This window comes from Mustela nivalis (assembly GCF_964662115.1).
Source record: "Mustela nivalis genome assembly, chromosome: 1".
NCBI classification, from domain to species: Eukaryota; Metazoa; Chordata; class Mammalia; order Carnivora; family Mustelidae; genus Mustela; species Mustela nivalis.
The window spans coordinates 160,954,855-161,025,033 of record NC_139020.1 but is presented as its reverse complement, the minus strand read 5'-3'; the positions used below and the strand labels follow the sequence as shown (position 1 = coordinate 161,025,033).

At 52.0% G+C, this 70,179-nt stretch overlaps 2 protein-coding genes and 2 long non-coding RNA genes across 10 annotated transcripts in view; 1 reads left to right on the top strand and 3 right to left on the bottom strand.

Moving 5' to 3' along the window:
• Window positions 1–1,131, bottom strand: part of FBLN2 (fibulin 2) — an 83,905-nt gene extending 82,774 nt beyond the window's left edge. Inside the window, exon 1 of one of the 5 annotated variants that reach the window (XM_082729252.1) lies at window positions 969–1,131. The gene's annotated coding sequence lies outside the window, so the exon portion shown is untranslated. The remainder of the gene's footprint in view (window positions 1–968) is intronic. The other 4 variants (XM_082729248.1, XM_082729255.1, XM_082729249.1 and 1 more) reach the window with 4 other exon arrangements.
• A 5,593-nt stretch (window positions 1,132–6,724) lies between these two features.
• On the bottom strand, window positions 6,725–15,791 carry LOC309872904. The gene is made up of 4 exons (XR_014316136.1): window positions 14,506–15,791; window positions 14,136–14,293; window positions 7,555–7,611; window positions 6,725–7,314 (listed from the first exon to the last, which is right to left on the bottom strand). It is a non-coding gene; the product is annotated as an uncharacterized lncRNA (long non-coding RNA).
• An 18,413-nt stretch (window positions 15,792–34,204) lies between these two features.
• On the bottom strand, window positions 34,205–56,996 carry HDAC11 (histone deacetylase 11). 3 transcript variants are annotated; one of them, XM_082747847.1, is made up of 10 exons: window positions 56,886–56,996; window positions 55,742–55,890; window positions 53,394–53,494; window positions 42,264–42,380; window positions 41,266–41,308; window positions 39,426–39,502; window positions 38,319–38,381; window positions 37,201–37,297; window positions 36,120–36,298; window positions 34,205–35,974 (listed from the first exon to the last, which is right to left on the bottom strand). In XM_082747847.1, coding segments are annotated over exons 1-10 (1,044 nt in total). In that variant the 5' UTR covers window positions 56,888–56,996; the 3' UTR covers window positions 34,205–35,758. The 3 variants fall into 3 exon arrangements, with proteins under 3 accessions (XP_082603973.1, XP_082603974.1, XP_082603972.1); XM_082747848.1 differs by lacking the exon at window positions 56,886–56,996 and adding an exon at window positions 56,771–56,873; XM_082747846.1 differs by lacking the exon at window positions 56,886–56,996 and adding an exon at window positions 56,522–56,753.
• A 59-nt stretch (window positions 56,997–57,055) lies between these two features.
• Window positions 57,056–65,827, top strand: LOC309872908. Its single transcript, XR_014316137.1, has 3 exons — window positions 57,056–57,220; window positions 65,390–65,512; window positions 65,705–65,827. It is a non-coding gene; the product is annotated as an uncharacterized lncRNA (long non-coding RNA).
• Window positions 65,828–70,179: the final 4,352 nt, after the last annotated feature.

Sequence of the window (70,179 nt, the reverse complement as noted above, 5' to 3'; positions counted from 1 at the left end):
AGCCAGGAGGCTTCCCCTGCCACAGCCCTCCTCTGGCTCCCAGCTAACTCAGGATAGCAGGCAGGGCTATGCCCATAGAGATGGAGGGTCAGGGGTGCATGGGACTATGAAGTTGGTGGATGTGACTCTGGGTGAAAGATTCAATGTGTGAGGCACTGTTACTCCAGTTATGCGAGAGACACGTGTGTGACACATGTGAGATAGAAATGCATGTGTGATAAACACACGTGTGACAGACATGCATGCTTGCCAGAGGCACACGCGTGTAACACAGACACAACTGTTTGAGAGAGAGGCGTGCCTGTCTGGGACACGCCCATGTGTGAGGCACGTGTGTGCAAAAGGGATCCAGGCATGTGTGTGAGAGATTGAGGGGGGGAGCGCTGAGCATGGGACTTTGCAACTGGGGGGCATGGGGGATGGGGTAACGGGTTGGTGGGTGCGCCCAAGCAGAGAGGGTGCAGGAACTTCTTTTGGCTACTGGTGCGCCTGTGTGGTAGTGTGGCAGGAGGGGGAAACTGAGAATGTGAGCTTGATGGTGGGGAGGAAGCTGAGGGGCAGCGGGAGGGGGGTAAGGGGGCGTAGGGAAGGAGGGCAGCAAGGCTGGGGGGTGGGCGGTGACCGGTTGGATGCAGCGGAGGGAGAGGGCGGCAGCACCGGCGATGGGGGGCGCTCGAGCCGGCGGGTGGGGGGACCCGCCTGCAGACCCCGAGGCCCCCCCCCCCCCGCTCCCTCGCGCCGGCTTCAGTGCCCGTATCCGTCCAATGGGACCGAGGCCGGGAGGGCGAGCCCGCAGCTGCGCGGCGGTGTGGGCACCCGGCGGCTTGGGGCGTACATCCGCGGGGCCGCCGAACCGTCGGGGCGTCCGAGGGCCCCCAAGCCGAGCTTAGCAACGGCGGCCCGGGAGGAGCGCGGCGCGGGAGGAGAGATGGGGACCCCGCGCGGGAAGGGGATCAGTGCGCACTCACCGCGGGGCGCTCCTCACGTCCAGCCGCCCGTCGCTCAGTCCGCCGGTCCGTCGCGCGTCGACAGTCGCGAGCCCCGAGCCCCTGCTCTGCGCGGCGCGGCGCGGCGCGGGGCGGGGCGAAGGCACGGAGGGGCGGCCATTAGCCCGCCCCCGGCCCCCTCTCCTAACTCCGCCTCCGGGGCGGGGTCTCCCCGCAGGCGGGGGAGGGGGCCGAGCCCGCGCCTCTAGCAGCCAGCGGAGCTGCGCGAACCGACGCCCAGAGACGGCCGCCAGGCGCGTCCTCAGCTGAGTCCCCAGCACCTCACCCGTCCAGCACCCCTCGTGCCCCGCCCAGCCTAAACTCAGTTCCAGATCCCGCGCTGCTGCCTTCAGCATCAGGGCCTCTGGGCCTGCCACCTCGACCAGCCCGGGCCTCAGTGTCCCCACCTGAAAGTTGGGCTCGACAACCCTGGGCACGGCCCGAGGGGTCTGCATACCGCAGTGCCAAGGGACAGGCGGTGTGACAGGATCAGAGGGCAGACTTCTCCATCCCCCTTGCTTTCTACCCTGGGGGCTCCCACACCCCACCTGACCTTCTGGCGCCCCACAGGGCTACTACTGGTCTTTGGACAGACTGATCCCAGCCCCCAGTTTTGGGGCAATCTAAGCTTGTCCTTTTCCTCAGCGCATACAGCTAGTTGCCTGTGACCCCTGTATGACCTCACCCAAAACCCTTGAACTCTGTGAGTCCAGCCTCCTCGTGTCTTGAATGGATTAACCCCTATGGGTAATGGGAAGCCAAGGAGAATCTGGCGTCCTACCCACAGCACAGGCCCCAAGACATAGTGAACACTCTGCCAAATGTAAACTAAACTCTTAATTACTGAGACTGTCATCCCCACAGCTGAGGCAGAATGGGGGTATCCAACTTAGAGTCTATGACTGACTGCTAGGAGACCCTTCTCAGAGCAGGCAGCTGGCAAGCGGCTACCTCCCAGGTCCTGGCCAGGGCTCAAAAGCCCATCCTCAAAACACACAAGCAAATTCTGGTGCTGCCCGCCCACTGCAAATGTCTAGCTCCGGAGGAGCCTAGGGAAAGGAGGAATGGCCCTAAATCCCCAGGCCCTGCAGGCCTGGACCTTAACACAGGGACCCCGAGCCCCCAGTCCCCTCCCCACCACTATCTTAGCATCCCAAAGGCCAGTCAGCCTGTGAGAAAGTCACAGTCCGGGAATTCTGTCCTCCCATCTCTCTCTTTCTCTCTCTCTCTCAGCCATCTTCTGTCTCTCTGTTTCTCTTTTTATTGTGGTAAAAGTTACAACAGCATAAAATTCACCATTTCAACCACTTTGAAGTGTCCAATTCAGCCGCATTTAGAATACACACAACTTTCTCTCTTGTCCTCTCTTGGCCATACCACCTTTGTCTGTCTCTCTGTCTCTCTGTCTCTCTCAGTTTCTCTCTGTTGGAATCCACCTCTATCTGCATTTCTTGCTGTCTCATTCAGGTGGGCTGGTGGCTCTCAGGGTGTCTCTCACTCTTTCCCCACTTTGTCTCTCCCTTTCTGTGTCTCTGTCTCTGTTTTGAGGCCCATCTGTCTCTCTGTCTTATTCTATCTTCCTTGGGCTCTGCATTTCCCTATGATTCTATCCCTTGGTCTCTGTGTGTTTCTCAGTCCTGGGGCCGCATCTCTAGGACCAAAGCCTAGACCAGGACCTCCAGGACCATCTTCCACCGCGGCCCAGAGACAAGGAGCTTAACACTTGCCACCTCACATCTGGGCAGCAGCCATGGGCCAAGGCCTTCTCCCACTCCCACCCAGAGGCCTCGCCATAGCCTAAGACAAGGATAAGGCCTCCAAGAGCAAGGGCAGAGAGAAGGGAAGCTACTTGCTCAAGGTCACACAGCTGGAAGGAGGCAAAGCCAGGCAGTGTCCAAGGGCTAAGACAGGACTGACCACAGAAGAACCAGGAGTGGATGGAGGGCCAAAGCCTGAACTGAGAACCTAGGTCCAGCCCTACCCCAGCTGTCTGTCTAACCCTGGGCTACCTGGCCCCTATTCCCCCACTGGAGCTTGTTTTTCTTCAAGGACCTTTGCACACCCCCTAATCTTCATGACTGGCTCATCCTTGCATTGAGATATGGCTGAAATGTCACTACTCCAGAGAAGTCCTCCCTCAGACCCCAGTGCAGGTCGCCACTGCCCCTCCTTCCCTGTCTACCCTCTCTATTCTTGAAAGTCCTTGTCGCTAGCTGACCTCTTTTCTTCATTTATAAATGACTACAGATAGTAGAGCCTGTACTTAGGACTCCCACCACTCCCCAGCTGTGTGACTTTGAGCAAGTTACTTCACCTCTCTAGGCCTTGAATTCTTAAACTGTAAAATGAGCATAATGATATCAGGGAAGATTAAGTAAATCAAAATATAAATATAAAACATCAAAAGTACTTTGAACAGGGCTTAGCGGGAGGGAGTACTCAGTAAATGTCTGATGAATGAATGAGTGCCGGATGGAATCTTTCCTTCTGTTAGCAAGGGAAGAGCCCTGGGGCTTAGAAGGCGCTGAGCCTTGCCTCCCTTGTGCCTAGGTAAGCCACTGTCCCCTGATGAGGCTCTCCCCATCCCCATCCCCACCCCCTGCAAGTCCCAAGCCAGGAGGAGAGGCAGTGAGCCAAGGTTTTGCCTCACCTTTGCAGCCTGGGGGAACCCAAGACTGGGCCAACTTTCACAAGATAAAGTGGAGACACTTCAGTCGTTCCCTGTTATCTGAGCTGCAGATGTGGCCAAGGCAGCTGACTCCTCGGAGTGCTGCCAGGGCTGTTATCACAGACAGAGCGGACATCACCCACCAGGAATTTGGGGCCTGGGGCCTGGCCGAGACACGGTTGGAGGAAGTTCTGGGCTGATAAGGCACAAACAGTGCTCCGAGTGGGCAGCGGAGTTATTAACATCAGTGACAATCTCAGCAGCCCCCCCAGGCACCAAGGCGCCAGGGCTGGCCGGCTCAGAACACACCTGCACTGCCTGGCCAGCCAGGCTAGGGAGGAGATTTACTGGGCTTCCCAAGTCTGCATCCTCCCTTGGTAGCCTCCAGAAGGACCCCACATTTCTCCCGGCATCTGAGAATAACAATAATAACAACACTCCCATACAACAATGGAGTAGGGTCTAGGAGCAGTGCCCTGGAGCCAAATGGCCTTGTTTTTTGTTTTCTTGTTTGTTTTTTTTTTAAGATTTTATTTATTTGAGAGAGAGCACATGCAAGAGCAGAGGATAAGCAGGTTCTCTGCTGAGCAGGGAGCCCGAGGTGGGGCTCCATCCCAGGACCCCGAGATCATGACCTGAGCCGAAGGCAGGCACTTAACCAACTGAGTCACCCAGGTGCCCCTGAATGGCCTTGATTTAAAGACATATTCCTCAGGGTGATATTCAGCAAGTGGCTTCAGCTCCCTAGTCTCAGAGGTTTCATCTATAAAACAATTCCTGCCTCATAGGATTGTTTGGAAGTTAAGATGCTTCAAGCGAAGCTTGGCATGTGATAAGCTTTCAATTAAATATTTGTTTTTGTCAATTGCACACAGCCTAAACTAACATGAGCCTGCAACAGTGCCCCAAATCTTGCCACCAGAACTTTTCCTGCTGCTTCTGAGTCCATGTGTTTTTTTCAGATGGAGCTGATCCCCCCTTTCTGGCTGGTAGCGGGGGTGGGCAGTGGTCATCTGGCCCAGGTGTGCCCCACTAAAGTAATCTATTCAGAGAAGGAACTGAAGGGAGGAACCTCTTTCTTTTCTTTCTTTGTAATGATTTTCTTTACTTATTTGAGAGAGAGAGAGAGAACCCAAGCAGGGGAAGTGGGAGAGGGAGAAGGGAGCCCAATGTGGGCCTTGATCTCAGAACCCCAGAATCATGACCTGAGCCGAAGGCAGACGCTTAACCATCTGAGCCACCCAGGTGCCCCCAGGAGCCCCTTTCGTTAAGGCAGCATATCTGTCTCAGAGCCTGGGACAGAGGCTCTCTTCTGGGGCATGGCTCGGCTATGGGTATGAGCCTGTGGTATGGAAGCCACCTCTTAGCAAAACCCACTAAGAAGGAAACCAGCTCAGAGGAAAGCAGAGAGGAGAGAGAGAGAGAGAGAGAGAGAGAGAGAGACAGCTTTCTGACAACATTTAAGCACCTGATTATAGCTTGACCTGGCAACCCCCCTCTGGAGTTTTCAGTTACAAAGGCCAATACATTCCCTTGGGGGCTTCAGCCAATTTAAACTGGGGTTCTATTACTTGCACCCAAGACTCTTGGCCAGCGGAATTCATCTCATCAAGGCAATGTTACCTACCCAGTCTGGTGTCTGCACTTCCGAGGTTTGCTTCAGATACTGGGGTTAGTTAGCCATTGGGGATCAGATTTTATGATGTCCAGACTCTCTCCAAAGGCGCTTTGTCTTAAATAAAGGGGACAATGATTGGAATGAAAAATAAAGTCAGATCTGTTCACCATCCACTGTGCGCCAAGCATTTGAATAGACACCTTCTATTGGTTCATTCATTCATTTAATCCTTGAAACAATCCTAGAGATGCTGGATATTATTACCCCCATTTTACAAAGAAGCGGGCTCAGCGGCATAGCCAGGGCCTCTGCCCAGGGCAGTCTGACTCCAGAGGCTGCTTGTTTCTCCCTGCTCTTGCAAAGGAAGGCGTGGGGCACGTCCACGGGTGATCATTCGCTGATCATTCGATCAGCCCTTGCTGATCATTCCTCCACGGGTATGGGAGCCGGGACTAGGTGGGCTCTTGGCAGAGCCTTTGGAGGGGCTGAATGAAGCACATGGAATGGGACGTGTGGAGAGAAGAGGTGGGAAAACCATTACAAGTTTTCTTCCACTCTGGGGCTTCTCTGCATTTTCCCAAGCTGTCTGCTGAGTGCAGGAAAGCTGCCCAGCCTGGCGCTTCCCATCTGGGAATGGTCAACCCTTACCTCCCAAGGCCCAGCTCACTCTGCTCATTAGTGACTCACCCCCGCCCATCTCCCTGCCTGGTGTGATGAAATTTCTGGCACTTCTGAAAAGTTCTGGTCACCCTAGACAAGACTTGGCTCAGCCTTGCCATTCAAGCCAGCTCTCCCTGCAAGGGCAAAGGCAAGGGGGCGAGGGGCGCTGAACTCAGAGGCTGGGATCTCCCCAGTGGGCTGGAAAACCAGGCTGAGGGGTCTCAGAGCCCCTTTCCTGGTGGAGCAGCCCAGAGAGGGAGGGATTTGCCTGAGGCCACACAATGAAGACCTACAGGGCTGAAAGGGGCCCCCAGGACATCAAAAGTAGCTCAGAGACAGGAGGCCTGGTCTCAGCATGGCTCCCACCCTCTCTGAGCCTCAGTTTTCCTATTTGTGAAATGGGAGAGGCTGACTCTGATCTTAATACATAAGCTGGCGGGGTGCCTGGGTGGCTCAGTGGGTTAAAGCCTCTGCCTTCGGCTCAGGTCACGATCCCAGGGTCCTGGGATCGAGCCCCGCATCAGGCTCTCTGCTCAGCAGGGAGCGATCTCTCTCTCTCTCTCTCTCTCTCTCTCTGTCAAATAAATAAATAAATAAATCTTTAAAAAAAAATACATAAGCTGGGGAAAACAGACAATAGAACATTTAATACTAGCAAATCTACCTTCACAAGAGAACCTCTTCCAACCAGTTTTGTTCTAGACCTATGTATATATGTGTGTGTGAATGGATGTACGTGTGGATGTATGCAAATAAAATTACACGATCAAATTATAATGAACACTGTTCTCTGTCCATTTATTTTTTTATTTTTTTTTAGATTTTTTAAATTTATTTGACAGACAGAGATCACAAGTAGGCAGAGAAGCAGGCGGAGAGAGAGAAGGAAGCAGGCTATCTGCCGAGCAGAGAGCCCGATGCGGAGCTCAATCCCAGGACCCTGGGATCATAACCTGAGCCGAAGGCAGAGGCTTTAACCCACTGAGCCACCCAGGCGCCCCTTCTGCTCCATTTTAATGTGATATATTGTCACCATTTTTCTACATCAATAATGGACCCACAGGATCACTGTCAACAGAATATTCCACAGTCTACCATCACCATGATTTACTGAGCCCTCGCTGATCATTCCTAGTTTCCTTTATTATAAAAACCGGTTTGAAAGACATCCTTGAATCTATGTATGCAGACGTTTGTCCACCTCCAAGAAGTTTCCAGGGCAAAGGGCATGTATGTTTTCAGGTGATTTGGATATACAACTATCCAAGGACACTCCCAGAGACATGTCCAAGTCTTCTCCCACCAGTCCTGTGTCCGAAGGCTCGTTCTTCATGTGCTCACTACCTACCCGCTGGCCTCAGTCCTGGGGATGTTCAGTCAGCCTATTAGGGGAAGAGGGCATTCTGTTATTTGACGGTGACTGCCTTTTTAAATGGTTACTAGCCCCTTGGGTTTCTTCTGAGAACTCCCACACATACTCTTCATTTTCCCTCTTGAAGTGTTTCTCTTAAGCTCAACAATTTTTTTTTTTAAGATTTTACTTACTTATTTATTTGTTTGGGAAGCAGGGGAGGGGCGGGAGGGTAAAAGGGAGGAGGGGAAAGAATCTCAAACAAACTCACACTGAACACCAGCCATGGCCGGGCTCGATCTCAGGACCCCGGAGACCATGACATGAGCTGAAACCAAGAGTGGGATGCACTTAACAGATGGAGCCCCCCGGGCGCCCCTTTAGCTCAACAGCTTTTAATAATTCTTCAGCCAGAGGGCATGTTGGCCCTTTGTCTTCCAAGTACGTGAGGCAGACAACTCCGTTCTAACTTTAGTGATGTGTTTTCTGACATAGGGAACTTGTGAGATGGGGTGTGGAAAAACCGACCACTGTTTTCTTTGTGCTCAGAAAGCCTTTCGCCCATTCTACAGTAGACCCTCATGGCTCCTTATTCATTCACTCATCCTTCCATCTTGTGTTTGTTGCTGCCCTCGCATCTAACCCTGAGGCCCCTGGCCACCCAATCCCACAGAGCTGGTGGCTTGCTGCTCCAGTGCACGGCCGGGCTGTGGGGCAGAAATCTCCAGTAATTCCTGGAAGCCTCCCTTTCTAGGAACGGGCGGAGGGAAAACATTTCTGCTTCAATAACAAATCTTGGCCTCTGAGACTGCAAATAATCTCTGGTTACCTGACAGGGCTTGCCCGAGCAGTCCTTGGGTATCGAAATTTTAGAATAACCATGATTATGGCTGCCAAGAAGATTCACCACTCAGATCTCCTGCTTCAGCAGCACAGGTGCCTGCCTATCCCTCTACATTTACTTCTGCATTTTTGCTGAGGCCACAGTGAGCTGCCCCCCATAGTGGCTATGAAAGCAGGATCATTCCAGCAAGACTCTGACTTCCTCCCGCCAGCAGGAGGCTGGCTGAGGGTTCCCCCTCGTCCTGCCTGGAGCTCTCAGGAGTTGTTCATGCTCTGAGATTCTTAGTCCCTAGCATCCTTACTTCCCCATTTCTGGTAGCAAGTGTCTGTGCTGCATTGGCCTGAGTTTCTCCTGCCTTCTCCTGCTCTCTCCCCCAGAAATGTCCTTGCACATCTATCCTGTCTTGGCAAAATTAGTATGGACTCCTTGGCAGACCAAAATTCATGCAATGAAAAAGATAGTAACTAAAGTCGTCACCACTGTGTTACACATTTATGAAGCTTAGCTACGCCCATCTCTCTCGCATCCCTCTCCGTCACAGCATGCATGCTGTGCCCACGTTACAGGTGAGAAGACTGAGGCTCAGAGACAGCTGAGCTTTGGTCCAAATCCAGGCTCCGTCCTTCCCACCGGAAAGCTGGGGAGAGCCCCGTGGCCCCCAGGAGTACCAAGCCCTTCAGACTGGGCATCCCAGTCCATAGCATTTCCCCTGGAACCCCAGCTCAGCAGGCTCTGTGTTCCCTCCTCCAACTCTGAAACCCATGGGCCCCTCTAGGCCATAGGAATGTCAGATGGACAGGGCCAGAACCCCCTTCCCTGGATGGGAGGAGCCCAGGACCGCCCACCCCAGCTGAATCCAGAGGAAGGAGCCAGGAACTCAGCTATGGGATGGGAGGCAGTGCGTCTGTCCTCAGGCAACTTTAGGTGTTGACAGAAAGTCTTCGGCACAATTAGAGGGGACTCCCTTCTTCGGTTCTGGTCGTGCTCCCTGGCACTCCAGACTGGCCTGCTCCTCCTCAGTCAGCGCCTGTCCACTCCCTGCAAAAGCTGCTATTTTCCATGCAGAGTCATCCCAGCTCCTCTGCTACCCTGTGCCCAACACAGCCTGTCCCTCTCCCAGGGCTAAGCCCGGGGCTGAGCACTAGACCTAGCGCTGGTCTGCACTGCCCAAAGAGATGCTTCACCTTCCACATTCCAACCTTTAGACTTCAGGTAATGTGACCCGATGTAGAAGTATTTATTTGGGGTGACTTTTAAATTGCCAACACACACTGACTCCCGGTCTCTCCACTTCCCAGCAGTACATGCAGATCTCCTTGGCTTTGTGCTAACCCACTGGGGCTCAGGAACCTTCAAGCAGACCAGCCCATTTGTCCTGGGCATCTATACTGAGCTGCCCTCTGGTCTCTTTCCAGCCCGTGCAGATCTCCCTAGAACCTGCCAGGCCTCTTCTTTCTTCCATTCTCCTCACTGAGGCCCAGAGAAGGCAGCAGGAGGGTGGGGGACCCACACTCTGTAACACACCAGCCAACTGGCTCCAGCCCCAGGAAGCCGAAAAGGTCCCTGGTGAGGTGTGTCTTAATTCTGTATCTCCATCTGTCCAGCCCTGACCTCCTGACATGCTCGGGATAAGCGCCCAGTCTTGGCTCCACATCCCTGATCTCTGCTCATCCTGTCCTCCCCCCCCATTAGAATCTGTTCTCAGTGTTTGTCCATCCATCTGTCCCCCCAGGCAGGTGTAGTGTGGTTACAAACACAGATTCTGGAGCCATGCAACCTGGGTTCGAATCCCAGCTCTGTCACTTACTAGCTGTGTGACCTGGGGATGTTCCCTCTCAATGACTTGGTGCTCCTAGCTATAAAATAACCTTCAACTGGCACACGCTGTCAGAAAGACTAAGTGAGCCAATATATGGCAAGTGCTTAGGAAGTGGCTTACACATGGCAAGTGCTCAATGAGTATTGGCTAATATTACTCACTCGACAAATCTTCCCTGAGCACCTACTCCATGCCAGGTACCAAGGTCCAGCAGGAGGACAGACTCCCTCTTGCCCTCGGGGAGCCCACACTCTTGCAGGAGACAGATATAAATTCAACAACCTCACCAACACCCAGCAAGAAGCACCCTGAGGAGGCAGTGCAGGGGAGGCCATGTGGGCTGGTGGTTAGCCCACAGAGCCTGGGGGTCCTAGGGGTTCCTAGCTGCACAATGCCTGGGGAGGCTCGTACCGCTCTGGGCCTCATTTCCTTCTCTATAAGTGGGGACAACAAGGATGCCTAAATCATCAGGTTTCAAGAGGGTTACGTGAGTTCGTAGGTGAGCAGAACTTTGTCAAGGCCAGACCCAGAGTAAGTGCTCCAGAAACGTGCTTCTGGGGGAGTGATGTGCAAGGTGAGGGGCCCTCGGTGGGCTGCTGGAAGAGTTCAGTGTGGCTTCTGAGAGCAAGGGAGTCCCTGGAGGATTTTAAAGGGAGCCCCTGAGGTGGCAGGTGGTAGAGTCCAGGTGGGAGACGAGGGGGTTCAGATGGGTGTGGAGGCCTCAGGAAGTGGTAGGATAGGATAGATACTGAGAGGAAAGAACTCATGCTCACACGGGTGTCTCACCAATGCTCATGGGAATATTTACAGTATGTCTGTTCACATCAGGTTTAAAAACAACCCAGACTCAGTAACAATTTGAGGATGGATAAACTTGGTGAGGCCCTGCAACTGGGGTGGGGCTCAGGAAAGGATGGATGTTGGGAGCCAGGAAAGGGAGGGACAGGGATGACTCCCCCAGCTTCTGGCTCAGGATATGCCACTGATTAGCTGGAAGGGGTGCTGGTCTGGACTTTCTGGGGCAAATCACAGTATGCTTGAGTCAAACAGGCTTAAGCCAAAAGAGGGAGATAGGGAATTCCATAAAAGAGTAGAAGGATGGACTTCAAGCATAGCTGGATCCAGGTGCTCAAATGTCTCCAGGAACAAGTTTCTCTTCCCTTGTCCCTCAATTCTCCTCTCCTCCTTTTTCTGCCAAAATGCTCTTCTGGTAACCAAACATTCCAGGAGGTCCAGCATACAACCCTTAAAGTCCAGACAAATGAAGTACTAATCCTCTCAACTTAAAGACCTTTCAGATTGGAGGGGCTGAAGTCAGGTGCTCAGGTCTGAACCAATCACTGCAGCCAGAGGAATGGGCTGTGCTGATTGGCTCAGCCCAGGTCCTAAGCTCTACCCTAAAAGCCTGAAGGGGTAGGGTGAACTTCTAAATGGAAACTTAGGCTGTTGCCAGATGCTGGAAAGAAATCTGTGAATGGCCCCGATGGGGTGGGTGAATTTGCAGCCTTGGACTTTAAGTTGATTTTGTCTACATTGGATTCAGACACTGTCAGATAATGGCACATATTTTTAAAACATGTTCTCTGTAAAAGCTTCAACAGTCACAAGGGGACTTCATCAAGCTTGTCAGTGCTTGGCTCTCGGCCAAGGGAGCCCCCCCCCCCCCCCCCGCCCCCAGCTCGGGCAGTCCAACCAGTGAGAGCCCAGAGAGGCCTGGACTTCACACGTCATCGACTCATGCTAGGCTAGGTACCAGAGGCCAGGCGCAGCCACCGTGGAAGCAACATGGGTCTGATAGGAGAGTCGTCGCCTGCGGTTGGTGACTAATAATAAAACAAGCAGGGTCCGCCCATTGCAAAAATGCGAAGCCAGCAGGCAGGAATGCCACACGAGTCCATAGTTGGATTCCGGTTTTGTGAGAAAATACCAGAGCTGGGGACTCTGAGAGACAGAGACTAGAAATCCTCTCCCGCACCCCGCCCTGGCTGCAAGGTCTCCCCAGTTGATGCATCCTCAAATCGTTATGGAGGTCAGACTGTTTTTGAACTCGCTGTCGGCAGACATCCTGGTCGTATGGATGGGAGCTGGCTGACAGCGCTTGCAGCTGACTTTCGTTTCTTTTCAGTGCTGTATAGTATTCCACTGGCTGGCTAACACGAGGGACTGTCTTGTTTGTGACTCTTTTAGTTGTTTTCTGGGTTTTCTTTCAAATGACAAAGAAGACTGCCATAGCTCTCCTCGTCCCAGTCTTCCTGTGACATCTGTTTCAGTCCTCCAGGGCCAGCAGCCAGGAGAGGGAGTGCTGACTCATAGGGTGTGCACATGTTCAAGTTCACCAGCTCATGCCAAACCCTTGTTTCAGAGTGTTTGTACCAGGGCTGCCAGCTGCTGCTGCCTGCCGCACCTCCTCAGAAACATTTGTTGGCGTTTGCCCCTGCAGTAGGTGTGAAATGGTATCTCGGGCAGTTTTAATTTCCGCGTCCCTCGTCACTAACAGGGATGGGCGTCTTGTCCTACGTTTGTTGGCCGTCTTCCTCTCCTCTTTTACAAAAGTTCTGCTTACGGCTTTTGCCCCTGAAAACATTGTTTCTTCTTGGAAATCCCTGATTTCTTCAGCACGGTCTAGCCATGTGACTCTCTGCCTTGAAGCCCTTCTGTGACTCCCGGGGGGCCTCCAAGTAAAGCTCACGCCCAGCAGCCTGGCTAGCCAGGCCCTACCGTGGTTTGGCTCCCATCTGCGTCTCCATTCTTGATAGGAGCTGTTTCTTGACACTCTTCTCACATTCTTCCCTCCCCTCTTCCATTTGCCTGCCTGAACCCTGTCTCTGCAAACTTCCAGCTCCTGCTCCTGCTGGGGCACTGTCAGAAAACCCCTCCTTCTCCCCATTGACCCCACATCCTTGCCTGGCTGCTTCTTTCTCAGCCTTCAAGTCTCAGCTAAAACATCACCTCCTCTTGGGAGCCCTCCTGATTTCTCCCCACCCCCACCCCAACTGTAGGGGCACAATGCCTGCTCACTCTGTCTCAGAGTCAGCACTCCTGTGCTGTAAACTGGACAACAAACTCCTGAAGAATGAAGAACAAACTCCCAGGAAGTGACAGTGACAGTGATTGTTGCAGGCTCCTATTCCTGGTAACTGGGAATGTGGCTGCAGTCAGCCAGCTTTCTAAAACTCTAGAAGAGGAAGAAGGAGGGAGGGATGGCAGGGGCAGCATGGGACTTAAAGAGAAGTGGTTGCACCAGCACAGACCCTGGAGGGACCCAGGGACCACTAGGATCTGAGGTTAGGGAGGGCAGAGGAGGGGAGCTGGCTTCTAGCTGGCAGACTCAGCTTCCTAGAAAAGTCTCTTGTCTTCTCTGTCTCCGTTTTCCCATCTCAAAGAGGGGAGCCCTGGCCTACTTCCTATCAGAGACAGTGCCCCTGGATGGTCAGCCTGTAGGTCAGCCTTGTCTGACCTACAATTTCAGGCCCAGGGAGCTGGCAGACCCCAGGCCAGACAAAGAGGGCCTTGTTCCCAGGCTCTTTCACGGAAATTCCCCCCCAACAGCTTGGCTCCAGCTGAACAAAACCACATGCCAGCACGTGGGAGGAGGGGGTAGGCGTGCAGGCAGCATCCCAGCGCCCCTCTCAACTCCAGGCCCTGCCCAGAGTGCCAAATGCCACAGACTCTGAGGAGAGCTCCCTTTCTTCCCACCCCCCCCACCCCCTGCTGGCTGCACTCCTCCAAGTCTCCCGTGGGGGGCCAAGGGAGCCAGTGGAAGTGTGTTCCCTTCTTGTCTCCTGCAAGGCTCACGCCAACCCTCCAGGCAGGCATTGCCACTGGGCCTGTTGAACATATGAAGAACTTGGGAAGCTTGGAGGTCACAATCACGAGCCCTCGGCTCTGCCAGGAGAGGTAGAGGCTAGACCACACGTGGGCAGCCTGACTCCAGTTATCCACTGCCCTGAGGCACACCACAGTGTCCTCCCTGTATGCTTGTCAGTCATCTGCCTTTCCTGGTGGGCAGTCATCAGTGGGGTGGAGTGGGGGTTGTCTTCCAGCAAACCTCACCCTAACCTTCCTACAAGAACACATGGCGCAACATGGCTTCCCCTCAGCAAGTCAGAGAACAGACAGGAGGGACAGGATGTCATCTCAGGGCTGCTGGACAACTTCAAGGGGAGGAGGAGGCCCCAACCCTACTCACCACTTCCCATCTGGAAATCTGCTAGAACTCTGACTCAAGTTCCCAGCCTGCCGCAAGCTGTGCGATGTGGGGTGAGGGACTCCCCTCTCTGAGACTCCAGTCTTCTCATCATTGAAATGTGGGCAACGGCTGGGGGTGGGAGTGGCCCCCCATGGAGACTGTAAAAAAAGCCATGAAGTCACAGAAGGAAAACAATGGAAAGACCAAGTGTGGGCAAGGAAGTGTAGCAACCGGAATTTTTGTCCGCCCGCAGGGGTGGGGGTGGGGGGGTTCACATGGTCCCATCATTTTAGGAAACTATTTGGTGGGATTCACTAAAGCTGATCACATGCGCATACTATGATCCAGAAATTCCACTCTTGAGTTTTGCCTCAAGAGGGGGAGAGCATGTGTCCTCCAGAAGTCCGGACAAGACAGTCCCTAGAGCAGCACCGTCCATAACTGCCCCAGCTGGAAACCACTCGGACGTCTGGCAGCAGCGGTATGAATATGCGGGTCGTCGTGTGTTCACACAGCTGGATCCCGCCACAGCAGGGCAAACACACGATTTCTGGCCACGAGCAACAACAGGGATAGAGCTCACCACACAGCTCTGAGCGCAAGTCAGGCCCAAAAGTTTACACACGGAGGAGTCTGTTTTTTAGGAAGTCCTAAAGTAGGGCAAAACGAATCTCTTGCTGTTAGAAGTTAGGAGCAGGTCCAGTTCCCCTCAAGGAGGTGGCAACAAGAAGGGACCACCACGGCAATTTTCAGGGGGCTGGTTGGGTTCTGCTTCTTGATCTGAGTGCCACCTTCATGACTCTGTTTGATCTGTGGAAAATCCAGCGAGCACACACTTAGGATCGAGGCATAAGGAGTTAATCAAAGACAGGCCTGTGTGGTAAGCCGTGATGTCCCCACTCCACTCCCGGTCTGGTTTTGTTTTTATTGAGACTCTAAAGGGATGGCTGGAGAGTGGTCTTGTGGCAGACACCTCTGTGCCCCGCCTGTCACCTCTCAGCCCATGGAGGGAGGGAACTGAAGCCTCCGTGGTCACTTTGTACGCAGGTGGCTTCTTTTGGCGGGAGGGCACCTGGCCTACGGGGCAGCCCTGAGTCGCCATGCTATGAAGGCCTCTAGGAGCAGCCTCAGCCAATAAGGTGTAGGGCTGGTGGGCAAACACCCTAGCTTCCTCAGCCCGTGCCTGGCGATTCTGAGGTGTGTCCTGTGCAGTCCCTACAGAATCCCCTGTTGGCTTGAGTCCCTGTTGTCTCTGACGGTAACTCTTTCACAAACATACCCTTTGTGGGCTTTCTTCCTTTTCCTTCCCCTGCCTCACATGGTCATGTTGCTTTCTGAAAGCATCGCCCAGAAAAACCACTTGCACTCAAATCCTTGCCCCAAGTCATCTTTCGTATCCCTAAATGTCAGGACAAGAGGGAATGATGGAGGGATTGTCCCTGTCTGGGAATCCAGAGAAGGGAAGCTGGTCCCCAATCTGATGAGAGTACCCCATGTGACCGTGGGCAAGTCACCCACTTATATAAGCCCATCTGCTGCCCTGGGTGCTGAGACTTTTGCTTTAGCAGAAGCTAGTGACCAGGACCCAGAGCTGAGAACCAAGAAGAGCCCAAAACCCACATTTTAAAGAAAACCAGAAGCCAGTAGAAGAGAGACCCAGCCATCACCCAGGAACCCCTGTGCCCCACCCCATCAGCCTGCATATGTGGACTCCCAGGAGGAGGGGGGAGGTGAACTCTTGCTACTGGGGCAAGAACCAAGCTTCCTCTCCCCCACCCCAAAACAAAGTAAAGCCCTGTCAAAAGCCAAATTGCCAAGGGACTGGGTACATCTGCAAGGAGGGGAGATGGGGTGCCTCACTCCCAGTTTGGACATTGTCTCTTACAGTGGGCCAGGAGCCCTGGGTCCTGGGCCTGTGTGTACAGGAGAGAAGAGAATGGGAGAGATGGAGTGGGGCAGGGAGCAGCCATGAGGACTGCCTGCCAGAGCCCACTGATGGGCACTACAATAGCGGGCCAGGGGTGGATGTCCTTGCCAGTTCCTTGCCCTACAGGGATACCTGGCTATGGGGCTATGGGGGAACCACAACATCAGGGCACACTGCTGGGGGCAGGAAATGAGCAGATTGGAAGGAATCCAACTGGGGCCAGGGGCTCTTTGCAAAAAGGGGTCCCCCTAAGAAGGCTCTCCCGGTGCTTCAGGAAGGATCCCATGTGCCCAGAAATGTGCTGGTGGAGATGGAGGTCGCATGATGGATGCCCGCAGTGCAGCCCAAGAGGCAACAGGGATGAACTGAGAGAGGCTGGCCGTCCTCCCTGCAACCTCCTGCCTCCCCAGGCTAGATTGCAAAAGAGGGCAGGGAGAGCAGGGAAGACAGGCCACACCCTCCCCACCCTGTCCAGGGCCACAGGCCACATCCAAGTCTAGAGGGAAGAGATGGGGAGGGGAGGAGATTTTAAGTCCACCGTGGCCTGAACTTCATTCTTCCTGTCTGAGCACTCTAGGTTCTGCCCCCAAACCCTGTCCCCATCCAGCACGCCCAGACCCCGGCCCACTGTGCTGACTTGGGGGGACAAAGTCACTATCCCCTCAGTGACTTTGCCGGTGACCACCAACCACACACATCATGAACCTCCCACCTCCAGAGCCCTCCAGGCTACATAGATGGGCTCATGCTCACACCGGGCCCCCACCCTACCCAGGGCCCTCAGTTTCCAGGGCAGGGCTGTGCTGAGAAATCAATTTCCCCCAAGGATGAGCAAGGTAAAAGCACAGGCCAGTCTCATCCAGAGGCACAGAGGCAAAAATTCCTAAACAAACATCAATAAACAAATCTAACCATCTCTAAAAAGGTAATACATTACATACAAGTATCGTTTATCCCACAGCACGAGAAAAATCTTATGATCGTCTCAATAGGTACGTGCAAAAAATCTATTTCATGAAGTCGACCTCTCAAAGTAGCTTTCTTTTTTTTTTTTTTTTTTAAAGATTTTATTTATTTATTTGACAGAGAGAGATCACAAGTAGGCAGAGAGGCAGGCAGAGAGAGAGAGGAGGAAGCAGGCTCCCTGCTGAGCAGAAAGCCCGACGCGGGACTCGATCCCAGGACCCTGAGATCATGACCTGAGCCGAAGGCAGTGGCTTAACCCACTGAGCCACCCAGGCGCCCTCAAAGTAGCTTTCTTAATCTGATAAAGCATACATACACACTTCAGTTTCCATATACGATCTAGAAATTCAACTTCCACAGAAAATGATGACCTGGGCTGAACCTGCCCGCCTCATTTCCATACCAATTCACTCCTCCAGTCAACAAGCGTCCCTTAGCACCTCCCATGCCAGGCCCAGGACCGTGTGCAGTGGTGGCAGGATGGCACCGTGTCCCTGCCCCAGTGGGACTAGATGTACTCACTGGCTAGGCAGAGTTCTCATCTTGCTGCAGAGGTAGGCGCCCGGGAGGTTTGGGAACACCAGGAATGGCCCCAGCGACACCATGCCAGCCTCCTTGGCCTGCCCCATGTGAATATCACCGCCACTTCTTTAAAGTAATTGCAGCAAAATACACATAACAGAGACTTGACCATCTTAACCCTGTTCAAGGGTGCAGCTGAGCGCCAAGGATGTTCTCACTGTTGCGCGACCCTCCCCGCCATCCATCTCTGGACTTTTTCATTCCTCCTAAACTGAAACTCTGTCCCCGTGAAACACTGACTCCCATTCCCTCCTCCCCCAGCCCCTTGGCAGCTACCAGCTTGCTTCCCGTGTCTAGAAATCTGCCAACTCTAGGGAACCTCATATAAAGAGGGAATCGCTCAGAATTTGTGATTGATTACTTGTACTGAGCATAATGCCCCGAGGTCCATCCATGTTGTAGCACGAGTCACAGTTTCCCCCTTTCTAAAGGCAGAAGAAAATTCCATCGTATGTCTATGTTGTTTATCCATTCATTTGTCGATGGGCACAAGTTGCTCTCAGCTTTTGACTGTTGTGAACTTGAGTGTGTGAATATCAGCTTGAGACCCTGCTTCTGATTGTTTGGGGTCCTATACGTTTGTGCTCCTTTCTGCACAAAGAAACAAGTGAGTCCACCCTTCGTATCCCCGCTGGGACACGGGGAGAAGAGCTAGCGCAGAAGAGCTGAGGCATGTGTTGGAGAAGAGGAAGGGTGGAGGGAGGGCAGAAGAGGGAGAGGGAGGCACTCGTCGGCATGACCCAGCTAATCCTCCCAGATCAACCCCTCATCAACCCAGATCTGGGCCTCAGATACATTTTTTGCTGTCTGAGAAGATATTTTGAAATGCAGGATACAGCCAGATCTGTATTTCTGGATTCTCTTGGAAAGTCAGACAGTCTGGTCTGGTCTGGGTTCCCATGGCTGGAGCAGAGCAGCAGCCCACCCTTAGATGGGACCTGTGCCCTCAGGGTCTGCATGGTTCTCCAAAGCCCTTCTCTCCCTCCCTGGCACCCCTCAACAACTGCTGAGCTGGTGAGCCCTTACCTGGGAGCTATCTCCCCACTTTACAGTGGAGGAAAGTAAGGGGGAAGTTAAGTGGCTGAGCTGGGACTTGAACCCATGTTGCATCACAGACACGGAATGAAAACCTAACTGTGTAAGTGGTGACTGGATGCCTGGAGAGAGACGCGGTGACACACCTGTACAACCCATCCCCATCCCACTTTGCTCCTGGGTCCCCACTACCATCTGCCCAGCCCCACAACTGGTCCTTTGCCAACAGGATGAGGGCAGCTCTTTTGCTCGTAGCTCCATTCTCCTGTTTTACTGTCTCTCCCCTGGGTCACCTGGAACCCTGTGCCCCCCCTCACTCTGCCTTGCTCCTGCCTGGCACCCTCCTGATCTGCCCAGACATAGGCCATAAGGCTCTTCTGGAAACATGCACCTGCCCACAGAAATTTCCTGCCTGGAAATCTTTCTCAGCTGCAGTGCCTTGAGGACGGAGTCTGACTGCATCAGGCTGGCCTTCAAGGCCCGTGGGAAATGCTTCAGCCCTCCCCCACCCGCCGCCTCATCCCCCATGCATCTTCCCCTTTGGCTAGATTGTGCAGGTAGGGCACACCGCACCATTCATACCTCTTGCCTTTGCAGATACTGTTTCCTTTGTTTCGATGCCCTTCCCTCACCTTTTCCCTGGTAAACTCCTACTCAGCCTTCAGAACCCAGCTCAGGGATCGGTCCTCTGGCCCCATGGGTCCTCTCTCACAGCTCTGATCATCAAGTTTTCTTACTGTCCCTCTCCCTGAGACCACACCTGAGTCATGTCTGAGCCCCCACAACCAGCCTTGGGCCTGGCACAAAATGGGGTAAAATGAATAAATAAGTGGCCAGAGGGAGGAATGGAGGGAGATGGAGGGAGAGATGGAGGGAGAGATGGAGGGATGGAGGGGAGGATGGAGAGTGGAACAGGTGGAAAAATGGAGGGATGGAGGAGAAGGGAGGAAAAGTCATGGGAAGGGGGATGGAGCAAGGGAGAGATGGCCGGAAGGACAGAAGGAAGGGAGGAAAGAGGAGGGACGGGTGAAGAGAGGGTGGGATGGGCTGGTTCTCTTTACTCCACTGTTGGAGAGACCCTCAGGGAGGGGAGGACGTCTTTATTTGCCTGTGGATTCTTCACGGAGCCCAGCCCAGGAGTGAGAGTGCAGCAGGAAACTGACAACGAACCCAACAGGAATGTGCTGGAAGTGGTGCTTAGGACGAGGAATGGGGGCCACTGGGTGGAGTAGACGGAGCAGGCAGGTATGATAATAGTGCCCAAGCCCAGGGTAAGAGCGGGGACTGGGGGCTGGAGAGGTGAGACATTGGATAGCTATGGCAGAGGCAGAACTGGCTGAGCATGGTGACTGGGGACATCCGGGAGAAGAGAGGAGAGCAAGGGTGAGTCCAGGATGGACATGCAGAGTATAACTGTCCATCAGGGCTCTGTCCAGGACCGGGGCTGGAGCTCAAGTGAGTGCTCTAGACCAGAACCAGGTTTGGGAGTGCTCTAGACCAGAATCTGAGAGAGGGTAAAGGAACATGTGGGATTGAGAGAAATTTCCAGATCTTGGTGGGGAAAGCAAGAGGATGGAGGCAAGGCCTTGGGGACAGGAGAGTGAAGATATCCAAGAAGAAACCAGAGGGAAAGGGTTGGAGAAGAGCAGGGTGAGAAGCCCCAGAGGAGCCCAGTCTGCAGAGGGTGGCAGAGAGAGTGCCCACGGTGGGAGGGCATTCAATTGGGACTTGCTCACGCCCTTAGGCCCCCTCTACCATCCAGTCCTGCCCTTGGCATTAGACAAATAAGTGCAGACAAAGAATGAAGGAGTTAGGGCTTGGCAGAGCAGTCATCATTTGCTGTCCCGGAGTGGTAGGTCTGTCCACCAAGCAGGAGCAGCCATGGGTCATATTAACGGAGATATGATGTATAGAAAGTGGGAGTAGAAGTTTCTGGTAAACTCCTCCCAGTCACACGCACCCCCATCCTGTCTGGGCGCTATCTGGAACCTGGCTATCCACAGCCTCAGTTTGGACCTCTTACTACTCCTACTTCAGCTGTGCCTTCAGCACACCCCTCCCCAGCCCAGCCTTGCCTCCTACTCTGACCTGGGGTTTAGAGTCACCTTCTTTAGGGCTTCATTTCTCAGACCCCATCCAGCTCTTTCTGTGGTTGCTTCAACCTGGTGGCAGACCTAGCATGTCAGACACTCAGGATCCGTGCTCAAGAGCCCTGTTGTCGACAGGACAAGCATTTCCAGTAGTAATCACAAAAATGGAAATATTTTATAAATGAACAAAAATGTGCGCTTACCAAGCAAAAAGCATTTCACTCCGAGTTTGCATATTTCTTTTCACTGGATTAAATTTTAAGCCTACATAAAAACTCCACGTGGTCCCATGGAAAGAACGAAAGTAAGTCAAGTTGTACTCCTTCCATCTTCAGAAACACGGTGCGATTATTGATTATTTCAAATCCACTGCCTAACACAAGAGCAGGTGGGGCCACAAGCAGTCAGAGACACTAAGCCGACTTTCCATTGCCTGAATGCTTCCAAACCATCACACACTCACTCTCCGAACACATGCTCATAGTTGAGCCCCCCCGTGTCTGGGTGACCACATCTCAGGAGTCTGTACATCAGCAAAACATGCTATTTTGAAGCATGCATCTATATAATTAAAATTTAACAGTATCTACTGCCATTGTTTACAACAGGCAGGAGTATTTTTATCATTGATCCTTTTTTTTTTTTATAAACATATATTTTTATCCCCAGGGGTACAGGTCTGTGAATCACCAGGTTTACACACTTCACAGCACTCACCCAAGCACATACCCTCCCCAGTGTCCATAATCCCACCCCCTTCTCCCAAACCTTTTTTTTTTTTTTTTAGGATTTCCAGAGCCTGGTGCTAATAAAAAGCAGACTGCATTTGGTGGGGTTTATGACAGATTTAAATCATGCACAACTAATACCAGACCACCATTGACTGTCCCCAGGAGAAACCAGTCCCTTCTCCTGCCCCTGGCCCGTTCTGGCTCTGGCATGTCATCAGCTGCAAGGGAGGGTTTCCCCAGCGGCCCCTGGCACTCTGACCACCAAAGCAGGTTTGTGGCTGGAGCCTTTGTCCTTTTTCTCAGCCCACTGGCATCATATCAACTGGAGTCCTCCCCTTGAGTGTGTCCCATCCCAGGAAACCACCAGCACCCCCATCTTCCCCAGGGGGAGGGAAGTCTCTGAGGATAAGAACATTTCTGGCCCTGCCCTATAGTTCCAGAAAGATACTCCTTGGGATCCCTTTCTCACTTCCCCAGGCCAGATGGCCATGAACACCCCACCACGGAGATGTGGTCTGAGAACCACACCCCCACTCCAGCAGTAATTCCATGCTTGGCATGCAGCCTGGATTAACCCGTGCCTGCACTCCAGACTGATGACCCAACGTGCCCGATGGGGCCAGCCAGAGACCTCCCTCTCACAAACGGCCTTTGTTCTGCTGCCCCTCAACCCTGGCCCCCATCATGGCCTTCCCCACACCCCCAGAGAGGGGAGGTTTCCTGCCCTGCCTCTATCACCAAGCAGGCCCTGTGGGGCCTGTCCTGTTCCTGCAGCTGTGGAAGATGCTAGAAAGGCCAGGAGTGGACTTTGGTGTCACGCCCAACAGGGTTTGCTCCTGATGGCTGCACACGAGCTGCACAAATCTGGACTAGTTCCTGAGCTGCCCTGAGCCCCACTTCTTAGATCTAGAAATGTTCTCTCTCAGAACAGATCCGAAGGCAGTAGGAGACCACGTCCCCCTCCCTCCTCTGCTGGGACTCCAGCACCCCAACTGTGGTCCAGGCCCCAGGCCCTGATACTCCCAGAGCCTTCTGTCTCAGCTCTCTCCCCTCCATGGCTCACCCAATGTCCCCGTGTCCCCAAGCACAGCAGCCTAGTGCTCTCCCTCAATCTTGGAATTATGACCTGGTATATCACCTGTTGGTGTATTATACCAGTGCTCCTCAAATATTTCGCTGTCAGGATGTTTTAATAGGGAAGCCAGGTTTGGTGCATAGATAAAAATACAGAATGCGCAGTTCGGTTTGAATTTCAGATAAATAACAGATAATCTTTCTAGTATTAAGTATGTCCCAGATATTAGATAGGACATAATTCACATTCTATCTGGAAACCCTATCCTCTTCACTCTTAAATATTATTGAGGAAGAATCTTAGTTTATGTGAGTTATAACTATCAATATTTACTGTATTAGAAGCTAAAATGGAAAAATTGTTAAGATACTGAGTTATTTTGTAAAATAACAAACAACATATTTTTGTGAAAAATAGCTACTATTTTGAAACAAAAAAGCAAATGAGAAGAGAAGCACTACTTTGCATGTTTGCAAAGCTCTTTTATGGGCAGGAAGGAATGTTTGGAGGGCTGGGGCCTCCCCGAGGAGGGACACTATTATGTCCCCACCTGGGCGATGGGACACTCAGCTGCTCCTGCTATAGCCCTCGGAATCCCAAAAGAAGTCGCTCCACGCTCACCTCCCTCTTGTCCTAAGTCACCACAGGCTTTTGTAAACAGTCTAGCCCTGCTGCTACGGGACCCCAGGGCAGGACCTCCAGCATGCTGGGTCCAGGGTGTCTAAGAGAGACAGGTCACCCGACCTCCTCCAACCAGGCCTAAAGTTGCTGGTGAGGGAGGAAGGGACGTGGGGCCCAAATCCTCAGGGGCAATGTGATCTAGTTTCCCCACCCACCACCGAGGAGGCTGCTGCTCCAGGGCCGGCCTCAGGAAGAGAGGCACCCTCTCTGAGGACAGCCCAGGGCTGCTGTGGCTGGTGATACTGGGATACCGGGCTCTGGAAGCCCCCCGCTCTCCTCAAGCCAGGGCAGGCCAGCCATGTCTGCCAAGGGGGCACTTTCTTCTAGCGTGCACAAGGCCATGCTGAGATGTAGCACTGGGGCCTCCTGAGTCTTTCCAGCCCTCCTAGAGAGGGAGCTCAGACCCCTGGAGTCTTGGCCCCCCAGCCTGGATGCCTGGTCCCAGCCCCCTGGCTTTGTGGTCTGACTGCCAACCCCAGCTGGACACCCTCTTCTCTGTCAGCAGGTGCTGCCTCCCTCCTCCCATCCGGCATTCCACAAGTCCAAACCCCCATAGGGAGCTCCCCCAAGTGAGCTTTGTTCCAAGCATCCTTTGGGAAAATATTTGTTCACTGCCTGCAGGCTTCCCCAGGCTCCCATTTCCAGCTCTCGGTGGGGAGCACCACTGTTTGCACTCGACCCTGGCTGCCAGCCCCTGGCTCTGGACTCTGCAGGCAGGATCTCCTCTCCATCCTGTGACCAGGAGACCTTGGCAGAGCCCTGGCCAAGCCCCTACCCTGCCCTCTCTCCTTCCCACCATCTGGCCCATGCTCCTGGGATGGACCCAAGTTCCCATGGGCAGAGAATCTGTCCCTGGGTTGGCATTGTCTGGGAGAGGCAGCTGCAGCCTGGCCTTAGGTTGCCAGGGACTTGTGAACTGCTGCCAGAGCAAACATCACCCACTGCCTGCTTCCTCGGGCCCCCTGGACCAAGAAGGGAAGGTGGAAGAGGACAGAGGCACAGAGCCCCGACTGCATACTAGAGCTTTGGTAGACATGTGGCCAAGTTTCATAGGTTGGAGGCATTACTTTCTTATCTGCAGAAGAGGAAATGGGGACTCAGAGAGGGAAAAGGCCTTGCCCAAGGTCACACAGCCCAAGAAGTGGCACGGGCAGGATTTGAACCCAGGACGCAGTCTCAAATGCCCCTCAAGGCAGCCTTTTCTCTGTTTGGGGTCTGGGGCCAACCTGACCAGGGATGAAGAGGGCAGCAGCCGCCTTTCCATCAGCAGGTAGGGTTAGAAGTCGATGGCCTTGAGCCCTGAATTCACAATGACCGTGGGGCCTAAGTGTCCACACAGTAGCCACCTCCTGGGGAGGGGGGTGTGGGGGGGCATGTTCATCACGCCCTGTAACTGAGCTTCTGTGTCAATTTCCCTTGCTGCCTAGAAGACTCGGCCCTGCTGCTCCTCCTTGTTCCAGCAGACAGTCATGGGGCCCCACCTAGACTAGGGTCTGCCCCACCCAGGATCTGCCTGGCCAGGACCAGCTCCCCCAGCCAACGCTCTAAATCTCACCTCCCCTTCCCAAGAGCCCCTGCAGCTTGCTTTGGAGCCCTGCCCCATTTGGGGGAATGTGGCCCATCCACACAGCCCAGGAACTGCTCTGCTCGGCCCAGACCCTCTCTGAGTCAGGGCAGGGGGATGGTGGAGAAGGTGGGAAGGCCGGGGCCGTGATAGCCCCCCCACTCCGCCCAACTGCTGGGTATGCACACTCCGCCCATAAAATGGCAATGTCTGTTTCTGCCTCCCATGTGCCGTCAATTCCTGATGCTCAGCGTTGGCCCCTTGCCCCGCACCCTCTAACACTATGCCTCCAGGCCTCTCTCTCCAAGGCCTTGGGTAAGAAAGGCACTCAGAGAACAAGAGCTCCGTCCCCTGGTTTTCGGGTGGAGGTGAGGAACGGAGCAGCAGGGTCCACCCCTGGTCACCTAGCACGACCTCCATTAGCAGGGGCCATGCAGGCCAAGGAGCAAGGGGAGCCAAGGGGCGGGTGGGGCTGGGGCCGAGGACGGCTCTGTCTGCAAACAACAGTAAGGGACAGCAGCCAGATGAGTCGGGACAGCTTGTTCCCGTAGCTGGGCCCAAGGGAACCTGGCTGACCGTATTTCAGTTACACTGGACCTGACATCCGCTCAGCAGCTAGCCCTGTCCCTCTCAGGCCTCCATTTTCACTCCTGCACAAAGGGTGATGGAACACAGCAATAGCCTAGGGTGGGGGCCCGAGGTTGGCTGTTTCTGGGGCTGAAGGAGCGGGCGGGTCCTCCCAGAGGTCAGGTGACCCACGCTGTGCAGGGCAGGGGGGAGGGGGTGGTGCAGATGCCGACAGGGGACCTCACACAGGCTCCCAGCCTCCAGCACAGACACACACACACAAGGGCACACTGAGGCTCGGAGACGGGAAATGACAGCCCTACATTATTGCAGCTGAGCGCCAGAGTCCAGACTAGTAGCCTAGCAGGGGTGACTTACCATCATAACAATTGTGGCAACTCCTTTCTAGAGCATTCGCTACCTGCCAGGCATTGTTCTGAATGCTTTGCATGAGCCCGCTTATTCATTTCTCACAGGCTGATATTATCTCCATTTTACAGATGAGGAACCTGAGACCAGGAAGGCTGTCATTCACCCAAGGTCAGGAAACTGCCGTCCAGTTTACCCCAGTGCTACCCCATGGATAGAGAGGGGGGATGAATTTGGTGCCTCTCCCCCAAGACCCCCAGCCTAGCTGCCAGCAACTCCCTGGAAACTCCCGGCGGAAAAATAATTGTGCTGGCCCAGGGCTGCTGGCAAGACCCAGGAGCTCCCTTCTCTGCGACCTGCTGATGCCAGGTAACACTCACTGGGAAACCCGGGAAGGGGCTGGAGGGGAGTAGGGAATGGAGAGCACCCGCTCAGTTGTGGGATGGGGGTCCCCACAGATTCAGAGGGGACACTGGAGCCCCACTGTTCCCAAAAGTGGGATAGGGAATTAGGTTCCCAGCTTGGCCTGGCAAAAACAGTTCCTGGCCCTTCCCTCACAGCCCCAAAAGGCACCCACCAATTTCCCTCACGACTGGAATGGAGTGTTTCTGGAGCACCTACTGGGTGCCGACAGGCCCTGGGAGAGCAGATCCTATTCCTTTCCCTGCCAGGTCTGCCGGAAGAGCAGACAACAGGGCAAGCTGCGACAAGAAAGCCACCAGGCCCCAGTCACTGTGCACTGAACCCCTATGACACGCTGGGAGTTCCCACGCCCACTGGACCCTCCCAGCAACCCCTCGGGTGGCTGTCAGCAGTCCCATTTTCGAGAACTGGCAACTGAGGCTCCATAGGGGAGAGTGCTGGTCTAGTGTCATCCAGCTAAAAAAGGCAGCCCCAAGACCCCACCCCAGATCATCTGATGTCAGAGCCCACCGCCTCTCCTAAACCCTTCCTGGAAAGTCCTGGCATCAGAGCTGTAGGAGTGAGCTTTCCTGGGCAGGGCCCCCGCTGGAGATGCAGCCTTCCCCCTGCACTGGGAATAGCAGGGGGCCTGGACCTCACTGGACACCAGCCTTTCTTTTACAATGATGCATTATTTATCTCGCTCAGGCCACACATGTGCGAACTCTCTAGATAATTTTGGTCTGTCCTTTTAAGCAACAACAGTTATAATTTAACCACTTATGAGGAAATGAAGTCTACACAATGTCTTCTCTGTGTCCCTAAGAAAAAAATTTACGACCACAAACCTTTTTCAGGCCACATCACCGTAGGGTAAGAGTCTAGGTAGAGTAAGAGCCTTATTGAGAGGGGAAAGGTTACCTGCACTCACACAAATGGCCTCCACCTGGTATGTTGTTATGCCTGCTTTTAATGATTGTTCTGCATCCTCTCTTGTTGTTGGACTCATTTCTAAAAGCACTTAAGGTCTGTTCTGAAGAATGGAAAATGAGTCTGATGCCTCTTGTTGGTGACTGGAGTGTCCATGATTCTGTTGGGAGCACAGTTAAACAGCAAAGGGAATTCATCAAGAGAATCAACTCTATCAAGTACTGCTCAAGTTCAGGAAGCTCTGGGGACTCAAGGACTGAGATCGGGGTCTTGACACAGTGTGGCTTTTAGCCTGTATAGTAGATTTGTGCCAAGTAGAGAAAAGTTCCACTTCCTCGAGACACTTGACTGCCATCTGCTGGGAAATTGTCCTGATAAATACACAAGTATATCTTGTTAACTGTGTAAATAGCATCCTTTAGAATTATGCACAACTTGTACAGCTGTTCATGGCAGCTCTGCCTTGATGTCAACAGAATTCTCCTTCTCCATCGCATTGTACCTTTTTCTGCCTCCATTTTGGTCTTCCGTGCCTTAGGTTGGCTTTATCTTTGTGGTCAAAATGTGACTGCTCTATAACTCAAGAAACAAGGTCCCTTTCCCAGGCATCCCCCAAAATAAAAAAGTATAGGTAAGGACTCTGGACCATATTGAGTAACACTGCATCACTAAATCACCTCTGTGATCATGGAGAGGGGACGGGTGTCCGTCAGAGCAGTCAAAGTTACTGCTGCATAACAAGCCACCCAAAACCTCAGTAGCTTGAAGAACAAAGATTTACTCTCACTCATACTGAATGTCCATCCCCTGTTTGAGTGGGGGCTCTAGTCACCTTGGGCTTTAGGGGACTGAGACTAAGAGATGCTATGGCCCCAAACATGCTCCCACCATCACCATGACAAAGGGTCAAGAGAATCACCCACAGGCTCAGAGAGCTTCCACCCAGGAGGTCCACAAGCCCCTGAGCTCACAGTTCATAAAGCAAGTTCACGGCCACATCCAGCTTCAGAGGGTGAGGAAATATAGCCCTGGCCTGGCCTGGAAGAAGGATGAGGAGGATCTGAACTTTCATCACATTCTACCTTCGGAGCAGGGGACCACGACTGTTACAGCCTGGGGAAAGAGGAGCAGGAGCTCCTCAAGGAAGGGATGGGGGTGCCGGCTGCCCCAAACCACTGCCCAGGGTACTCAGCCAGCCCAGGACGGGAGGGCCATGTGTCAACAAGACGGCACGGAGCAGCCGCACCCAGCCTCTGGACACTGCAGCCAGCAGGACCTCCGAGAGACCCATGGGGACCAGAAGTCCAGGGAAGAAACACACGTACTCCAGCGCAGAAAGAAGCAGAGTCTGGGCACCCCGGGCCAGACTCCTCAGCTTCTGTAGAGGCAGAGTCTCAATTTGTTTTGTCTCTTGATTTTTGGGGTAGCCTCAGTGGATGGACAGGAGCTAGGCGAAAAAGAAAAGCTTACAAACATCCCTTAGAGTCACAGCCCCCATTTTACAGAAGCGAGTGGCACCTGTATCTGGTCAAGGAACTTTCACCAATTCATGGAGCTCATCGGAAAACCTGCATTTACCAAGCGACTCCCCTACACCAAGCCTGTGTTCACGTCTCTGGAGTCCCTGTCTATGGGTCCATGGACAAGAAAACACAGACATCAGGGGCACATCGCAAAGCCAGGCAGGCTCACCTCTGAGGCCTCAGCCCTCTCCGGTTGCCCTCAGGATTTGGAGGGGTTGTCTGGGGTGGGGGGAGGCTGAGAGGAAGGAGCAGTGGGCATTTAAAGGGATGATGGGTCTGGTACACGAGCAAGGAACTCTGGGACCAAATGGGCGGCTGCAGGCTGCACTTAAGACACATTCCTAAGCTCCGAAAGGAGAAATAAAAGTGTTCCCTTGTCTGTGAGTTGAAGAGACAGCAATATTGTGGTGTAACTAGGACCAGATGGGCTCCAGGAATTTCCAAAGGCCTTTTAGCATATTAGACAAAATAGCCTCCCAGCCACACACCATAACTTTGTCTGGCCGCCTGGGTATCGGTTACCGAGACGACCAGCAGGCTGAGCGCACTGGCTCCAGGGTCCCAGAAGGGAGTGGGCCTCCGGCCCAGCAGGAACCCCTTCCCCGTTGCCTGTGACACCTTCCCCAGAGCTCCAAGGCCAGGGCACACTCAAGAGTCAGAAAAGGGCTGGGCAGTCCCAGAAACAGCCTAGCCAGAAGGCCCCCTGTTGTGTAAACCCTCCATCACCCCCACCTTCCAGAAGGGGGAGGTCACGCCCCACGAGGTGCCCAAGGGTGGAGCACATGCCGTGGCTCAGCGCCAGGCTCTGGGGTGAACCAGGGAGCATACCCCAGCTGGGAGACAGAACGTCCCTGCACCCCCTCTCCTCAGCAGCAAACACCATTGTAGGAGGATGAAGCAGTGTAGCACACGCCAGCTGTCTGGGTGCCTGAACTGCGCGGTGAACCGGAAGTGCTGCATTGGTTGCCATTACGATGGTCTTTGGAAAGCTCTGGCTGTGAGACCATCGGCCTCATTCCCCTCGGAATAGTATTATTAGCTAATAGTAATTGAGCACTTACTAATGCCAGCGCAGCTTCTGAGGGGAAAGACTCAGGCTCAGGGCAGTGATTTGTCTCATGAAAAGCTCTACGACCTTGGAGTGAAGTGGCCCAGCTGGGAAGCTAATTCCTGCTCTAGCCACCGTGTTACACTGCCTCCCAGGGGCCCAGCTCTGGCATGGAGCAAGGCCCCCGTGTCTCCAGGTCTCCGGTTTCCTGTCCGTGCAACAAGGGGTTGGACGGTGAGTCAGGAGGGTCCCTCCCACGCTCTCATTCTCTGGATCCTCATGTTGTCCTCGAATGACCCAGAGACTATATGCCAACCCCACTTCCGTCATCTCACACTGTCCTTGGAGAGGGAGAAGTGAACCTCAGAGAGCAGATGCCACTGGTCCTGGGTCACTTTGCTGGCTGGTAGAAGAGGCGGATTCGAGTCCAAGGCTACCAAGTCCCCTGCCTGCATTCTTTCTCGAGAGACCCCCTTGGCAGAGCTCATGGCTCCTACCTGTCCTGTCAACAGCATCTTAACCCTCACAACAACCAGGGAATGTGGAGAAAAACACGCGGGGGGTGGCAGAACCCAGCCTCTGCCACTTGGCCAGCTGTGGCCTTGGACAAGTGCTCGTGCCTCTCTGAGCCTTGCTTTCCTAGGCTGTAAATGAGGCTCCAGGTCCCTGCCCAGGGAGGCTACTGTGAGCATGAACAGAGAGAGGGGAGAGAGGGGCACGGAGGCTGTGTGGTTTGTGGCGGGAGGGCTTCCCCAGGTCCTCTTCCGGATACCATCTTCTGTATGTGCTCCACGTGGCCCCTCGGTCCCTCCCTCCTGCCGCCTCCTATAGGACTGACGGGAGGAAGCCTGGAGGCTGGACTCTGGTTCGTCTGCTCACCAGGGATGCCAGGCTCCTCAACAGCCCTCCGTGGGGCTCACATTTCCTACAGCCAAAGTGATGGTGGGGACTACCCACACCGGGCTGGGATCTGAGCAGGCCCTTGGCAAGGGACAGCCTTCCCTCTCCAGTGCGTCCCATCCAGCTGCAGGGGCACGAGGCTGGGCCTCCGTGCGCCGTCTGCGCAACCAATAGGTGGAACAGCTACTATATACTTCAGATAATTCACATATGAATTATGCCAATTTATAAAGCCCTTCTCCGTGCCCGCTTGGTTTTATTTTTTAAAAATTTCACTTTGTGCTTGCCCCATTCAAGCTGCAGAAAGCCCAATGTGTGTCCTCCAGCTGAAGAGCATCTCAAGGGCAGGACGTGGATGCTGTTCGTCTTTCCAGGCTCCAGTTCCAGCACACGGCTGCTTACCCACTTACTGCCACACTGCCCGCTGCCTGGCCCTGCCCCCACCATCCATGGGCCAAGGAGGCTGCTTTGCCCCTCCAGGTTCCCGCTCTCATCTGGACACTGGGGTGCTGACATCTGCCTCTCCCTGGATGGCTGGTAAGGGTGTGAGCCAGGAAGGGGCTGAGAGATCCGGGTGGCCTGCAGAACACTACACTCCCCAAGATAGTCTCATTCTAAACCTTGGCCCACAGGTCTGATTTGGGAAAAGGGCACTGGTTTTGCAGTTAGGTGGATTTGGGGTGGATTTGGGTCCATTCCCTGGCTTTTTGATTGCCTGCTGTGTGATATTCACTCCTCTGGGTCCCTGTCTCCTCATTTTAAAAACAGCGATCATGATGATGAGTAACCTTTACTGAGTGCTTACTCTGAAAATTAACAAAGGAAAACCTCGCTAGCATGACCCCAAGAGGCCAGCAGGGGGAGCCCTCACACCACACCACTAGACGTCAATTATAGGAAACCCTGTCATTCAGACCTCAGCAGAAGAAATTTCTAAGAGGAAAAACCATCAGTTACAGCTCCCAATAGGAAACGATGCACGCTGCATCTTCTACAAGAGACTGACTACCCCAGCAACTCAGCCAGTGGAAAACTGTCAGTGCCTTTAACTCTTGCTTGTCTCCAACTGGGCTTTCCTTCAGAACAACCCCTCCCAATTCCTCCCCTTCTCCATAAAATAACGTTCCTCTCCTTTATTAAGGACCAGCTTATGGTTTTTACCATAGCTTGTTTGCCCCAAGTTGCAACTGACTGCCATTCCCAAATAACCCCCCCCCTTTTTCTTTTGCTGGTAAAATAACAGACTTCTTTTTAAGATCAACAACTCCTTGCTGGACCCTGCTTTAAGCACCTTACTAGCTCATTCAATCCTCATGACAAGCCTAAGAGGGAGGTACTATCTTCCCCATATGCCCCATATGTATTGCAGATACATAAGCTTAGGCGCAGAAAGGACATTTTGCTCGGCTAGCAAGGGGAGAAGGTGAGACTCAAAGCCAGGCTGGTGAGAGATGGGAGGCCAAGCATTAACCGCTGTGCCCCACAGCCTCAAAACCAATCCCAGGACAGTATCACTCCTAGGGGAGGGCACTGAGCTTCCCCACATTGGCCCTGGGCCCAGAGCAGTGTGTCCCCTGGCAGTGTTGGCTGAGCGAAATAAAACCAACTCAAGTGTGGGCTTCCCAGGAGGAGATCCTGGCCCTAAACCTCAAGCCTTTGGCCGAGGAGCCAGGGAGGGTCCTGGAAGTCTCCTTCAGATCTGCTGGGGAGTCCTGCTAGGCTGGAAGGGCCCCACCTCTGTTACACGCAAGACAGCGGGCTGGGACATTCATTCTGCCTCTGCCCACTCCCTCCCCTGCCACAACGGATCTGTTAGCTTAGCTTCTGGCATTCTCATGGATGGCTTAGTTGCAGCCGGGCACTGCTGTTTCCAGTGCCCGTCTGAGTGCTCCCCAGCTGGCCCCAATGGAGAAGAGAGCTGTAACTCGGGCAGATGAAACCTCTTCTCTCCAAGCCTCAGCTGGCCCGCCAGGCAGGCATGGCATTAGGGTCTCTGGGGAGAAGCAGGGAGGGTGGCTCGGAGGCTCTGAGCTGCTGCCGTTATCACCCCCGACAAACCTGCTCCAGACCTGTGGGCTCAGGACTGTGACTCCCCAGAATGGCTAAGGAAGAAGGCTCAGAGCGGCCAAGCCCAAGGCCCTACATTCAGGCCCAGGTAGAGCAAAGCTCCCATGTAGTGGGCTCGGGCTCCAAGGTCTGCCCATGCCCTTGTGCACCGGGCTGAGAAGGGCTGTTCTGCATCCCACTTCAGATGTCCATGCTCTAGATCTCCAAGCAGCTATGCATGGGGTCTTTTGCAGAAATCTCACACCTGCCAGGCATCAGGGCTGCTGGTGGGATTCCAATGGACAGTGCTTTCCCAAGCTTGCCTGCTCCTCAAGCTGTCCCCAGAGCAGATGTCTGTCCCCAGCCTGTCCCCACTCTCGCCCTAGGCTGCAGATCCCTCCCCACCTTCCCCTGGATCAGCAAAGCTGCTGTGCTAGACCCTCAGTAACCCCCCCCTAGTTGGCATGTTCCTTGGGTTTTTATAACTTGGGGTGTCACGTGCAAATAGCAAACTGCACGGATCTTAAGATCAGATCCTGAACACTTCACCTCAACTATCCTTGATTCTTAATAACCTGGACTATAGGAGAATCATCATCCTCAGGACTAACATTTCCAGGAGCTAAGAAAATGCGGCATGGCACCCTAAGTGCATTGCCTATATTACGGCATTTAATTCCTGGAACCTTCAGGTAAGGACCCTCAATGGCCCCATCCTACAGATAAGGAACCAGCTTATAATTCTGGAGCCTTGGTTCAAACCCTGTTCCTCTGCTCACTAGCTGTGGGCCTCAATCAGCTAACCAACCCTCTTTATGCCTCGTGTCTACATCTGTAGAACAGAGATAAAAATAGCTCTTAACTCAGACTTCTGTGACGTTCATCTCGGCCAAGAGTCTGGAACAGGGCTTGGCCTTTGTCAGCTTTCATCACCCTCCTTACACCCAGCACAGGGCTGAACTGGACTCCTGCCCACCACCCTCCAATTTTGTCACCTGCCGCCCTTGTCCCCGGCATGAAAACTTGGGGGCCATCCTGCTCCTGCCCAGGCTATGCCACTAACACTGGGGTTGCCCTGGTCACTCGACCAGGCTGAGGACAGGTTCTGCTCTCCCCACTTCCAGGACCCCTCTGCCGCAGCCCAGCCCATCCCCGTGCTCCATCCACATGCTCTAACCACAGGCCATGGCTGGAAACCACCCTCCACTGCACCCCACCTGTGCACAGCCACCATCAAAGCCCAGCCCTACATGCCTCCCCTCCCCACACATCATTACCAGACCCTGGGCCCTCCTCTATCAGGAGATCAACAACCCCCACCTCATTCCTTCACTCCTGCCAAATCTGAGGCATCTGAGAACACATCCTTCAGTATCTGGCAGAGGTAGGTTCAAACCTGGGTGTTAGCACACATGTGGCCTGGGGCAAATGCCTTGTCTGGTCTTAGTTACCTCATCGGTAAAATGGGAACAATGACCTACTTCACTGGACTCCAAGAACGGAATGAAAATACTAGCATTTATTGGGCAGCTCTCAAGGTCAGGCCTCACGCTGTGTGAATTTTAAATCTTTACTTCCTTTAATCCTAAGGAGGTAAGGACGCTTCCCCCTGAAGAACACACAGCAGCCAATCTAGTCAAGAACAGCCTTTATGGTTCTCTACAAACAGAAGCTCAATGGTGATGAAGCGAGCCCACTGCCTGCCCCCAGATGTTGCAGGCCCCAGGTGGAAATGAGGGGATGTTAGGTACCTTCAGTCAGGTGCAGAGAAACCAATGGCTAGGACGGGGGGGCAGGTGTGGGAGTCCAAGCACGCGGTTAGTGCCTCGAGGTCTAGTCCAGGAGGTCAGTCTTTTTGATGTTTATGCCTTTGAAACCCTTCCCCCATCCTCCAGCAGAGAGAGCACCAAGGGAGTATGTGGGAGAATGCAAGAGTACCCCCAAATGGTAATGAACAGGAGTCCCCCATGTGGGGTTGGTCGGGCATAGGGAAGCCTCAGCTGGCCCACTTTCCCTCCCCACCCCCCACTTGTGATCACTGTCTAAGAACGCACCCAGGGAATGAGGGGCGGATACCACCCCCAGCACCCAGCCTCTTGGGGGACCCTGAGTGTCCCCTTCAGATCAGAGCACAAAACAAGGTCAGGGTCTGCAGCATTTCAAAGACCAGATGTCAGGGCCCACTTGGGACCTTGGACTCCAAGCGCCATCAGGGCTTGGGCACTATGGGTGAGGCCAGTGGAGTCTATAGCCCCCTCCCCCGCAACTCAAGGCCCTGCCCTAGCTCCTATCCATACAACCTACAGGCCAGGTTGGAGACCTCTGCCCTCCATCTGGGAGCTCTAGCCTGGCCACCAGCACCTCGGTCCTTACTTGGGTCCTTGGGTCCTTACTTGGCCACCTGCCCCCATCCCCAAGATCCCCTTCTGGGCCTCATCTTCCTCTGTCCCCTCCCCACTGGGGCTGGAAGCCCCCTCAAGCCTCCGGTGCTGAGGCCCATCACAGAGCCAAATGTTCTTCCTCCAAAACCTGCTACTTTCCCTAAACAGGCAAGACAATGGCTGAAGCATGGATTTGGGGCTCCTCGGACCCACTCCTCCCCTTATCCCCACCAAGGAGCCCCGGGAAAATAGGTCCAGCTCTTGCTTTATTGAAAGGGGAATACCAGATGAGAAAACCCACTGGCACCCCCTTCCCAGCCACCCCTCACATCCAGGCCTAGGGCTCCCGCCGGCTGAGAATCCAGACCCCACACCCCCAGAGGCCTACCTGCAACCCCCAGCTCTTGGCCCCACTCACACGGGCGCCCGTGGCTCCTCGTACCCCTCCTGCGTGAGGAGAGGGTGAAACGAATCCTATGACTTCTGCCCCCAAAGCCTCACCTGCCGTTCTCCCTCCTAGCGAAACCACCTACCTCTGCAGGGCCTGGTTAGACCCATGACCCCCACATGAGGTCTTCTGGGACTCAGGCCCTGTCTTCCGCCCCTACCCACAGAGGGACACCCAGTGGGGAGAGTGGAGGGACCGCCCCAAAGGCCGGCCCAGTCAGGGACAGGCCCCCGCCCCTCGGTGCCTCCTGGCTGCTGCCCCCACCACCCCCGTGGTTAGAAAAGGAGAAGCACTGAGGGGCGGGCGGGGCTGAGGCAGGCAGGGAGCCACGCAGAAGAGCAGAAGGGCAAGAGCGTGGTCAGGGCACCTCAGGGGGCAGCAGGGGTGTGTCTGAGTTCTGTGCCGAGACACTGGGGGACTCAGCCCCGATGAGCCCGAGGCTGTACAGATTAAGGATGGAGTCGGCGATGATGCGGGCTGTGCGCTTCTGGTAGCCACCAGAGGTCACCATGAGGATGGGCACCTGGCGGCCACGGACCACCCGAAACACCAGCTCGTCCCGCTTCACGATGCCCTGTGGAGGGATGCGGGAGGGCTTGGGTCCTGTGGCTCTGTCCAGAAAGTCCTGCCCGGCCCCTCCCCCACATCAGGAGAAGCACCCTGGTTGGCGGGGGTGGGGGGGGGGGACCCTGCACCCCTTCCCCCGGGTTGGGAGGCACCTGTGGGCTGATGGACAGCCCTCCCAGGCGGTCCCCCTCCAGGATGTCTGTGCCCGCGTTGTACACCACCACGTCGGGCGGGTGCTCCTGGAGGGCCTTCTGGAGGTTCCGCTCCACTTTATCTAAGTATTCGTCGTCCTCTGTGCCCCACTCCAGCTCCACCTTCCGCCTGATGGCCTCTGAGGGAGAGACAGGAAGAGCGGTGTGTGTGTGTGTGTGTGTGTGTGTGTGCGTGTGCGCGCGCGCGCCACTTGCAAAGCTAGGACACAGGCTCAGGAGGGTCAAGGTCCCCAGCAACTGCTCCGCCTCCTTCCATCCCAAATGGAGCTCAAGAATGCAAGGCGGGAGGGCCAAGGGAGAGAAGCGACTTCAGCTAAAGCATTCTGCCCAGGGGGATTTAGGGACCCATGTGGGGGACATCTGATCTCATTGCCTCCTTGAACCCCTGTCCAGAAATGTGGACACCCTGCTGTGCCCTCAGGCCCAAATCCAGCACCTCCGAGACTCATTTCAGAAACCCAGGCCCCTGGGCCACACCTGGGGCTGAATTACCCTCAGCAGATCCACAGGCATAAAAGTCCCATTCCTGCATAAATGTTCCCTATTTGCCAAGTGGCCAGGGCACTGTGTTTTCAGAGAGCATCAGGGAATCTCTGCCTTTTGATTAGTAAGTTTAACCCACCTGCATTTATTTTAACCACCATTATATTTGACCTGGTTTACGCCATCTTTGCATTTCCTCTTTATCCTATTTTTCCTCTTTTTTCTTTTTTGTCATTCCCTGTTTTCTATTAGACAAACACCTACAGAGGAGGGGTTCTATTTTTCTTCTTCTGGTGATTACCCTAGTATAAGGTCCCACATGTGTTGTTTCTTGGATAGGTTTATGCGATCTTGGATGGGTCAAGTGAGTTAAGTCTCAGTTTGCATGTCTATAAAATGGGAGCCACCACCCCCTCCCAGGGATACTGAGGATAACTGAAGTGACTTCTGGGGAGCCCAGCATATAGGGAACACTCAGGAGAGAGACCTCCATCCAAGCATGAGTACAGTTAGGGCTGAGGGAGAGGGAGCAGCTTACGCTTGGCAAAGCGGTCCCCAGGGTAGATGTGGCGGTTGTAGACGTCCATGATATACACGCGCTTGTCACCCATGAAGTCCCGTTCATGCCCATTGCCCTATGGGGAAGGCATGAAAGCTGCTCACATGCAGGTGCCCTCGTCAAGGCCAGGACCCACCCACACACCCCAGGAAACAGCCCACGTGCCTGAGCAGCTCAGCTGGCCCTTGGAGGCAGAGGGTCTCTTGGCTGTTAAGCAGCAGAGCTGGAATTCAACCGCAAATCCCAGCCCCATGGTCTTCTGGTGTGACCTTGAGTGAGCCCCAGCCCTTTAAGCTTCTTCTTCATGGAGTTAGAAAGGAATTCTAGCCCTACCACCCTCCCTGGTCTGCAGTAGGATCAGCGGGGGTCAGAGATGGGCAAGGTAAACTGGAAAGGGCTGCACAGGTATGACTTGGTTCCGGAGCTTGCTGTCACTGGACAACACCCCACCCACCCACCCAAAGCAGGGCACCCACCAGCACTAAGGCACAATAGCAGGGGTGTGGGAGGTCTTTGAGAGCCCATTTCAGGTCCTGCCTTGTCTGACCAGAGGAGCCAGCCCAACATTTGGAGTCCTGAGGACTCTGTTGCTTTACCCCCAGGCAGTAAGTTCTTGAGTAGTGGCCCCGAGCCCCAACAACCCTGAGCCTCTGTCTAAGGGGCAGGTCCACAGGAGTCCTCAGCTATCTGCAGGGGTGGCACCCCAAACTGACCAGGAAGCACTGGGGAGCCACAGCAGGCTTCAGAACATGAGAGGGGCGTGGCCAGACTGGGCTTTAGGAAGAGCCTCAGCCTGGTGTGTTGGGCAACCAGAAGGGAGGAAGGACCCTTGGGTTTGACAGAAGCAATGAGGAAGACCCAGTGCCTGGCTGGGCTGAGCAGGGCAGAGGGACAAAGACAGCCCTCTGCTTCCAATCCAAGGTGCAGAAGATGGGCAGCGAGGAGAGAGGAAGATGAGGGTGGGAGTGGAAGAGGCCCAGCTTGGCACTTGGCAATGTTCCCAGGGGGAAGGGAGCCCCACAGTGGGGCACTGTGCGATGGAGCTGAGGGGGCCTGGGAGGCAGGGCCACAAACCGCAGCCCCCACAGGGTACTCACCTGATGGGCATCGAGATCAACGATGGTGGCTCTGGAGATGCCTTCCACTCGCTCAAACAGAAACTACCAGCGGAGGGGAGGAGGAAGTGAGAACCCAGACAGGCCAGAGGACATAGCCCCTTGAGGATTCCTAGTTGGTGAGGGGTCAGGCAGGAGGCCAGACACACTTGTGGGCAATGAGGCCACCAGGCAAAGAATTCACCCACCCAGGAGAAGCACGAGAGAAACGTGTGTGCATGGTCTGGGAAGACCCCCTGGAGGAGGCAGCACGTGCTGCGCCCTGGCGGGCTGGAGGTCAGGAACAGGGTAGTAGGGCCTTGGAGATTCCTAGGGAAATATGTAGGGGTTGAGGAGGGAATATCCCCTCACGGCTGTGCCTGGAACTTCATTCTCTGCATTCTCTGTCTTAGCCTACAAGCCCAAGTTCTCACATCTCCTTCTCTGGGAAGCCTTCCTTCCCCTTCCCTACCCTCTCAGAAGGTCTCGTGTGTGTGTGTGTGTGTGTGTGTGTGTGTGTGTGTGTGTCCCCTTCTCTGAATGGCCAGGGTCTGCTGACCTGCTTGCCCTCCCCTCCCCCATTTGGTCTGTGCGCCCTCTGAGAACAGGGAACATGCCAGCCCCATTCCTGATGCCCAGAACCAGGCAAGGCACAGGGTGGCTAAAGGGAGTTCAGCCACCCAACAGAGATTTAGGCCAGTGCCCGCCCTGCCCCTCATCTCTCTGAGTCTGGGTCTCCTCCTCCGTGCAGAATAGGAGTAAATGAGGTGAGGACGGCAAGCGGGCTGAGCCTGCCAGAACCAGCCATCCCCGTCATCATGCCCCACGCCTCCTCCCTCCAGTGGAATGATGTGCTCCCTATATTGTTGACGAATGGGCCGCCCCACTCCTGACCCCACCATTGTTGGAGGCCTCACTATCTCCCCGCGGCAGGGACAATGCAGAAGAGCAAGTGTCCGGTCCCAGCCTGGATGGGTGCCCCCCCCCAGCTTCCTCCCCTCCTGGGACCCAGCTTCCTTCTCTGTAATGTGGAGAACACCCAGTGGGGGGTGGCAGGGGCATTCCAGGGAGGGCTCCTGGAGGCGAGGCCCCACATGCTCTCGGGCGCACCTTGATGGCCAGTGTGATGTCCGCATAGGCACAGAAGCCCCCGCCCCGGTCACTGGAGCAGTGGTGGAAGCCGCCACCTGCGGGAGAGCACACGTGGTGTGGTCAGGGCCTCACACTGTCCTCCCCCTCCTCCCCCTACCTCCTGCCTACAGCCCATGCCCACTCAGCTCCCAGGGACAGGCTCCTGGAACTCCAGGTTGGCCAAGTGAACTAAGCACCTGAGCATGTCGCTATGCCCGAGTCAGGAGATAGCTGACTCAGGAGATAGCTATACCATCACAGCCATCTCTGTCCACAGCAAGAAACCTCTCGGGCTATCCCAACAAGTCAGCCCCCAGTGCCCATCACAGCCCACCAGGGGCCAGGAGCTCATCCTGCCCAAAACAAATAATTGTCCCTTGTCTCTGTAGGGCCATGCCTGCCTCCATGGGACATCCCATGCCAGGATGGGGCGGTGGGGTTTTGGGAGACCCATTTATCCTAGGACCGCCCACATGCTGCAGGTTGTAGAAAGGCACGGCCAGGAAGGGTGCCATCTGCTGGTCATGGCTGCCCATGGCAATCCCCTGGGCACCAGAGTCAGGCTCCAACCTCTCCCCCACTCTGAGAAACCCTTGCCCTGCAGCACCAACAAGAGCTTGAGTTTCAGGGGCCTCTAGAACTGAGCCCAACAGCTGCTCTGGCCAGCAGTTCAAGTCCAGGGCCCACGGCTACAAAGGACTTGCCTCTTCTCCCACCAAGAGGCTGTCAGTGGATCTTAACAGTAAGATAATAGCCAATCATGAACTCCTAAGGGGGCACAGAGCTCACTGAAACCTCCCTACAGCCCCAAGTGGGGGCACTGTTATCATCATGTCCATTTTACAGATGAAGAAACTGAGGCACACAGAAAACCAGCACCTTGCCTGGGATCACACAGTTCACTAATGGCAGAACGAAGATTTAAACCCAGACTGGATCAAGACCTGGGCTCTTAACCTCTACCAGGTCATAATATCTTCCAGGCAGGAATGGGTTCCCTGGGTATTTATGAGGACCCTGCTGCAGCCACACAGGCACGTCTCCTTCAATCATCCGTTTAGTGGTGTTATCGTAACATCACTGTTATGCCAGGCCTAATGCTGGCTACCTGGCAGTACCAAGAAAGCCAAAGGTAGAGGTTCTCTGCTCCAGGACTCTGAGCAAGCCACCAGGCCTCTCCCCATACCTATTTCTTCATCCATACCATGGTACCAACAACAACAATGCCCAGCTCAAATGAGAGGCCAGAGAGGAAAGAGGTTTGCTAACTGTGAATTGCTGTGTCTCCATGAGGGACAGATGAAGACAGGACAAGGAAGAAGATGTGTGCAGCCTTCCCCTGAGCCAATCTTGTGGGAGAGTCCAGTGGACTGCAGGGTGCGCCAGCACCAGAGAAGCCCCAGAGAAGGACATGGTATTAACCCTGACCCTGTCTGCCCATTATGCAGACTGTCCTGGGGCCCAGGAGGCCGATGGAGTTTTTTCAGGAAAGACTCTGAAATGCTGCAGGTTTCAGCCACACCTGGGGCTGCCTAGGGAATGCTGAAGGCTTTAGAGGGCTTTAGAGGGAGCGAGCTCCTTATCACTGAAGTATGCAAAGGCAGGGTAGGGAAGCCATCTGGGAACTCCTTTAAATAAGGATCCCATCCCAGATGGAGGGACTAGCTGGTCCCTCCCAGACACCAGATGGCCACATACCCTCCCCCAATCCCACTTAATAAGGCACCAGAGCCTCTCAACTCACAGGGGCTGCCTTCAGATTCCTCTTGGCCCTCCCAGCCCCCAGGATCCAGCAGGCCAAGCCAGCCAGGGAACTCACCCACATTGATGGCCCAGCCTCGTTCCATGGCCAGCTTCCCTGCCTTCGGAGACAAGCACAGGGTGAGGGGCACAGGCAATCGATTCCCCCACTCAGTCATTCATTCCCAGCTTCCCCCATTCATTCCATAAACACTGTGTCCAGCCAGCTCTGAGGTAGTGCTGATCTCTGAGGCGGGGTTCAAGAGGCACCCATCCTCCAGCAAGCTCAGACTCAGTCTTTGAAGCAAAGACCAGATTGGCTAGCATATGAGATGTGCAGTGCATAAGCCCCTTGGCAATTTTGCCAAGAAACTGGAAGAAATCGAAGTTAAGTAGTTATGATCACCCAGGAGCTGACAGCGATCTCAACAGGGCTTTCAAAGGAAAATAGACAATTTTGTGCCTGTGGAAATACAGCAGACTGAATACCAAAATCCTGTAGGAAATCATCATTTGGGGGTGGGCAGTAATATTCCAATAAACAAGCAAACAAACAAACCAACCCCCCCCCCCAAAAAGGGACAAATTTGCAAAGCTGAAAAGAAAATCAATAGGTCTTGGTCCAGCTCTGGATGAGATCCCATGTTTAAAACTTTAATATTCCTCTACCACTAGTTAATTCGGCAGCCTGTGGCTAGTTCTAAAGACAGCTACATAGGGGATATGAAACCTAATTTTGCTGGAAGGGTTCTTTACTACCACCAGGATGCAGGGGGAGGGGAGGGTCACCCACAGCTGAACTCATGGGCGTTTGGTTATCTTATATACCAACAAATACGGTAACTCTAATAGGCGGTCAATGGGGGTAGGAACAAGGAATTCAATGTCCTGGCTCATGTGGGAAAGGCTTTGAGAGAAAGGGTGATTGTTCCTGTGTTTTGACAAATATTCAGGATTTTGTTCAACTACAAAGTGGGAGGAGTGTAGTCCAGATGGAGAAGCCCAGGATGGGAAAAAGCCCAGAGACTTTTGGGGGTCCCGAGCCCAGCAGTTCCTTCCGCCTGCCTCCCCACCTACCATGATGGTTCCTCCGGTCTGGGTCCGAAGGGGCTTCAGCACCTTCCTCTGCACAAGGAAGTTGGGGAGGAAGATGACTGGGGGGATCTCTGTGATGGTCGCAACAGCAAAGGACCACTGTGGAAAGAGATGCAGGCCATTGGCCTCCCACTGCTGTGCCTAAACCTCAGAGGCAGCAGCTGGGAAGTCCGATTCCTTGTAATGCCGGTTTCAAGGTGCCCTGGGTAAACTTCCAGTTTAGCACAATTCCTTTCATCAGAAATGCGAGAGCATCCCCCCACCCAGCTTTGGGCTCAGTAAAGAGCTCTTTCCTTAAAGCTGTTGGCCCACACTCCTCAGTGCTCCAAAGCCCTTGGCTGCCACCTTGTGCCCAGAACAAGAGCTGCAGAGGACTACCATTGATGGGCTGCAGACCCAGGACCCCCCCAGCTGGCTCCCTGTACAAAACGGGGTGGGGGAGGGGGGAAGACACTGAGGTCCTGACCTGGGAAGATCTCCTCTGGCCCAGCATGACCCTTCATGCACTGGAAATTGGACCTCCATTCAAAAGGGTGGCCCTCATCTCAGCTACTGACACAGGAGAGTCTAGGGTACCCAAAAGGCATTTGCTCCAGGACACAGTCTTCCCCTGGACCCTGGGCAAATGTCCACTCACCCAGGTCCTGAACAATCTGCTGCCTGGTTGAGAATGTTCCTGGATCTACACTCCCTGCTCTCCCCTGACCCCAGGCAGAGCCTCAGAGGGGCCCAGGGTTCTCTGTAAATAATTAGTGAGTGCCTGGTAGGCAGCAGGCTCCAAGGCAGGGCCAGGCCCTTCCTCCTGACAGGCCTCGCAGCCTAGCGGGGAGACACTTATTTGCAACAAAGCCTTAAAGGAGAATGTCGTCTGTGTCCGGGTGGGAGCAGAGAGGCTTTCTGGAGGCAGTGACCTTGAAGCTAAGACTGAAGGTAAACAGGAGTTGCCCAGATGTCAGGGTAAAGGTGAAAAGACAACTGGAAAGTGAGTACAGGCTCCCAAGAAGTTGGGCTGTGCCTGTCACATAGGGCCTGGGCTGCCAGAGAATATTTTCAGACAGCCTGGTCACAGCAGTGGGGAGCCATGAAATGGCGCTTTCCCAAGCTGTCCTGGCTGCAGCAGGAGGACCAATTAGGGGAACATAAACAGAAGCAGCAGCTTGCCCTAGGGAGGAAGGGAGAGATAATGAGGGTCTGGGAGAGGTGAGAGGGGAACAGTTAGCAGATAGAACAAGGGGGAGGGGCAGACAGACGGGTCAAGGATGCAAGGTTGGAACCCTAAGACTCCAACCGTGAAGGGCCAGGCCCAGAAGTGTAGCCCGCTGGGACAATCGAGGGCTGTCCTGGGACAGGTTGGGGGTGGGCAGAGGGAGGCTAGGGAGAGAAGTTTCAGGAAGGAGCAAGCAAAGAGAGGTATTGAGAATGGGGAGCATGGCCACTGGGTTCTCCCACCAGGAGACGAAATTTAGGGCAAAGGAGGCCCGAGCATGTTCAATAATGAGGAGGAACCAGCAGAGGGGGAACAGGAGAGGCCAAGGATGGGGTGAGACAAAAGGGGACATGCCTGGGAAGGTGCTGGCAGCACCTTAGTTGGACAGTGCACTTCGGGGTCAGTGCAGGACAGGATACACATCAACCCCTGCAGGGGCCGCTGCAGCCACCATGGCCAACAGGGAAGACGTTATTCAGGGCCCAGGTGGGCTGGGCACCCAAGCTGCCTCAAACTGCACTGACCAGCTATGTGGGCACGCCTCCCAGGCTACCAAGGGGGGGACAGCTCGCTCAAGTGAAGGAGCTGGTGAGCGTGGCCCATAGAACCAGACCACTCGTGGTTTGAAAAGAGAGGTGCCCAGCCAGTCTTCCTGAAGCCCCAGGCCTCTGGCTGTAACATGGAGGGCACCGCAGGGTCTGTGGGTGGGGGGTGCTGGATGTGAGACCAGGATGGTTAGAAAGCTCCAAGACCCCTCCAGGTACATGTGTGCATGCAAGCATGTGTGTATGTGTGTGTGTGTATGCATGTGCACATGTAGGGGGGGCAGACCCAGAGGGCAGAAGGTGACCAGTTCTGCCCGCTCAGCATGCCAATCCCACTGCCAGGCACAGGCCTGGCATGTGGGAAGCACTATTTTCTCTGAATAAACGGTATAATAACAAGTGAGCCACTGAGGGAAACACATTAAGTCCCTGCCTCCCCCTCTCTCTCCCTCAGCAAGCTAGCAGGGAATAAAGTTGTAAAGAAAATGGAACCTTATCCTAGCCTCCAGAGAGATCCACTCAAGACACAAAAGCCACGAGAAGGGTGGCTTTTTTTTTTTTTTAAGGATTTTATTTATTTGAGATAGAGAGAGAATGAGAGAGCGAGAGAGAGAGAGAGTAGGAGGAGAGGTCAGTGGGAGAAGCAAGTCTCCCTGCTGAGCGGGACTTGATCCCGGGACTCTAGGATCATGACCTGAGCCAAAGGCAGTTGCCTAACCAACTGAGACACCCAGGCGCCCCAAAGGGGTCTTTTAAACTGTGTTCCACAGCACCTGTCCAGCTCAGCACTCCCATCAGGAAAGGGTTCCACGTCAAAGAAGTCTGGAAAACACTGTTCCTGCTGTCTACCCCTTGGAAATTCAAAACACACTCTTGCACATTAAAAGCTCTAAATCGTGCAGTGAAGAATCCTGTCGAACTTTGCTTCACCCCACCTCCCAAACTTTCTGGCCACCAACATCTGTCGGCTGGCTTGGCTCATCTTTATAGAACCCAAACTGACCTTCAAAGGGGGCAGTCATCTAGAAAACACTGGGAACCTCTTAGGCTAGAGGATGAATTATACATGGGCCAGGTGTAAAGTCACCAGAAGCACGTCTGGGATTTGGCCAAGGTGATGTCTGCCAATGCATCCACTTGAAAGATGGTGCTAGACTTCTCCTGGGCCCCACCGTGGTTTCTGTATAAGGCAGCAATGGTCTAGACTCATGCCATCCCATCCAGCCACATGTGGCTACTTGGCTATACTTTTAAAATAATTTGAAACGTGTTTAATTAGAATTTTGTTACTTCAAAGAAAAAAGTCAACCATACTTTGATAAAAAACAAAAACAAAAACTAGAATTTCTTTTCTCAGTCTCCCTAGCCGCAGTTCAAGTGCTCAATAGTCACATGTAGCTGGTGGCTGCTGGATAGAGCGCTTCTAGAACATTCTTAGCATGTCAGAAAGTTCTATTGGATGGTAGTGCTCTAGAAAAGCCACCAGCAACCAGGCTGAAAAATAAACCAGGGAGCAGGGGAGAAGGGGGGGGCTGAGCCCTGGAGGATGGGGAGGGTGGGGAGGGGCCACAGAGGAAGGGCAAACAATTTATCTGGGACCTGTGGCCCAGCGCAGATCTGCCAGAAGCTCTTGTCCTGGGAGAGCCTGGCCCCAGGCAAGAGCACTGAGAGATGAGCTAGAAGCTTCTAGAGTGGGGACAGGGCTCAGCAGTCCTCCTCAGCATCAAAGTAGTCCAACTCAAGGCTCTGCCACTGCTGTGTGAATTGGGACATGGCCCTTTACTTCCCTCCTACCTCCTCATCCACGAACCAGGAGCGCCTCCCCACCAGACCTAAAAGGAGGACTTAGTCCCATCCACCAGGCCTACCCTTACCTCTCCATCTGAAGTACCCTGACCTGGGCCCTCCCTCCCCCCCAGTTCCCAGCCTTGCTTTATCTTTCTGAAGAACACCTGTCTCTACCTGACATCACAGTATGTCTCTGTTGTTACCAGTCTCTTCCAGAAAGGGGCCAGGGCCAGGAAGGGCAGGCAAACACCCATTCCTGCCATCCAGACAATGCTCAGAGTGACACCTGGCACACAGTAAGTACTCACAGCACATGCCATCCATCCTCGCCCAGTTCCCTACCTGCACACTCCACGGAGGAGGCCACCTCACCCCTGCCACCCAGGAGAGCCCCAAACAGTAACCGGCAGAAAAGGGGCTAGGACAGCCCGGCCCTCTGTCCTGAGATGGCACAAGGAAAGGGGATCCCCCCTGGGGTCAGGTGAGGCCACGCTTCTGCTGAACCCCCACGGGCACCCCCAGCTTCCCCTGCCCTCTCTGCCCCCCACCCGCTCTTACAGGTTTCACTGCCAAGCTGGCCCTTTGGGAATCCCTTGCACCCCCATCCCTGATAGCCCCAGCTTCTAGAGAGTGCCTCTCCGAGGCATAGTTCCTGGACCAGCAGCACCGGCACTTGAGAACTTGCCAGAAATGTAGACTGCTGAGGCACCTGGGTGGCTCAGTCGGTTAAGTGTTTGACTCTAGGTTTCAGCTTGGGTCATGGTCTCAGGGTCGTGACATCAAGCCCCATTGTTAGACTCTGTGCTCAGCGGGGAGTCTGCTGGAGATTCTCTCTCTCTCCCTCTGCTCCTCCCCTCACCCGCTCATGCAAACTCTCTCTCAAATAAATAAAATCTTTTAAAAAATGCAGATTCTCGGGCTCCTCTCCTGACCTCCTAATTCAGAAACTTTGGAAGTGGGGCCAGTGATCCATGTTATGACAAGCCCTCCAGTGGATTCCAAGGCTTAAGCAAGTTTCAGAATCACTGCTCTAAAGAACTTGACCCCCTCCATGTTGAATGAATGAATGAATGAATGACACGAACAAGGGAGGTCTGCCCTAGCCTAATGCCCCCTGCCCACCAAAAGACATGGCCTATAAGCTTCCACATCTCAGGGTCTGGCCAGGTACCATGGCCTCCATGCCCAGCCAGCCTTTTGGGGACCCCACAGATAGCAGGACATACCTGAGGTTGACGACATCCCTGGGACACCCCCCCCCCCACTCCGCCCCGTACTCTCAGCTCTGCAAGGCTCTATTCTCCAGCTGCCTGATTTCCTCAGGTGGACCCTACCCTCAGAAATCCAAGCCAAGAATTGCTCTCAGGGGAGAGATGGCTACAACCCCATTTGGAGCCCCAGTTGCTTCATTTGGGTCAGAACTCTCCATCAGTGAAAGCAGGAGCAAAAGGAGAGAAGGAGAAAAAGCCATGATCATTTCAGTTGATGAAGAAGAAGCCTTTTCCAAAATCCAACACCCTTTCATGAAAAGTCAATCAACAAACTAGGAATAGAAAGGAACTCCCTCAGCCTGGTAGAGGGCATTTATCATATAAACATGCATGCATGCACAAACACACACACACACACACACACACACACACACACACACACAAAATCCCATAGCTAACCTCATACACAGTACTAAAAAATGGAAAATCTTCAGCCTAAGATCAGGATCAGGACAGGATGCCCATTTTTGCCACTTCTATTCAACCTCACACTGGAAGTTCCAGCCAGAGCAATTAGGAAAGAAAAATTGGAAAGCAAGAAGTAAAACTATGCCTATTCACAGACGGCTCAATGTTAGTGACAGAAGGCCCTAAAGACCACACACACACACACACACACACATACCTATTAAACTAAAGAAGTGAATTCAGCAAAGTTGCAGGATCTAAGATCAACACGCAAAAATCAGTTGTATTTCAATACCTTAGCAATAAATAATCCAAAAAGGAAATTTAAAAAAGTATTTAGAGGCACCTGGATGGCTCAGTTGGTTAAGCATCTAACTTCAGCTCAGGTCATGATCTGGGGTCCTGGGATCAAGTCCTGCATCAGGCTCCCCCCTCAGCAGGTAGTCTGCTTGTCCCTCTGCCCTTTCCCCTGCTAGTGCTCAATCTCTCTCAAATAAATAAAATATATTTAAAGTAATTCCATTTATAATAACATCAAAAATAATAAAATACTTGGGAATAAATTTAACTTTAAATTTAAGGAGGTCCAAGACTGGTACCCTAAAAACTACAAATCACTGCTGAAAAAACTTAAAGCTCTAAATAAGTGAAAAAATATCTCATGTTCCTGAATTGCAAGAACTAATATTTTAAAGATGGCAATATTCTCTAAACTCATCTACAGATCCAACACAATCCCTATCAAAATCCCAATGGTCTTTTTTTGCAGAAATAGAGAAGCTGATCCTATAATTCATAGGGAATCTCAAGGGATCTTTAAAAAAACAACAACAAACCTGAAAAAGAACAAAGTTGGAGAACTTGAAATTTCAAAAGTTACTACAAATCTTCAGTCATCAAAACAATGTGACAATGCCATAGGACTGACATATACATCAATGGAATAGAATAGAGAATCCAGAAATAAATCTATACATCTACGGCCAGTTGATTTTCTACAAGGGTACAAAGGCTAGTCAATGGGGAAAGTACAGTGTCTTTAACAAATCATGCTGGGAAAACCAGAGAGCCACATGCAAAAATCTACAGTTGAACCCTTACCTCACACCATATACAAGAATTACCTTAAAATGGATCAAAGACCTAAACACAAACTGAATCTCTTAGAAGAAAACAAATGGGTCCATCTTCATGATCCTGGATTTGGCAATGGATTGTTATATGTGACACCAAAAGCACAAGCAACAAAAGATGAAATAGACAAACTGAAGAAAATGTTTTGGACCTAGAGGCAATGTTTGCACCACATTGTAAATATACTAAAGGTCACTGAAATTTTATACTTTTTTAAAAAAGATTTTCTTGAATTATTTGACATAGAGAGAGAGACACAGCAAGAAAGGGAACACAAATGGGCAGGGAGGGAGAAGCAGACTTCCCACTGAGCAGGGAGCCAGATGCAGGGCTGGATCCCAGGACCCTGGGATCATGACCTAATTTGAAGGCAGATGCCTAACAACGGAGCCACCCAGAGGCCACTGAATTTTACACTTTAAAATGGTTACTGGTTACGCTATCTGAATTTTACCATAAATAAGGAGAAAAGAGTCCTCTCAGGGAGGAAGATATAGAGAAAAATCAGAGGCAGCAGTGGGGTGGGGGAGCACTTCCTCAGAGACTCTCTGAGACTTCAGCCCCTCCCCCTCCCCAATGCTCTGCTGCTAAGGTCTGTATCCCTCTGGACAGGACTCTGAGGGCTGGGAGGTCATGTCTAGGCTCAAGAGGTGCCCAGACTTCCTGAGGCTCAGATGTCCTTGGTTTCTCTTTCTCTTGCATGCCTTATACCCAGTGTGAAAAACAGAAAATTCTATAGTTTCAACTTCATAACAAACTGCATATCCTACACCTCCCCCAAAATCCATAGCTGCTGTTTCTAGCCTAGTCTGAGAGCCCAGGGCCTCTCACCAGATTACTGTGGAAACCTCCTTCCTCACTGATCTCCCTGCATTTGTCTTGATAGCCTCATCTCATTAAAGCTGCCAAGCAACCTGCTAAAACCTAGATCAGATCATCTCCCTCTGCCTAAAACATTCCTTGGCTCCCACATCCCTCAGAGCAAAGCCACAGCGGTACAAAGGGCCCAGTGTGGTCTGGCCCCTGATTGTCTTCTGACTCCATTTCTTGCCAGTCTCCGCTCCACTTCCACTTCCTCCCATTCCCATGGTACACAGTGTTTCAGAACACATTGGAGATACCCTGGCCCCAGGGCCCTTGCACTTGCTCCTGCTTTTACCTGGAATGCCCTCCCTCCACATGCCCACATAGCTCACTCCCTCACTGCTCTCAGTCCATGATCACATGACAGTAAGCCTCCCTATTTCAAACTGCTATCCCCACCACCCCCTTTCCTGCTGTACTTTTGCCCACAGCACTGAGAGCCTTGTAACACACTGTATCATTGACGTGATTGATATCATGTCTATGGACTGACTCTCCCCACATAAATGCCAGCTCCCTAAGGAGAGGGACTCCATCTCTTTAGTTCTAGCCTGTCTTCGCTGGAACATAGCACAGTGCTCATTAAATACTTAGTGGATTTAAAAAAAAAAAAATACTTGCTGGATAAATGTATCCCAAGCACTGCACAAAGTCAGATTCACATCAAGCTACCCCACACCCCAGGCAGACTGTCACTGGGGTTAGCAGAAGACAAAAAACCTGGCACTGGCCCAATCCAACCACCACCCTCAATGGGGACAATTCTGAGCCTTGCACACAGTAGATGCTCAATAAATGTTTCTTTCCCTAAACAGACATCACCTGCCAAACCTCAGGCTACTGCATCTCCTTCAATGCCTGAATTATTAAGCCCTGAAGGCCACGCCAGGACAGGGCAAGGCATGAGCCCTGGAACAGAGGGGCAGAGTGAGGTGGGGCAGGGGAGAGGGTTACGTCCCACAGCACACACAGAACAACTGGGGAAACCTGCAGGAACTCTCCAGGGCACTGTCCCAGGTGCCCACAGCAGAGAAAAAAGAAAAGGAACCTTGTAGATGGGGGGGGGGGGGCAGGGGATGAGTGGGGGCAAGGGGGATGTTCCTGAGCCACAGTCCCTAAAGGCCAAAATGCCTGAAATGGGCATGGGTCCACGTGCTCACCAAGGGTACCTCACATGGTATCATTCTCCCACAGTACCGGGAACAAAATCCAAACTCTTCCCACAGCTCACAAGACCCTATGTGGCCTGACATTTCTAGCTTCCCTGACCACACCATGCCGCCTAGCACCCTTCTCCCCTGTAGGAGGCAAAGTTACCTCCCCCTCCTGGCGTGTGGCTCTGCAATATTCTTCCTTCAAAGCTCCACAAGAGTGTCACCTACTCCTCATTCTTTTGTCTCAGCTCAAACCTCACCTCTGTGAGGCCTTCCCAGACCACCCGGTCACCCTCACCCTTCACTCAGCTACCCTCCATTTTCTTTCCTTCCCAGCCCTTGGTGCTCTGTGAAATGCTCTTGTGTGATTATTTTTTTATTCTCAGTCTTCCACAACAAAAATACAAATCCATGTGACCAGGGGAACTTGCTTATTTTTTGTTTTGTACCCAGCACACAGTCAGTATTTGATATAGATGTGTTGAATAACTGAGTACTTCTTAGTAAGTGCTGTGGGAATCCTCATGTTTCTCCATTTGCTTTTGCTGCCAGGGAGCTCCAAGGCAAATCCAGGAGCTCAATCATAGCATCTTGGCTAATCCTCTCAGTTGACATATCTGACTTCTCCTTCTGCCCTTGACCTCAATTTTCTACTTGGGTCTCCAGCTGTTGACACTTTTTTATTATTATTTATACACAGTAAGCTGCCTTAGGCTTTTGGGGGGGCCAAGGCCAAGCACAGAGGGAGCCCTGCATGGTTCTCCTTAAGGCTCCTCAAACAGATGGGGTCCTGGAATCTATGCCCCCCCTACCCCCAGCCTTATCTTGGTACATTCACATGCCATCCACCCAGGCATCCTTCTGTTCTGGTCTCTCCCTGTCCTGCCCCATTGCCATCTATCCCTGCTCCACAAACTCACCCTCTGAACTCTGGCAGGTGTGTCTTCCTGGCCCAGCTCCTGGGTTGTGGACTGTGACCATGCATGTCTGGGCCCTAGGAAACCAGGGCAGCCAAGAACTGGGCTTCTTTCCAAGGCCTTGCACACCTCTCTCTCCCAGGAGCCAGGTTTCAACCTCTTCCTGGTAATCTTTCATGAGCTGACACTGTCACAGCTTCATCTAGAATTCTCACAGCTCAGGCCAGAGCTGGGGAGGAGGGTAGGTAGCAACTGTGACCGGGAAGCAGGAAGACTGACTAGATGCCCAGCCTGGGGTCTCCCTGAAGTCTGGCTATTGGACTTCCTGGGTGATCTTGAGCAGGTGGAGCCTCTTTCTGGGCCTAGGCTTTTCCACCTATAGCAGGGAGGAAGGGGGTACATGGGGAGGGGTTGGTGACTTCTGGCGTCTACTGAGTCTAGGATGAGCTGTGGGTCAGGGATGTGGGATCCCACACTGTTGGCAGAGAACATGTGGCATCCGTGACCATCCCCCTGCCAGAGTGTGCTGGCAGTACCAGGTTCTGATGCAACACCCACCCCCCCCAGCCTAGCTTCCCCTCCAGGGGAGCACCTCACCTAGGGGCCTCAGACTCACAAGTACTCATGAAAGCTTTGTGAGCTCTTCTAGAAAGAAGTCACAAGCAGGTAGTCTATACGCTTGGTTTGGTCTGCAGGGTGGACTGAAAAGTCTTGGAGAGTGGTCACATTAAGAAACCTGGGACTGCCGCTTTACTAACCTGAATTTCGAACTTCTCTTCAAAAGCCAGGACCCCGGCCATGCTGGGTCCACAGTGGAGCTGAGTAGCAAGCCGCCCACTTGGGAAGGGGCAGGAGCTCCCCAGCTGACCCCCATACACCGCCACCACCTGTCTGACAACTTGTTTACACTCCTTGCTTGGCTCCAGAGAGTTTCACACAAGTTTTTAGCCCAACAGTTTTCAACAAGTCTTTAGCAGGAGAAGTTCGTACAACAGAGTCTTATACTTAAGCGCAATATAAAAATAGACCTAAAAAAAGACCGCTTTGGTGGGCGCCTGGGTGGCTCAGTGGTTAAGCCACTGCCTTCGGCTCAGGTCATGATCTCAGGGTCCTGGGATCGAGTCCCGCATCGGGCTCTCTGCTCGGCAGGGAGCCTGCTTCCTCCTCTCTCTCTCTGCCTGCCTCTCTACCTACTTGTGATTTCTCTCTGTCAAATAAATAAATAAAATCTTTAAAAAAAAAAAAAAAAGACAGCTTTGGTTGGATAGGACAAGGGACTGGGGGTCCCCTCATCCAGCATGTCAGCAAGGGTCTCTGAGGCTTGTTCACAGAACACAGATTGAGGGGTGCCTGGGTGGCTCAGTTGGTTAAGCATCTGCCTTCGGCTCAGGTCATGACCCAGAGTCCCAGAATCAAGCCCCACATCAGGCTCCCTGCTCAGTGGGGAGTCTGCTTCTCCCTCTCCCTCTGCCTGTTTGTCTCTCTCTCTCTCTCTCCCTGTCAAATAAATTTTAAAAAATAATAAAAATAAAGGACACCGATTCAAAGGCACTAAGGTAGAGGCCCAAAACACCTATGAAGGTTCAAACCCCACCAGATGGGAAACCCTGATCCCATACCCCAGGGACAGGGAGCTCACTAAGCAGCTTAGCCCATCCTGGTATCTGTTTTTTTATGACACTCTCTCCTTCTCTTGGGGACCACAGACTCTCATGCTCCCCCCCTCCCTGCATGAGGGGCAGGAATGGGGCCCCTTGAGGCTGTGCTTCCCCAGGCTGAGCTGCCTCTCTGCTCTGGCCACCCCTCACCCCAGGCCCCCTGTACCTTCAGTTCGTTGAGATAGCGCCTTGTGTGCACCACCAGCAGGTCCTCATCCGAAGCTTCCCGCGCCTCCACCAGCATGCCATCTGACAGAAGCTTCTCTTCTGAAACCACAGAGTGGGCACCCTGCTTCCCTGATGACTGGAAGGTGGACCTGGCTCCAGACCACTCCTCCAACAGAACTGCAGACTTAGCCTCTGCTATAGTCCTGCCTTGGGAGGCAGTGGGCAATCTCTGACTTCTGAGAATGGGTCACCTCCTGGGCCAGGGTAGACAACACCAGGCCTGAGGGCCCAAGGGAGTCAGACATTTGGCATGTAGCAGTCGAGGTAACACATGGACTGGTAATGTTGACTCTCACTTTGATTCTCCGGATTCTCCCTGCATCTTCTGGTGACATCATGGAAGGCTCCATGTGGCGTGGCCTCTCTTTAAGGCTTGCCTAAACCCTTGCTCATCTCCCTGTTTTTAACCCAAAAAGCAGCAGTCTCGCAGACTGCCAGGCAACAGGAAACAGCCTGAAGTGAATTATAGTTTTCCTGCATTTATTTTTTAACCATGACTTCCTATTTATGGCAAGTGAAACTGGTTTTTCCCATTTAGATGATATAATGTTTCCTTTTAAAACAAGTTCATTTAAGTTTTTTTTTTAAGCACAGGCTAAGTCGATTTTAAAAAGTATACACACACACACACACACACACGTGTGTGTGTGTATGTGTGTGTATATATATATATATGAAGTAAATAACGGAGCAGGTGGTATGAGGAAATGGCAAGGTCCCAATAGCCGTTTGCAAATAATTGATGTTTGGGAAACACTGCAGTATTTTTATCACCCCTCACAACCACCAGACAAGATTTGCTCTGTTTTGCAAAAGAAGACACTGAAGCCAAGAGCAGGAAGTGCTCTAGGGCACAGTGAGAACAGGACCATCCAGCTCCAGGTTCTAGGGAAATCAAAGGGACAAGGTCATTATCTAAGGAAACTGTGTTAATGTGTAACCGGTAGAAGCCAACTAGTTCCATACATTACCCAATATAGCTCCACAGACAGAAGGCACTCTCTACTCTCCCCCGCCCTCCGCCCCAGTAACATTCCATGGCTCCCCATTGCTTTCAGGCAAAGGGCCAGCTCTTTTCTTGGCAGCTCCCAAGGCACTTCACCATGTGGCCCCTGCCTCCTTTCCACCCACATCCTCAGAGGAGAAAGGAAAGAACTCAGGAGGACTGTCAGCTCAGAGAGGAGGGAGACAAGGAACCCTATGTTGAGCTGCTGGGTAATACAGGATCCCAAGAAAGGGCAATGGGAGCAGTGACTCAGGCTGGGTCTGCTGGAAACAGAGCATGAAGGACCACAGTCAAGAACGCAAGAGACCAGCTAGATGAGCAGCAGGCTGGCCCCACTCACCTTGCCGGGGTTTTCACAGTCCTAGCTCCCCACCTGTATTCTTTTCTACTTAAAGAGTTTTCTTTGAATACCTATTCTGGTCACAGTTGTAAATGGATAATCAGTATCAGTTGCCATAAATAGAAGTTAACCAAAAATAGAATACATGTATGATAGCAACAAACCATTATTAATCTATTATTTGATTCTATTTTCTGTGATATGCAGAGGCTGTGGCTTGCTCTAGATTTGTTAAAAGGGGAGATGGGCTTCAGTGTTAAAGACAGGTTAGCCCCAAAGTGAAACTTTCTCCATGGTGTGATCAGGAATGTGTGATTTAAAGATTCCCCATGCCTTATCCTATGCCAGGTAACATTCTCTACTTCTGTCAATTAAAGAACCCCTAATGCAGGAGAAAGGGAGAATATTCTTCCACTAGCCTACTGTGATGCCCGAATTTCCCACCTAAACCAGACCCCCCGGGTTACAAACCGAAGTTGAAACCATACTCCAGAGTACCACCTTACTCAGTGGAATGAGCTGTGAAAGGTGGGGGCCTAGAGCTCTGAATTCCAGACCCCACTCTGCCACTTAGCAGCTGTGTGACTTTGAGCATGTTCCCTCACCTTTCTGGGCTCCAATTTCCTCCATCTGTAATCAGCAGGGTTGGAGCAAAGGCTCTCTACCTCTTGGATTCTCCAAGCACTGGATTCCTCTAAACTTCAGCTTCCCTGTGTCCATCCTTCATCAGCTCCCCTTCTATGGGCCTCCACGGACAGAGACAGGACAAGCCTGTGTTCAAAAGCCCCTTTGCCACCATGGGTGGAAGGCAGTATGAGGAATGAGCCTGGACCAGGGAGATGGCAGCTTGTGGAAGGAGGACACCAGGAGGGGCCGGGGACTGGGGTGGGGAAGGTGGGCTGGAAGAAACACATGTAGGGTCTCATAGGGCCTCGCATACCTTTTAGGAAGCTGATCACTTTGCCCCATTTTCCTGCGTCAAAGGGGTGCAGTTTCTCCAGGCCCATGAAGGTTATGTTGTAGCGTGGGGAATACACGATGGGCCAGCGCGACTCCGGCACATGCTGGTACAGCTGAGTTGCGTGCGGCCTTCCATGTGCACAGGGACAGACACAGGGAGGGGCAATCTCAGTGTGGAAAGCATCCTCCTCCTCCCTGCCATCCCATTGTACTAACCCCACAGCCCTGACCCAGTACCACTAGCTCCCTCTCCCTTGGTGGCAGGAAGAGCGCCATTTAGCAACCGTAATAATAGTCATGAGAGCAGCTCCTTACTGAGCATTGGCTCTTTCCCAGCACTATCCAACCCAAATCTCGCCGGAGCTCTGGGAGGTAGGCACCACCATCGCAACAAACGCTTGGAGAGGAAACCAGGAGTGCCCAAGGTCACACTGCAGATCTGTGCAGCAGCCAGAGTTCACCCAGGTCCACCTGGGTGCAAAGGCTCCACATCTCATTTCCACATTATAACAATCACGCTAAACAGCCGTGTGGCCCTAGACCTCAGTTTCCTTAACAGTAAAATATGGGGCTGTCGCGAGATAATGCATCCAAACAGCTGAGCACAGAAAGCGCCCTATCCCTTAGAGCTGGGGGTGGGGGTGACGGTTCCCAGAAACAGCAAGCCCGGGTTCATTCAGGCTGTGGCCCAACCCGCAGCCAGGGATGGAGATCACCTCCGCCTTGCCGCGCAACTCACCACCACCCCCTCCATTCTCACCCCATTACACCTCTGCAGCCACCGCCGCACCGGGACCAGAAACCCGGCTCCAGCTGCTGCCAGGGCGAGGGGCCTCCGCACAGCCGGCGGAGCCCGGGATAAGACAGACGTCAGACCCGCGCATGTCGCCTGCCCTCGCCCAGGTCGGAGCCCCGTGGCCCGCACCTCGCACCGCAGAAAAGTGGCGCGGGGCCGGCCTGGACTCACTCGGCCTGAGCGGCCCCTCGCCTGCAGTACCTGGGCACGCACCTGACGAGCCCGCCGGGTAGCCCGCGCATTAGCGCTCCCGCCCACGGGGACCCCTGGGAACCCCGGGGGCCAGGATTGGCGCCCAACCCCGCGCCCCCACCCCTGCCTCACTCACATCCCGGGGCCGGGCCCTCCCTGCGCTGGCCACTGCTCCGCGACCGGGCGGGGCGGGGCACGGCCCCGCCCAGGACACGCCCCCGGCCTCGGCCGTCTCCGCTGGGGGCGGAGCTCCGGCGGGCTTGACTCCGCCCCGCCCGCGCTCTCGCCAGCGTCACAGAGAGATGGAGTCCGCAGTGAGCGCGCCCGCAGTTAGGAGGCCACGCCTCCAACGGCCATCAAGCGCGAAGTCCCGCCTTCGCAGACAAAGGCCCCGTGGAATCCCGGCTGACTCGGGAAGCCACGCCCCCTAGGGGGAGGGCCGCCCGAGTTTTCACCAGGCTCGCCACGGAGGTTTGGAACGTGCGGAATCGCTCCGCCCCGGGGGAGGGGGCCACCCACTGTCCCGCCCCCAGCCGACCCGCGCGCGCCCCTGCTCTCTTTCAGGGTTGAGGCCTAGGGACGCCGGGTTTACCCTCTGATTCTGCGGCAGGTGCGCTGTGTGACCTTGGGCAAGCGTCCTCACTCTGGGGCCTCCGTTTCCAGTAAAATGGGATGGGGGTGCTCTGGCCCTGCAGTCTGTGACCTAATGAAATCCATGACTTCTCTGACTTGAGGCCACACGTGTGCCCTCCCCTCCCCATCTTTGGCGACCCCAAGAGGAGACAAACTCCCCACACGTCATTTGGGCTCCTGAGCCTCAGTTTTCTCGTCAGCAGAGCCGGTCTGGAGATCCAGTCTTAAGGGTACAGCCAGGTATCCGAGCTCGCTCCCTGTCCCTCCCACCCTGATCCAACAAGCCCAAGTGACAGCTGGGAGTGCCTTGGGGCTGGACGCTGGGACTCGGCTGCAACAACAGAGCTCCAGAAGACAGAGACAATGGGCCCCTCTGTTGGCCCAGCTGCCCCCTCCAGCCAAACAAGCAGCTGACCCAAGGGCTGCCAGGAACAGGGTAGCTGGGATCCCTGGTGGCTCCGTGAGGGCGCTCGTGTGCGTGACAGAGTGGGCCACCGTGAAGGAGAAGGGCACAGAAGTTTGAACGGTGCCCTCCAAGTGCCTATCACTTGATTTTATGATGGCATTGGATTCTCGCAACCAATTCCTAGGAGGGGTTGCTGTCACCCCAGTTTTTTCATTATTTGAGCTGAGGTGCAGGTCTGGGTTAAACCTAGACAAGGCCACCTGTCAGCACCATGGCCTTGGGCAAGTTTGCTTTAGATCGATGGTCCTTCGTTTCTGCATTTGAAAATGAGGTGATGCCTTCTCACCTACCCCGTGGGGAAGTTGAGACCATCTAAAGAGAGAGTAATGCTGATGACTATTTAAAGAGCACCTCCTGTCTGCTGGGTTCAATTCTAAGAGCTTTATGATCACTTCATCCTTGTAACAAGCCTAGGAGGAGAACAACGGTTCTCCCCATTCTACAGAGGAAGAAACTGAGGCACAGAGTGGTGAAATAATTCCCTAGGGTCAGGGATGTGGACAGTTGTAAACTGTAGCCACAGAAGGAAAAAAAGTAATCTTTAATAAAGAACCTGTGTGTAGCAAACCTGTTTCACCATGAGAAGTTCATCTCAGGCAACGTGCTCTGTGGTTTGAAACACCCCACAGATAAGCCTGTTGTTGGGAGAACAAGGGTCTAGGGCAGGCCAGACTCAGGAAGCCACAACCAAACAGAGTAGGATTGATTGCTCTGGGTAAGAGGTTTTTTCAAATTGTCCCCTGTGTGACTCAGAAGTGAGGTGGTCTGAGGAGCCCCACGGGCTTAGGAACACCTTCAAACCACCATACCAGCCTGGACCACTGACCTACACCATCACCTGTGGGAGAAATTAACTAGGTTATTCCTATTGCTTGGGGCCTCTTTGTTACAGCATCTTGGAATGGCCACTCACCAAGACATGCACTGGGACACAGCTGTGAACCCAACAGGCAAGATCTGAATGTCTTAGTCAAGCTCATGGTGGAGTGAGAGAGACAAATCTCAAACTAAGAAGTGATCATAAATTGCAAAATATAAGTGTTGTGAAAGGCATGGGCTGAGAAGTGGGAGAGAGTGATGGTGCCCCCCAATTTAGACACTGGTCATGAAGGCATCTTGGAAGAGATAATTGTTTTCTACTTTTTTTTTTTAAGTTTATTTATTTGATGTGGAGAGAGCAAGCGAGTGAGAGACAGAGAAGCAATCACAAGCAGGGGGAACGGCCGGCAGGCAGGGGAAAAGCAGGCTCCCCAATGAGCAAGGAGCCCGATGCAGGGCTTGATCCCAGGACCCTAGGATCATGACCTGAGCTGAAGACAGCCGCTTATCCAACTGAGCCACCCAGCTGCCCCTGTTTTCTACTTTTTAATCCTGTGAATCTTATTTTTTTAAGATTTTATTTATTTATTTGACAGACAAGATCACAAGTAGGCAGAGAGGCAGGCAGAGAGAGAGGGGCTCATGACCTGAGCTGAAGGCAGAGGCTTTAACCCACTGAGCACCCAGGCACCCCTGTAAATCTTATTTTAAAATGTCGTTGTGAGGGATACTTGGGTGGCTCAGTTATTAAGTGTCTGCGTTTGGCTCAGGTCATGATCCCAGGGTCCTGGGTTCCAGCCCGGCATTGGGCCCCCTGCTCAGCGGGAAACCTGCTCCTCCCTCTCCCACTCCCCCTGCTTGTGTTCCCTCTCTTGCGTTGTCACTCTCTGTCAAATAAATAAATAAAATTTTTTAAAAATGTGATATAACAAGACACTGATTTATTGAAAATTATATACTTATAATTTTCCCCCTTTGTGCAATCTTAGAATATGTTTCATCTTCAAATGAATGAGAAACCCTCAAAACATTAACACTCCTTTTTAAAAAATACAGGCATTCACTGACAACATTAACTGCAGAAATGCACCAAAGATGACTAATGAATGGCACAGATCCAATATTTAATATTAGTTAATATTAGTTAAGTTGACAACAGTATTAAAACCAGGCCCTTTAATAAGAAAGCACTTCTATTTGCATTCCAGGACTTGGCAAGAATAATAACGTTACTGGCTAGTGTTTTTTAAAACCTTAAGAGTGCCAAGCATGCTAACCATATACAATGTGTTTTGTTATTTGTTTTATTGATGAAGAGATGGTTCTTAAATGATCAGAGGAAACCCCAAGTGTGAAGACTAGACGCCAGATGGAGCAGGAGAATGTAGTGTATGTTTTATTCCTACCACAATGGGGAAATGTGTACCAAGCAGTGTCCCAACAGAAGAGGCAGGACCCAGTCAATAGGGTTTCATGAAAAGAATTTAGCAAAGGGGTAATTTACCCCAAGTGTATGGTGGGGTTGGGGGGCACTGTCATAAGGAAATCAGTGGGATGGTGCAGTGTCTGGGCTGCAGCTGAGGGGATACTTTACCCCCTAAACTTGAAGTGAGGAGGAGAGGAGTGGTTTCCTGGAAGTGGTAAGAGCCTTAGTGTTGGGTGAAGGGTCCCCCGAGAAAAGCTGTGGCTAGAGACACAGTCACTGCCAAAACTGGGAGTAGGTCAAGGGAAATACTCCACCTTTCTCTCCTCGCACCCTCTGATGCTCATCAGTGCCTCCCACTGGCCGAACCCAACTGGGAGCCTAAAACTGAGGAAGCCCAGGTGATGGCATCCACAGGGATTGGCCTTGTTGGGGGAACACAGAACAGGTGAAAACCATGGCTAAGGGATCTGGGATGTGGAGCCTAGGCAGAGAATAACCACAGGTATTCTAGATAAACTTAAAGATTTCTCCAGCCCTCTCTGAGCCAACTCTGAAACAGAAATGGGTTGGGCTTGAAAAGTACCCTTCTTGCCAGTATTGAGTACTTAGTAGGGCAGTCGCCATGGCAACCTTATACCCAGGCTTGGCTACCTGCATCTACCATCCAAACCACAAGTCAAGGAGCTGGTCCAGCCAGGTGACCAGGTGATGCCCAAACGTTGAGAAATCATTGCATCTGTTAGAGCCCCTGGCCTTGGGCTCAGCCAGGTCAGGTTGGCAGGGCCCCTTGAGATCAGCAAAGATGTTTGGACACCCTGGGGAAGGATGAAGTCATTGCTCCCATCTCTGGGCTCCTAAGGGTGGTTTGCTTTGCCAGTGAGGACTGTCCCTGAGGGAGTTGCACAGCCATGAGAACTCATTAGCCCACAGTGCTGCCTGGACTCTCTCCCTCGAAGACACATTGAGGCCAGCAACAAACAGCACGTTGGCATGCAGGTTCTCCCTCAGCTGCACACATGGAGGGAAACACATACCCCACGGCCACAGGCACACACCCACAGCATCACACACAAATGCACAGATAGGTGCAGACACAGATGCTTACAGACAGACGTGGACCCACAGTGCATTCCCCCATGGCTCAGCCTGTGTCTGGCCACCCTGCTGATTCTTCCGTTCTTCCACTCTCCATTTTCCTGATGGTCCAAGGAGGAAGGGGGATGTCCCACAATACGCTCCTGTGGACCCCCGAACCTCTCTGGAATGGATTGTCTCCTTCATCTCTGTCCCTCTGTCACAGAAGGGGAAGTTTCTAGAGCACAAATACAGAAGGAGGAAAGGAAAGAGGGAAAGCAAGAAGGAGGGGGACAAAGGAAGAGAGACAGAGACATAGTCATGATGAACATGGGACAGTCTGAGATAAATATGCCAGGGCAGATCCCAGTTTTGTTGGGCCCCATGTTTATATGCAGGGGTGGGGGTGGACTGGTTTTCAAAAAGGAAGACCAAAACTCTGAATACAAATTAGAGACAGAGGCTTGGAGGAGGCCTGTGTAAGCAAGGGACCCAGAGCTGCAGAGTAAATCTGCTTCTGCCACATGCATGAAACACAGACGGGTAGCCCCCTAATGCATTTAGGAACACAGACCCTGGAACCCCTTCCTCCCAGATATGTATGCATATGGGTACACACACACACACACACACACACACACACACACACACACACGCATGGCCCCAGCCCTCCGTGGCTCTCAGGATCTGGGCCCTCTGGACACCAGGCTTCAGAGGCCCCTGCAGCCCTCATTTAGAATTTAGGCCCTGGTCCAGCTCCTTCCACATCAACTGGGCATCCTGTTGGACCCATTCCCATGTGTGCACTTTGCTGTTTGAGAGGAGTGGACTCTGTTCTCTGTCCCTGCCTCCTCACCTGAACCTGTCCCTTCACTGTGAGCTGGCTTCCTATCACAGGGGCAGGCTGAGGAGGAGGAGGGAGCTGTCTCTGCAGAGAGGTTTGGCCAAAGCTTACTGAAGTGCCCCTTCCCGCCATACCTCTCCAGCCCACCCTACTGCCTTTCCTGAGAATGGGATGAAGTCCTGAGCTCTGTGTGGGTTCTCTTGGGGGAAGAGCAGTGTGTCACACACACACATACCCATCACACACAACTCTGGAATGCCAAAGATTACAAAAGATTCTCAAGACCGTAAAGCACAAAGAAAATGAAAACGACTCGAAATATGGCCGTACAGATAATCCTGGTGGAATTTTAAAAATAAAGCTAATGCAGGCCCACATTTAGAAAATTCAGACAGTCCTGAAAGATTACCAAATGAAAACTAAAACCTGCTCTTCTATCTCAGTCCCTCTCCCTGGATGTGATCGCTCTTTGCATTTCTTTCCTGAATACTTTGGTAGACTGGCTTTGACTGATAAAAACAGAATCACTCTGCCCACTGTTTTCACGCCTTGCCAGTTTCCCACCTAAAACGCATCTCTGCAGAGCTTTCCGCATCAACATGGCCTAAGCTACTGCCGCCTTTTTAATGGCCATGCTTCTTTCTGTTGTCTGAGTGCATTCTCTGTCGATGTATATCACTTTCCAGTTTCTTGCCTCTTAACTGTAGCCCAGCAGCCCCTTGGTTAGCCCGATTCACACTGTAGATATTTCCGCAGGGCCAGTTAGCGTGGAAGCACTCTGTCAAAGGATACACCATTTTTTAAAAATATTTATTTATTTATTTATTTGACCAAGAGAGATTACAAGTAGGCAGAGAGACAGCCGGGGTCAGGTTGGGGGAAGCAAGCTCCCCGCTGAGCAGAGAGCCTGATGTGGGGCTAGATCCCAAGACCCTGAGATCATGACCTGAGCCGAGGACAGAGGCTTTAACCCACTGAGCCACCCAGGCACCCCAGATATATGAATTTTTAATTCTGGTAGAAATTGCCAAAACGCCCTTCAAAAGGATGGCATTAATTTACAAGTGTCTCAACAATATATGAAAGAGTCTGTCCCCCTACACAGTACCCTAATTTTGTCAAAACGGAGGAGTGAGAAGTCCTATCTCGGTGTTTTTCAACAACTTCATTGAAATATAATTCTCATTCTCTACAATTCATCCACGTAGACTGAACACTCAAATAGTTTTTAGTGTACTTAGAGTTGGGCCACCATCAGCAGCATCAATTTGAGAGCATTTCCATCACTCCAGAAAGAAACCTGGTACCCTTAACAGTCACTGTCCCATTTCTTGCCCTACCCCAGCCCCTAGCAGCCACCAATCCACTCTCTGCATGGATAGATTTGCCTACTGGGGCCATTTCGTAAAAAGGAAATCATACCCTCTATGAGCTTTTGTGTCTGCCTTACTTCACTTAGCGTAATGTTTGCAAGGGTTTTCCATGCTGTAGCCTGTGTCAGCACTTCTTTTTTATGGCAGAACATGCCATCATGGAGATAGACCCCATTTTGCTTATCCATTCTCCAGAGGATGTATACTTGGGTCTTTTCCACTTTTTGGCTCTTGGGAATAATGCTGCTGTGAACATGAATGTACACGTTTCTGTGTGCACGTACGATTTCATTTCTCTTAGATACATACTTAGGACTCTGTTGTTTTAACAAGAGTTTCTTTTCGTTTCAAGTGTGGGTGAACATCTTCAAGAGCTGCCTGTTGAAACCCATTGTCCATTTTGCTGTTAGGTTGTTTGCACGTTTTCTATTTGTGGTGCTGTGAAAAAATATGTATATTTTTATATATTTGGTCTTCATCCCTTTCCTGGCATCAAGCTCCTAAAACCCTTGGAATTTCCTAAGCAATGAGGACCATTAAAGATGTCTTTTGTTATGTTAATGAGGGTACTTTTGGAAAGTACCTGTGGGTGGGAGCTGGATGCCAAGGGATCCCGTGTGATTAGAGGGCTGCAACTTTTAGGCCCACCTCTGACCTCTAAGGAGGAGAAAGGGGCCAGAGATTGGATTCAGTCACCAATGAACGAAGATTTAATCAATCATGCCTAGGTAATGAAGCTTCCATAAAAGCCCAAAAGGATGAGGTTTGTTGGGTTTCTGGGCACACAAACACATGGAGATTTGGGGAGAATGGCACCTGGAGAGGAGGACATGGAAACACCTTGCCCCTCCCCCATCCCTTCCCCTGTGCATCTCTTCCATCTGGTTTTTTTCTAAGTTATGTCCTTTTAGAATAACCCATTAACCTAGTAAGGAAACTTTTCCTGAGTTCTGTGAACTGCTCTAGCAAATCAATCAAACACAAGGAGGGGTCATGGGAACCTCAGATTTACAGCTAGTCTAATCAGAAGGCAGGTGACAGCCTGGACTTGGAATTGGCATCTGAAGTGCCAGCAGTCTTGTCAGACTGAGCCTTTCACCTGTGGGATCTGAGGCTCTCTCTGGGGGAGTGTCAGAATTGAGTTGAATTGTAGGACACTCAGCTGTGTCTCCGAATTGCTTAGTGGTGTGGGGAAAACACCCACATGCTGGAATTGATGAGCAGAATTAGAACTGGTGTCAGAATCATACTATTTTTATTGATTTGAGTTCTTTGCTAAGAAAATGTAGTCCATTTTGTGGCACGAATATTGTAAACATTTTTTCCCAGTTTGTTCCTTGTATTTTGACTTCATTTATGGTCTTGCGTAACATTCAGACATCAAATTTATGTTTTCAAAATTACTAACCTTTTCTTTTTAGGCTTATAACCAGCTAAATAAGGTCTTCCCCACCACAATTATAAATTTATCTGTAACTTCATGGTTTTCGCCTTTCCTCCATCTTGTTTTATAATGTTTAAAATTTGGATCCTTGTGGGTTTTATTCTGGTACCAGGAATAAAGATCCAGTGTTCTTTCCAGATGGTCAAGTAATCATCTCAACGTCTTTAATTGAGGAACCCATCTTTGTCACCACCCGTATGAAATTTCTTTACCATAAATTTGCTTCTTACTACTTTACCATAACTTTCATGTTCCAGTGTTGTCCTTGAACCTGCTTTGTGACCCTATAGCACCGTGGCTCTCAATCCTGGTTGCACACTGGAATCATCAGGAGGCATTTAAGAAAACACCAATATCCAGATCCCACCCATCGGATCAGAATCTCTGGAGGGTAGGGCCCAAGTATTGCTTTGTTTTATTCATCTTTTTTTTTTTTCTTAGAAGCACTTTAGGGGATGGGGGTCCTAATGTGGAGCCAGGTTCAGGACCCACCACTCGACAGCCCTCCACTGACTTCTCAGGCTATTTCTTCTTTTCTCCCAACACTGATCTTATTTTCAGCCAACAGATACTTATTGAGCATCTACTACATGCCAGGCACTGGGGAATACAGGAGTCAACAAGATAAGAATCTCTGCCTTCAAGACCTAATTACCCACATCGGGAGGGACAGACAATCAATGTGTGAGTGGGGTCAAGGAAAAATTCTCTGAGGAGGTGACATTTGAGTCTAGCCTATATGATATCTCTGTTCCTATGAGGCAGACCTGGCAGTGCTCTCCTCACCTTTCCCTTCTCCTGCCCCTTGCTGACAATACCCCAGCTTTGTTCAGGGCAGCAATGAGCCTTGCCTAGGTGACTCCTTCATTTCCCCAGGCTCTACTGCACACAGTCCTGGCCAAGGAGGCCTACGCTGAAGTCTGCAGGATGACTAAGGATTAAGTGGGCATTCAAAGATAAGAAGAGGTGACTCGTTGCCAGCAACTGCTTACCTCTAGTAGCATGAAGAAAATAAACCCTTGTCTTTAAGCCATCGAGTAATAGACTTTTTGTTATTTCTGCCTGAAAAGCATTCCTAACAGATACAACCGACACCAGAGATTTGGTAGAAATAACCCATCTATGTCCATGTCTTAACACTGGCAAGTTCTATTTAAAAAGTAGCAGTGACTTGGCAACAGAGGAGGGTAAGGGAAGCATTCTAAAACTGAATAAGGTTTGGCCACCAGCATCTCAATTTTTCTTTTAATTGTGGTTAAAAAAATTAATCATAACTATTTTGAAGTTTACAGGTCAGTAGTGTTAAATATATTCACATTGTCATACAACAGAACTCCAGAACTTTTTATCTTACAAATCCAAAACTCTCTACCCAGCAAAAAACAACTCCCCATTCTTCCTTTCCCATATGCCTGGTAAACCACCCTTTTACCTTCTGTGTAGATGAATTTGATCACACCAGGGACCTCATGGAAGTGGAATAATATGGTGTTTTTCCTTTTGTGACTGGCTTATTTCACTGAGCATTATGTCTTTAAGGCTCATCCGTGTTGTAGCATGTGATAGGATTTCCTTCTTTTTTTAAGTCCAGATAATATTCTATCATATGTATATTCCCTATTTTCTTTATTCATTCTTCCACTGATGGACATCTGTATTGTGCCCACCTCTTGGGAATTGTGAGTACTGCTGTTACTAAAATACCTCTTTAACATCCTGCTGTCAGTTCTTCTGGATATATACCCAGAAGTGAAATTTGCTGGGTCATATGGTAATTCTGTGTTTAATATTTTGAGGAAGTTCCACAGGGCTTGCAATGTTTACATTCCCCAAGAGTGCACAGCGATTCCAATTTCTCTACATCTTCACCAACACTTGGTTGGTTTGTGTGTTTTTGATAGTGGCCATTGTAACAGACATGGAGTGATATCTCATTGTGGTTTCAATTTATTTTTCTCTAATGATGAGTAATATTAAGCATCTTTTCATGTGCTTGTTGGCCATTTGTATGTCTTTGGAGAAATGTCAATTATGTCCTTTGCCCATTTTTAAAATTGGTTGTTGTTGAGTTGTAGGAGATCTTCATATATATTCTGGATATTATCCCCTTATCAGGTATACGATTTGAAAATATTTTTTTTCCCATTCTGTAGGTTGCCTTTCTACTCTGTTGACTGTGTCCTTTGATGTGCAGAAGTTTTTAAGTTTGCTGTGGTCCCATTTATCTATTTTGCATTTGCTGCTGGAGTTTTTGGTGTCATATCCAAAAAATCATTGCCAAATCCATTGTCACGAAGATTTCCCACTATCTTTTTTTCTAGGAGTTTTCTATTTATACATGGCCCATGTATAAATAAACACTGACTGCGTATAAGCTATTTATACTGCGTTGTCAGTTTCCCATGTGTGCTCACATCCATTTTTTCGCTTCTCTTGCCCTTTGGCCTCACATGTGGCCAGTGGAAGCCGTGGGAGTACAGTGAAGGTAGGAAGAAAAGCCAAAGTATTTCTCCTTTTCTTCACCCCTGCGAGATCTCTGACAATGTGTGTGTGTGGGGGGGGTGGTTCTCCTCTGTAGCTTTTTGTGGCCCTTGCTCCTACCAGGAAGGCTCCTACCATGATTCTAGCGCCTGCCAGGCAATCTCAGCTCCCGCGTAACCCAGAACACTGATGCCTCTCTTTATCCAGAGGAATGATACGGACTTCCTCCTGGGCTAACCGATGGGATACCTCACTGTCATCTATTTCGTTTCCAACTCCTCCATTACCTGAGGAACCAGTTCCCTCTGGTGGTTTGTGTCTTGCTGGCTATACCGAGGCTGATATCTACACTGATGGAGAAAAAAAAAATTTTTTTCAGATCATAAAAGTTGTATGTATTCATTGTGCAAAATAAATCCAGAAACATATACAAATGAAATAAAAATCAGCCATAATCCTACTACTAAAATTTTAGCACTATTACTATTCTCCATGTTTCTTGAATATGTGATACTATATCCTGTATAATTTTATAATCTGCTTTTTTTAGCTGGTAGCATAGTACACGGTTTCCCCATGTTTATGAATTTCTTGTGAACATGGTTTTGAATGGTTATCCATAATATATCATTACCTGAATGTAATATATTGTTGGACATTTAGATGGGGTTTTTGTTTTTGCTAGTATAACACTATAATTAAAATCCATTTGTATATAGGGTTCTTCCTCCCCCCCCCCCACCTATTTTCAGATTTCTTCTTTAGCTAAATTGAACCCAAGGTATGGACAATTTAAAGGTCTTTGATATAAGGACCTTTATATGGTCCTTATAAGGTCCTTTATATGGATAAAGAAGATATGGTCCACATATACATTGGAATATTACGCATCTATCAGAAAGGATGAATACCCAACTTTTGTATCAACATGGATGGGACTGGAGGAGATTATACTGAGTGAAATATGTCAAACAGAAAGAGTCAATTATCACATGGTTTCACTTACTTGTAGAGCATAAGGAATAATATAGGATACTAGGTAAAGGAGAGGAGAAGTGAGTTGGGGGAAATTGGAGGGGAAGATGAACTATGAGACTGTGGACTCTGAGAAACAAACTGAGGGTTTTGGAGGGGAGGGGTGTGGGGGGTTGGATGAGCCTGGTGGTGGGTATTATGGAGGACATGCATTGCATAGAGCACTGGGTGTGGTGCATACACAATGAATTTTGCAACACTGAAAAAAATTAAATTAAAAAAAATAAAGGTCCCTGGTATACACGATCAAATTACATTCTATAAATACTAAATCTATTTATCTCCCCAGACCCTCAGAGGAGGACCTTGCCTACCGTTACAGGATAGGACCTCCTGTGCCTTGGATTATAAGGCTCCTTAACTGATAGGAGAACGCTCCTATCTATGACATAAAATGCCAACATTCCCAGTGGGCCTGGGAAGAAGGGCTCATTTCCAGGGTGCAGGCATAGAAGTATAGGGAAAAGCCATGCATCCATTAGCTATCATTGTCTTACAATTCACCCCAAAACTTAAAAGCTTGAAACAACAAATATTCATTATTTCTTGTGAGCCTTTGGATCACTTCAGTGGTTCTGCTAATTTGGGTCAAGTTTTGGTGATCTTGGCTAAGCTCAGCTTAGGATGCCTTGGATGGGATGACTCAGCCTTCTGAGTTAGTCTGCTGTAAACTCATGAAGTGTATCTCTTACCTCCTTCCAACCAGCTTGCCTGGGTATATCCTTGGGGCAGTGGCAGGATGCCAAGAGACAAAGCCATGATGATCAAGGGCTTTGTCAAGCTTCTGCGTGTACTAAATCTCCCTCCATTCCATTTGCCAAAGCAAATCTCCCCCCTCTTCTGTGGGGAAGCCTATGGCCAGCATGGGATGGCCCTACTGAAGGATGCATGGCTTTTCTCTATACTTCTATGCCTGCAGGAAACAGGAAAAATCGGGACCCTTATTGCAATCAATCGGTCGTAGTTGCATCCTTGGCAAATGGGAATATGATCACCATAGCAACCAGCAAGGACTACTCCTGAGGCCCAGAAGGTACCAAAACAACATCTTAGTGGAGGCTGCTGACCTGCCCCCAACATGTACTGGACATCGCATTTAATCCTCCTGGAATATAGGTGCACCATGGGAATAGGAAGAGGGGAATGCTTGAATCACCACCCTTGAGGAATGAGGTCTGGAAAGAAAAATTAAGTTGGGATACAAAAAATAAAAATACAATTCTCCCACACCTGAGTTTATAGACTAGCCTTCAAATCCACAAGAGATGAAAAAAAAATTGGCCTTGGGTAGAATGGAGAGAGGCTAGTAAGACACTAGAATTCTAGTGTGCAGTGTTGGAGGGAACGAAGACTCCTATTCCCTCAGAATTGCCAGTTTGGGGGCCAGCAGGTTCCTTACATGTCAACCAACATCATCCCCTCATTTCATAGCCCAGGAAACAGAAGCCCAGGGAAGTTAAATAACCCATCCGAGATCTCACAGTAAGCTAATCATGCAGGAGGTAAGAACCCATGCCTCTGCTTCCCTCTGCTACGCTGGGCTGCTGCTGGGCTTTGCTGCAAACACTCAAATTGCTGCTTAATTGGAGTCTCCTGCTTAATTAGCTGCTTCCTGAGCAGCCTGTGCTCCCTGTTTGGAAATCTCAATCAACATCATCATCTCTAAATTGGTGTGACCTCGCTCTTCTCATGTCCTCCACACAGGGATTTGCTTCATGGTTTTGCCCAGTAGGATGGCTGGGGAGGGGACAGGGCTTGCAAGCAAGCTGTCTTCCAGAGAGCACAGCTGTTCTCACCACCACCCCCTGCTCCAGGGATTTCTGAGCACTTCCCAA

Bases quoted from the DNA above. Each gene is read 5' to 3' on its own strand.
- HDAC11 (XM_082747848.1), bottom strand. From the start codon at position 56,799: ATGCGCGGGCTACCCGGCGGGCTCGTCAG. The intron at 37,298-38,318 runs GTGAGTACCCTG...CCTTCCCCATAG, and splicing joins TTGATCTCGATGCCCATCAG to GGCAATGGGCATGAACGGGA. The intron at 36,299-37,200 runs GTAAGCTGCTCC...TCTCTCCCTCAG, and splicing joins TGGGGACCGCTTTGCCAAGC to AGGCCATCAGGCGGAAGGTG.